A 72,089-nucleotide genomic window follows, 5' to 3' on the forward strand; every position below is an offset into this window, starting at 1 on the left:
TCCTAGCCAAGAAGTGCAGACATTCTGGTTTTTGCAGTGGTTGGATTTCTAGACTGCCAGGCCAGGGGGAAAGGGTAGACTGGAAGTTCAAGGTGGCAAGGAAAATATTTGTTCAAACTTTCTGACAGACAAGGGAATTCCTGGGCTCACAGCAGGGGCTCTCTGGAGGAGTCCCAACTTCCAGCAATTCTCTCTGATGGGGTGAGGAAGGAAAGCCTCAGTTCATCGCTCATTAGTAGAGATCACACAGTAAGCAAGCAATTCTCTTAGGGGAGGGGACAGCCACATGACCTCTTTGGGATGAGATCTATACCTGAAATTAGTTTATTTGGAATCAAAGCTTGCCTCATCAGGGAAGACAAGCAATTATCTATCTCATCTCTCAGCTTGGCTTCCCTCCTTCAGCTTTGTTGGGTTCTTTCTGGCCGTTCTCTCTCCCTCTGAACTGGAGCTTCTTTTGAGAGTTGGCTCCAGTCAGCCTTCATCCCTCATTCCCCCTTGTTCTTGTTGAATGTGAAAATTGGAGTTAAGGAATTTAGCCAACCCAAGGACTTAGCAAAATACAAACACATTGAAACCAAATGACCAAATAAACAGACAAAAAGGCTACCAGACACACAAGCCCAGAGATGCATGGACAATCAGAAACACATAGACATACAGAAAAAAAAAAGCAACTACAGCCAAAATAATGATATTCATAAAATAATTGAGAAAAGAAAATTTAAAAAAAGCTCTAAAAATCTGATGTAAGTATTCTCAGCAACAATAAGAAGGGAAGAAAAGGAAGAGAGAAAGAAAAAAAGCATTAATAAAAAAGTTAAAAAAGAAGAAAAAACATTTTAAAAATTTAACAATAACTCCTCCAAGAAAAGGATGAAGAAAGAGAGGGGAAAAAAGCACCAACCACAAAAAATATTATATATGTGTGTGTGTGTGTGTGTGTGTGTTACTATACGTATGACATAGGGGTCAACTTTAGTAGGAATATATTTATATTGCATTATACTTTTGGGACACCAGGTAGTGCTGTGAGTGGTTCCCAGGCTTATACCTGATTGACAGTTTACATTGTTGCCATGGTAACCACTGTACCTGGCCCATCACCATTTCCAAAGTTTCAATATATTTCTGTTTACTAACTTTTGTCTAACCTTTGCTGTTCTGTTCCAGACAGCACCCCTATCTGACCTCCAAATTTGGTGCAGGAGTCCACTCTTCACCAATCTTTCCACTCAGCTCCCAGTTTCTCCCTGAACTGGTTACTGCAATCCTATGTGGGAGGGGGCTGGTTGCCATCCACAGCTGCTGAGAGAACTTTCCATCAGTTTCTGCGGCTCAGGATCACATTTTTGAGTCTAGCAATCTGCCAGTTAGCCGCACACCCTGAACTGCCAGTCCACACCAATATTCCCCACCAGAGATGGTCTGGTCTATTCAATCACACCTGTTGTTCTGGGAAATGGTGCCTGACATTTCTGACATTTCAAAATGTGTCTATTTTCCAGGCAAGATCCTTTCCCCTTAATTTTCTATCTGGCTGCCTACCCCTTGTGGCTCTGAACAGCACCCTTTTCTGGTTGCCAAATTCCACTCGGGAGTCCATACTTCAATGAAATTTCCACCAAATACCTAGTTTGCCCACAAACTGGGAATTGCAATCCTCCACGGGAGAGGGGCCCACTGGCGGTGCCAGCTGCTGGTGCCGCAGTGGCATGGAAATTTCTCCAGCAGAGTCTGTGGCTCTGGATTATACCTCAAATACAGCAATCCTCCAATTCACTGCACACCTCTTGCTGCCTATCCACATCAACACTCCACACGGGGAAAAGATCTAAAGCCCCCTCACTCTCACCTGATGATTTGGGCTAAACATCCACCTGGTCCGCCCTCATGCTCCACCTTCCTTATTTTTCTTTTCTTACCGTATAGCTCTTGTATTTACTGTTCTAACCACCAAGGCAGGAAAGCAAAGCAAGAAGCCAGAAAGGCTCCATGTATATTAAGTGATTTACTGCTATCTTTGCAAACTTTCTATTTTAACTAAATCTTGCTAAATCACAAGAAGTTGTTTCCAGTCCTTTTAAGAAGACATGCAGTTTGGATTTCACTGTAATATACTGTTCAACTGGTCATTCCACAGGAATCACAAATTCAGCATTTCCAAAATCATATGTCATCTCCCTTCCTGGACTGGCTTTACCTCCTACACGTGTGCCCTAACTTGAGGTTGGTGCTGCTGCTACCATCTAGCCATCTACCCACCCACTCACCCTACCCACCAAACACCTGGGAGTCACCTTGATTCTTCCTTTTTTTCAGTCTCTACGCTCAATTCAATTATGGAGTCCTGCTAATTTAACCTCTTAAATCTTTCTTTAATCCATTTTCTCTTCTCCCCCTCCCCACTACCATTTTCAGGTCACAATCATTGCTCATCTGGATTTTACAAGAGTCCCCTTCTCAATTTCCCTGTTTTCTTCATGTCCATCCTTACACAGTGCCCCATAATTCTTTAAAGACATGAATGTGACTCACGCATTGTTGTCATGAGTGCCTCCTCACTGCCTACAGACAATACTCATGTTCCTCAGCAAGGCAGACCAACAGCTTGAGAGACCCAGCCCCATCACTGTAGGATATGGCATAGGTTTAAAAGTGATAGATATTAAAGACAGTGATCTGGGTAAAACACAACCATGACTACTAGCCCTGATTACTAAAAGCAATACTCACTAGACACAGCATACTGTATCCACTTTGGAACAAACTCAACTTCATCACACCAGAATGTCTGAGCCCCAGGTAACACTCTCTTTGTTACAGGTAAGCAAAATGATTTTGATAATACCAGGGCCACTTCCTCTGTTCTCCCCCCAAATTGTTAAGACCTCTGTTTTCCTCTCCTATCTCCATCTTGGGAGTAGAAGGCAAAAATATAACTCCCTGTGTATTCTACAGCTTCTGTGCCATTGGGAGATCAAGTCTAATGTACTTCCTCACTGTATGAATGTAATCTTAATATTAAATTAAACACCTAGCTCCTTTAGTATGCAGGCTCTTGGAATAGCTTAATGGAGACTTTGCATCAACTTTCTTTTTCCTTTTTTCTAAGTCTGAATTCAAAGTAAAAGGAACCAGTAAGTAGGGGAGAGAGAGATGCATAGAAAGACATGAGCATGAAGATGTATATTTACTAAATAAAAATAAAAGAAAAACTAATTTTGGATAGCAAGGAATCTTGTGTGAAAGCTTTTTGTCCTTAAGTAACTGGTTTGGGGGAGGGGGAATGAAGACTAAAACAAAAGACTTAAAAATATGAAAAATTGTGTAAGCTGTGAAGAGCCAAGAAAAATTAATGACAGTCCTGCAATCTCCACACTATGGTAACATGATGCTGTCAAAGAAACCCTATGCTCATTAATGAACGCTGGTACATGGTACACTGTGAGACAAGAAATACACCATCTCACATACAGGGCAGGGTGCCAACCAGACCACAGTCATCTGATTTGACAAACACACCTGGCCTCATCCTGCTTCCTGCACATTTTCCTGCTTACCTTCCTCCCATTTTTTTTTGAGAGAATTTTAGATTTATTTTATTTTTAAATTTGACATATTAATGTATAAGGCTATGAAGAACTAAAAAGGGTTTCTATAATTGAACAATTGCAAAATTAAAAAGAAAATATAATATGTTAAGTTGACAAATATGTTTAACTCTGTTTTTTTTTTTTATTAAATCATAGCTGTGTACATTAATGTGATCAAGGGGCACCATACCCTGGTTTCATAGACTGACACATTTTCATCACACTGGTTAACATAGCCTTCCTGGCATTTTCTTAGTTACTGTGCTAAGACATTTACATTCCACATTTACTAAGTTTCACATATACCCTTGTAAGATTCACTGCAGGTGTAATCCAACCAATCTCCCTCCCTCTGCCCACCTCCCCCTCCCTCCCCTCCCTTTCCCCCTTCCCCATATTCTTAGGTTGTAACTGGGTTATAGCTTTCATGTGAAAGCCATAAATTAGTTTCATAGTAGGGCTAAGTACATTGGATACTTTTTCTTCCATTCTTGAGATACTTTACTAAGAAGAATATGTTCCAGCTCCATCCATGTAAACATGAAAGAGGTAAAGTCTCCATCTGCCTTTAAGGCTGCATAATATTCCATGGTGTACATATACAATTTATTAATCCATTCATGGATCGCTGGGCATTTGGGCTTTTTCCATGACTTAGCAATTATGAATAGGGCTGCAATAAAAATTCTGGTACAAATATCTTTGTTATAATGTGACATTTGGTCTTCTGGGTATATACCTAGTAGAGGAATTATAGGATTGAATGGCAAATCTATTTTCAGATATCTAAGTGTTCTCCAAACATTTTTCCAAAAGGAATGTATTAATTTCCATTCCCACCAGCAGTGTAGAAGTGTTCCCTTTTCTCCACATCCACACCAACATCTCTGGTCTTGGGATTTTGTGATATAAGCTAATTTTACTGGAGTTAGATGATATCTCAAAGTAGTCAACATTCATAAATCGGTAGCCTTTATATATACCGACAATAATCAAGCTGAAAAAACAGTTATAGACTCTATCCCATTCACAGTAGTGCCAAAGAAGATGAAATATTTTGGGGTTTATCTAACAAAGGACGTGAAAGATATCTCTAAAGAGAACTATGAAGCTCTAAGAAAAGAAATAGCTGAAAATATTAACAAATGGAAAAACATACCATGCTCATGGCTGGGAAGAATGAACATTGTTAAAATGTCCATACTACCCAAAGCAATATATAATTTTAATGCAATCCCTATTAAACTCCACTGTCATACTTTAAAGATCTTGAAAAAACAATACTTCATTTTATATGGAATCAGAAAAACCTTGAATAGCCAAGACATTACTCAGAAATAAAAACAAAGCAGGAGGAATCATGCTACCAGACCTCAGACCATATTTTCTAAGTACTCACAGTTGCTTAGCCTTTTCTTCTCCAAAGCAGCCTGTTTAGTCTGCAGCTTCTATCAAATCTAAAATGCAAAACATCAGTTTTTGTCATTGGAATCTAGGATGGCCACTATTTATGGATCACTGGAACAGGAAATAGGTACTGTCATGTCTGGAAACTGTGGAACTTTTAAATCATCTATTCCAACTACTATGTCTTATGCATGTGCACAGTAAAGTCCACAGGCTGATCACTATGCTTAAGGGACCAAATGTGTCAGTGGTGGAGCCAGAGGTTCAAAACAACCTTCCCACTCCCAGTGTGTTTCTGGGAAGGAAGACTGATTTATCCCCTCTACTGCCGTCTGCACACTGAGGTTAAACTAGTGTGCACCTCAGTTCCCTTCTCCAATGTACCACACACAGAACAAACTCAAGCAGGTACCTGGCTTCTTCCATTACATATACACATTTCAGTAAAAGGATGAAAGTCTGTCAGTATGTACAGAATTCATAGTAAGAATTTACGTACAGACATGTTTGGGCTCACCTCTAGATTAGCTTCTCTGGGTGCCATCAATTTAAGAGCTCCCTAAAATCCACCTTGAGATGAAAGAGTACTATTAAATTATACAGTTGTCCCCTGGTATCCATGAGAAATTGGCTCCAGGACCACTGTGGATACCAGTAAAATCCACCAGTAAGTAATGAATATACTGAAGTACAGAGCCCTGGTTTTATAGATAGGAACATCCTTGTGTCTTAGCTTCTGCATCTGCTGATCAGACTTGGCCATTTCTGCAAAATAATCAGTGGGCTGCTTGGTAAGTGTTTTGAGCTCGCAAAGATGGGGTAATACTGCAAGCACTGAGGCCTGAGCTTGACAGTTGCTGAGACTGTAGGACAAAATGTGAAATGAGGTAAGGGATGGAAGTCTTAAAATTCCTTCTCACTGTTTCTCATGAGTTCTCCAAACTCAGAAGGACTCTCAACATCTGACCTCCATTCTCAAGGACAGATGAACAACAAAAACTGGATTAAACCTCACTAACTTGGTCTAGAAAAAATTTAGCTGTATGCCATTTTTAAAAGACATTGTTTCTACAATAAAGCAATAGTTTAAAAGAATGACCCATCTAGAATTGCCCATTTACACAAAAACTAATGCCAATTATGGATTCATAAGTAAGATCACAAGAAAAGTCCACACAAGAGACTTTCATAAGCAAACTTTTGTTCTAATAATGGACTGCACACACTCAAAAATACTTTATCAGAGAATATCTTGAAACAGCCCATAGATGGATTCATGACTGCTGGACCAAGGAGCTCTTCTGTCAACCAGGGAGTATCTCTTAGCTCTTCTTAGTTAAAAAACACATTCCTCCCCACTCACAGGCTTATGAAACTCCCTCGTCCTTCTGAGAAGTGCAGGCTCACTACTCTCCTTTTAACTCAACGTTCTAGCACAAGGACTCTTATCTTCTGCAGCATTTGAAAACAGACATACAAACTCATCTCCTGCTGGCAGTCGTCCTCTGGATTAGCAGCTCTCTGTTTCATGTTCTGAGGACTTGGCACCTAAGATCCACTGTTCTCTGGCACAGGACCCAGGGTCACATGGAGCCTTTCAGCCCATTACAGATCCCTCTTGAACTCAGTCAAACATTTCTGAGGCCATATTAGAAATTCAGACAGAGAACTCATCTGAAGGGAACCCTAAGTTTGTCTTTCCTAAGCCCAAGGTGCAAGGACTATGGACAAAGCACTAAATCCCAATTCTCAGACAGCCAATTGACCCTCTTTGCAATGTGCAGGTTGTGTCTTTTCTGAGATGAGAACCATTCTTCCAAGTACAACAAGGCCCTGTGAACATCTATGTACATGTTTCTCAGTGTTGCAGCTTATCATGTCCTTCATGGCCTTTGTAGGCCCCCTAGCATAACACTGAGACCTTGATTCAGAATTCCTGAGTAAAATGCATCCGGAACTGCGATACACAACTAGAGTCAGAACCAGGAGTAAGACCTCCATTTCTGGGCCTTGCCATGAGAGCTTGGCTGACACCTGCCTACCTCCCTGTCAGTGACAAGACAATCTCTGAAGTGACAGGGGTAGAATGGCCATCTATGAGCATGCATCAGAGTTCCCGGAGGGGCTCTTGCCTTAGCTGCCTGCCCTTGGCCCCCAATAACTCTCACCGCCTGTCCACATGGATGCCAACTGCACCAGATCCAACTGCTCAACTTTTTTCTTTTAAAAAAAGAAAATATCCGTCTGTTGTTATCAATGTCACATAGTCTTCTATTGATTCATTAAAAATTTTTGCCTAAGATGTAGCTGTATTTTAAAACCTGGGGGACCCACATTTTCTATCACTTTTTATGATTTTTCTACAAATGCTGCTGCAGCCTTCAAAGTCCTTATGCTTCCTCTTAAGCTGTCAAATTTTCAATCTTAGCACTTATGAATTACCCATTCCATTGCTTCTTGGCATTCATGACCATTTGAAGATATGATACTTGCCTTAAAATCTTCAAGATAACTGCTAAGCCTGACTCCTTTCACAGCAATTATACCTTCTTGAATCAAACTAGTTTTCTCTGGGTCCTGAGTATGTGCTTTGTATAGACGACTGTTATCTACTGATACCATATTTATAAATAAAATATTAGTAGATTTAAGGTCCACTGCACAGGATCAACTCCAGAATGGTCTTGCATATATGTTTTGGGTTTTGCTGCACCAATAAGAGATTTCACAATGGAAGGCTGTCCCCACTGTGTGCTGAGAAGTTGAGGGAGGTGAAGCTTTCCAGAGTAACCTAAATGTCTGTCCAACACATCAACTCCCACCACTATTAGATTCATAGGGTTTGGTATTTCTGGATTGCAGCTGTTTTAACAGTTTCCCATGGATGGTCAAAGATGTGCTTTATAGTCCAGCAATCTTCCTGGTGCAGGAAGTCTGTAAGATGTCCAAGTGGCGCTAGGGGACAATGAGGCAAAGAGGACACCTGCTTCTGCCCCGCCTCAGCACCTCACGTGGCTGAACAATGCACAGGCATCAGCAGGCACCTGTTCAACTTTCGATTGGGGGACTTCTAGCCTCAGACCTGCAATTTCTAGGAAGGAGCAGGGGTGTGAAAGTTTCTGTGTTGCTAAGTGTCCATAGCAGCTTGCCAGTGGGTAGTGGGTGACCTAGAGAGAAGCAGTGAAAGGTAGGAGAGGAATATTATGCAGCCATAAAAAATGGAGATTTTATATTTACATGGATGGAACTGGATCATATTCTTCCTAGTAAAGTATCTCAAGAATGGAAGAAAAAATATCCAGTACAGAATCATTAGTATTATGAAACCAATTTATAATCACCCACACTTTCATATGAACGATAAAGCACACTTATTGCCAAGAAAAAAGGAGAGAAGAGGGTGGTGAGTGGAGGTGAGGGGCAAGGCTGGGTGGAGGGATAAAAAATAAATAAATAAATAAATAAATAAATAAATAAATAAATAAATAAATAAATAAATATGTCGCTGGGACACCAGGTGGTGCTGTGCTTGTTTTAGGAGATAGAGAGCAGTACCATGCTTTTTTGATCACTATCGATTTGTAGTATAGTCTGAGGTCTGGTAGCATGATTTCTCCTGCTTTGTTTTTATTTTTGAGTAATGTCTTGGCTATTCAAGGTTTTTTCTGATTCCATATAAAACTAAGTATTATTTTTTTCAAGCTCTTTAAAGTATGACAGCAGAGCTTTAATGGGGATTGTGTTGAAATTATATATTGCTTTGGGTAGTATGGACATTTTAACAATGTTGATTCTTCCCAACCATGAGCCTGGTATATTTTTCCATTTGTTAACATTCTCAGCTATCTCTTTTCTTAGAGTTTCATAGTTCTCTTTATATAGATCTTTCATGTCCTTTGTTAGATAAACTCCCAAGTATTTCATCTTCTTTGGCACTACTGTGAATGGGATAGAGTCCTTAATTGTTTTTTCAACTTGACTATTGTTGGTATATATAAAGGTTACCGATTTACAAATGTTGATTTTGTAACCTGAGACGCTGCTGTATTCCTTAATCACTTCTAAGAGTTTTGTAGTAGAGTCCCTAGTATTTTCCAGATATACAATCATATCATCTGCGAAGAGCAAAAGTTTGATCTCTTCTGACCTTACGTGGATACCCTTGATTGCCTTTTCTTCCCTAATTGCGGTGGCTAAAACTTCCATTACAATGTTAAAAAGCAATGGAGACAATGGGTAGCCTTGTCTGGTTCCAGATCTAAGTGGAAATGATTCCAATTTAACTCCATTCAATATGATACTGGCTGTGGGTTTGCTGTAGATGGTCTCTATCAGTTTAAGAAATGTCAATTCTATACCAATTTTCTTAAGTTTTCTTTCATGAAGGGATGTTGGATGTTATCAAAAGCTTTTTCTGCATCGATTGAGAGAATCATATGGTCTTTGTTTTTTAATTGGTTTATGTGCTGTATTACATTTATAGATTTACGTATATTGAACCAGCCTTGAGACCCTGGGATAAAACTGACTTGGTCGTGATGTATGATTTGTTTGATATGTTGCTGGACTCTGTTTGTTAGAATATTGTTGAATATTTTTGCATCTATATTCATTAGTGATATTGGTCTATAATTTTCTTTTCTTGTTGGGTCTTTTCCTGATTTGGGGATCAGGGTGATGTTTGCTTCATAGAATGTGTTGGGTGGTCTTCCTTCTTTTTCTACCTTTTGGAACAGGTTGAGTAGTATAGGTACTAATTCCTCGTTAAAGGTTTGGTAGAATTCTGACATGAAACCATCTGGTCCCGAGATGTTGGCATGGATGTGGAGAAAAGGGAACACTTTTACACTGCTGGTGGGAACGCAAATTAATACATTCCTTTTGGAAAGAGATATGGAGAACACTTAGAGATCGAAAAATAGATCTGCCATTCAATCCTATAATCCCCCTACTGGGCATATACCCAGAAGACCAAAAATCACACCATAACAAAGATATTTGTATCAGAATATTTATTGCAGCCCTATTCATAATTGCTATGTCATGGAAAAAGCCCAAGTGCCCATTGATCCATGAATGGATTAATAAATTGTGGTATATGTACACCATGGAATATTATGCAGCCTTAAAGAAAGATGGAGACTTTACCTCTTTCATGTTTACATGGATGGAGCTGGAAAATATTCTTCTTAGTAAAGTGTCTCAAGAATGGAAGAAAAAGTACCCAATGTACTCACCCTTATTATGAAACTAATGTAGGACCTTCACATGAAAGCTATAACCCAGTTACAACCTAAGAATAGGGAGAAAGGGGAAAGGGAGGGGAGGTAGGGGGAAGGGAGGGGGAAGGAGAGGGATTAATGGGATTACACCTGGGTGCATCTTACAAGGGTATATGTGAATCCTATAAATGTGAATGTAAAGGTCTTAGCAAAATAACTAAGAAAATGCTACAAAAGCTATGTTAACTAATGTGATGAAAATGTGTCAAACGATCTATGAACCAAGTGTACGGTGCCCCACAATCATACTAATGTACACAGATATGATTTTATAAAAATAAATAAATAAATAAATAAATAAATAAATAAATAAATGGAGATAGAGAGCACAGCCAGCAACCTGTATGGTTCTTATTCCAAACTTATTTGCCTTCAGTGTTCACCTGATCTTTTCTTCAGAATTCACACCCTGGTGGGTTGGGATCTTGAAGCTCACAAGAATCCTTCAGGAGTATGTCTTGCAGTGACCCCTGACTTCAGTTCCCATGGGTTGCAGGAGTCTCTCAGCCTGGCTGAAGAGTGGAGTTCTGATCCCTGCAAGGGGAATTAATATGGTTTTATTTTAGGTCCCTGCTAAGACCTTCTCACGACTTTCCCACAGGGGAAGCCCCCTAGCCACTGAGACCTTCTCAGTATGGCAGCCTTGCCAGCCACCAAACCTATGGCAAATCCACTCCAACCAGGATTCAAATCTGATTGCTGTCTATTGTTTGAGTCTGCCCACTCTAGAAGCTTGCCACTCAATGTGAAGCTTCCCTCAACAACTGAAAATTCCATAAATGCTTCCTCCTGGGCCAGGCATCTGTGGGCAGGCACCCAAACCCAGCCAGTCACAATCATTTTCCTAATTCATCATATTTCCACCACTCCAGATCATAAGCTATATACAACTCACCATCTCCTCCTGGAGTTCCCTGAGCTATGACTATTGGTAAGGTCCTCATGTCAGTTATTGCTGGGTTCTCTCTTTTTGCCCTGTCATTCTAAGACAGCTCAGCTGAACGATCTTTCTGGACCACCATCTTGTTCCACCCATATGTAATATTTTGTAGTTACAATAAACTGGAGCTCTCTGAACCCAAACACCTAGTGTAGGACATAGAACATGGCCAGTTTCAGTCTTTCTTCGTAAATGTATTCTGCCTTCTCACACACACCCCATCTTGCATTTTGTAATTATTCCCTTACTTTTCCATATAGTTTCACTACATATGTGTTTAACCTTATGTAAGATATACACTGGTTTTTGCTCTTTTTCAATTTTAGATAAATGGGATCATAGCATATGTTTCCATTGACGTGCTTCTTTTATTCAACATTATTATTTGAGACTCATATGTCTTGATACATATGACTGAGTTCCATCATATGAACTTATTTATCCATCCTAGTGTTGAGGGCAAATTTGGAAATAAGAATTATTTGTTATTACAAACCATAGCTCTGAAGATATTCTTGCATGCATAATGACTCATGTACTGGTGTTGGGTCTTCTCGCGTGGGCAAGGCCTACATGAGGCCTAGAGGAACTTCCTAAGCCAGAGTTGAGTTGGTGCTGTCCACGCACTTCTGCATAGGAGTGACTCAGCAAGACCTGACCTGAAACAGCCTCTGCCTGGATACAGGTGACAGGGTTAGATTTTATTGGCTTGAAGCCTGTCACCCCATTTTACATACCCCCTCCTTCCTGCTTCTGCCTTTTGCCCTGTAGCTGAAGTGTATAAATATCGCAGTGTGTTACAATAAAGGTGAGATCCTGCTTCGACAGCCTCCCGGCTCCGTGTGGTTTTCTTCGAGCCACCAACACTCACCATCCCACTCAGCCCCTGGGACGAGGTTGGGCTGGCCCCAATCTTCCCTCAACTGTGACTGCCACAGGACCTGGCATACTTGTGCAAAAAATCCCCATGGTACATAGCCATGACTACAATGGCTGAGTAATCTCATAGTACCAATTTACACTCCCACCAGGAGTGCATAAAGTCTTCATCGCTCATGGGGAGGCAAGATGGCCAACTGGAGCCAGCTTTCCACAGAGGGTCCTTTCCAGAAGGAGAGTTAAAGGACAGAAGTTTAGCAAGGAAGCTGATGGTCTGGAGCTGAGCCAAGAGAGAAGGTTGAAGAATGCACATCAACCCTGTTGAGGCAAGCGGTGACCCCAAGGATATAAACAAAAGGTACAAAATACATCGCAAGTGGAAGAGCGTACCCTCCCCCATGAGAACTGCTCACAGTATACTTTCTACAAACAAGCGAACAGAGTTCAAACATCCTCCCATTTTATCCCATGGGATAGACCCTCTAAAAACCGGCTCTCCTTCCCCTACTAGGATGCCATGGCATTCTCCTGCCAGACATAAAACTGTATATATTCTCTACCTGCAATTCTGAACTCCAAGAACTCCCCTCCACTCTAACCCCAGGGTCTGGAAGCCTGTCCCCCATGAAGTTCAGATTCTTGGGTATTTTCTTGAGAGGTGTGGACAGGGCATGGGCTGTTGCAGGTCTGTGCTGATTCTGTGGCACAGGGGTAAGGAGAAAATGGTAAACTGAAAGACCTGTACAGGAAAGTGAGAGGTGGTGCCTCCCCCTGCACCCAGCACAGAGCAGCAGTGGCAGCAGCAGGAACAATAAGGTTCACATCCCTGGGGATATTTTGGAAGGATACTCACTGTCTCTCTGGGAAACCAGAGAAAGCCATGCATCTTCTCTGGTGGCAGACACTGGAAGAATATATCTGGGATAGTAATGCATATCCTGTGAGCAAAGGGTATGCCAGAGGTGGTACTGGCCTAGGCTGAGCACGGCAGGATTGAGAATTGAAGACACGTGAGCAGAGACGGCATACTCCCAGGGTGGGGATGAGCCAGAGGACTGCTTTAGTGAGCCTAAGAAATACCCAGCCCTCAGAGGATCAAAGCTGAGACAAAGGCAGGTGGGAAACTGAAAGCAGAGTGTAAACTCTAACCGCACCCACCCCAACACAGACTGCAGGGGAAACAGAAACACCAGGTCTAGGCAGTGGCACAGACCGGGACAGAGTCGCAGTTTCTGTGACTCAAACTCAAATGGCGCATGGTCTGCAGGAGAATATAGCCAGGACAGAATCACAAATTCTGCACAAATATGTGTCAGCAACATCAATCAGGTGTGGGGCTGGAACTGAGTGAACCAATCCAGCTTCCATTAACCACCTGAGATTTACAGGCCTCAGGTTCCCCTGATGGATGGTGGCAAAGTGCAAAGGCCTGGCCTAGGAGACATAAGATCTCTCTGTGAATCAGACAGGCTCAAACCCCTGGAACATCTGCTCATTGGACAGAACTGGGTCATAGCCCTGCAGGGTTACCAGTGACTGGGTATGACAGAGGTGCAAGGTGGGGAAGGAGTCATCAACCTTCCCAGACTAAGTCATTTGTTGGGCGGGGGGAGTCCTTCTGACTCCATTGAGCACCAGAATGCGTCATACTCAAGCTGCCAGCAGACCCTTGCTATCTAGTTGCCAGACACCTTTTGAACTCCCTCGCTTGAGACCGGGTGCTGACTGGGACAATTGATTTGGATTTCTTGGACTGGACCAATCACCAGAGGACTATCCAGAGTGGTACCCTGGGTGTGTGGTTGTGGGAAGGTTTGATTTTTCCCATTCCAGTTGTTGCCCATTGGGGGTGGGGTGACTTAATTGCTCATATGACTCCACAGCTAAGACTTCAACCCAGAGTAACTAATTCACCAGGGTAGGACAGTGACCAGCTAAAAATAAGACAGAGCCACTTAGCCCCAACACACCAAGGAATTCCCCCAGTGTCTCAGGCTGTAGCACTGTACAGGTTCTTTGCAAAGCTCTAGGGGAAAAGGTAAAAGGTAGAGACATAGTCACAGCTCTTGGGTAAAGGGCTGGTTAATCATTACTCCAGGAGCCCCCAACTAAATTTCACCTTATCTGCTCATCTAGCCAAATGGTGTAAAATAATCATGGGGTGAAATCAGCAGAAAACTCCAGCAACATAACCAGAGTAGATCAACTCCCCCAAGGAATGGTATGGAGAACAGAACTAAAGATCCTATTCATAGACAAATGGATGAGATGTCAGATATTGAATTCAGAATATGGATTGCAAATAAGATTAATAGAATGGAGGTAAAGTTGGAATTAGAAATTCAAGGAGCAATTCAAAAGTTGTCTCAAGAATTCAATGAATTCAAAGACAAAATCACCAAAGATTTTGACACACTGAGACAAGAATTTGCTACCCTCAAAGAGCTGAGAAATATAGTAGAATCCCTCAGTAACAGAATGGAGAAAGCAGAAGAAAGGATTTATGATATTGAAGACAAAGCTTTTGAACACTCCCAAGTGCTCAAAGAGGAAGCAAAACAGTAAAAATGGATCATTCTCTCAGAGAGCTCTAGGATAATTAGAAGAAAACTAATATTCACCTTATAGGAACTCCTGAAGGCAACAAAGTTGCTTCACAAAGCATAGAGGCCATTTTTTTATGAGATTATGAAGGAAAACTTTGCAGACATGCCAAGAGATTCTGAAATGCAGATAGCAGACAGTTTCAGAACCCTACCGGGACTCAACCTGAATAAGACAACCCCCAGACACATCATAACTAACTTCACTAAAATTATTAGGAAGGAGAAAATTCTGAAAGCAACCAAACATAAGAAAACCATAACCTACAAGAAAAAGAACATTAGAATGACTGCAGATCTCTCTGCTGAAACCTTTCAAGCCAGAAGAGGGTGGTCATTGACTTTTAATGTCCTAAAACAAAATACCTTTCAACCCAGGATCCTGTATCCAGCTAAACTGAGTTTCACCAGGAACTCTGGGAGAAATTCTTTGATGTTCTTGTATAAAATAGTTGCAACTTATATGGCCCACATACCAAGCAGTGTCCTCTTGTTATTGGGTCTAACTATTGGCTGAACAAACCAATTGGTTTGTGATTGTCCATGTGTTTTTAATTTAATTCTCCTGGAGCATTTTTATTCATTTTGTCCAGAAAAAGGAAAAAAGGAAAGTTGTTGTGGTGATGGCATAAATCAGGCACCTGGGTGAGAGCCTATTTTAATTCCTCTGTGGGATGTTTCTCCCTTACTTCCCAGCTGTCTCACAAGCTTACATTATATGGTTTCTACCACCATTATATATTAGTTTCCTATCTTCTAAATATGTCTTCAGTCTTCTTGATTATAATTGTTTCCCCCCATTCTCTCTTTTTTTCATTCATACATTTTAAAATGAACTTAGTGTTCTTCATTCATGGCTAGGAAGATCAAGGAGATAATTTATGCACATAACATGCAAGAATTCTCACATTAGATTACAAGATAAGAATTTGAACCACTGGACTTAGGAAGAAAGGAGAAAATGGGACTCTAGATTGGAAAAGTCTGACTTTTACTCTAAAGTAATGTTTCTTTAGCTGTGCAGTGCACATGTTGGGCCTCAAATACAGGGACACACAGTACTACTGGGAGGCTACTTGTAGTGGTCATCTTCTCCTAGGCTCCACACTTTAGCCTTTTTCAGAGTGATTTCTCTGTAGAACCAGACATGGTTTAGCCTTTGGTCCTGGCATTCTGGGTTGACCTAGAGAGGATAATGCAGGATCAGAAAAAAACATGTGGGGAAGTGAGCAGAACCGGGTTTGGAGACAATGGACCTGGGCTTTAAACAGATTCCCCATTCTGAGTATTTTGGCTGTGCTTGGAAACAGAACTGAAATCATTCACATGAATGGGGTTGTGAGTCTGAAGGAGAAGAGATCAGCCATGTGGGCAGGTCAAGCCAGGCAGGCCCAGTCACAGTTGTTCTTGTGTGGGTGAGCTCCCAGGAAATGCCCTGCAGGGTCAAAGAGACAATGTTACAGACCCACACTTGGCACTTTTATGAGGCAGGTGTTTAATGAAATAGACTGGTAAGTTAATTTACTTGTGCTTTGGGGTACTTTTCTAAGTGTCTTAATCATCCCACTTGGGAAATTTCTATCTTCACCAGGACCATCCTTCATTCACTTCCCTCCATCTCCCCTGGCAAAGGTTCTTTCCTTGAGCACACTCCACTCAGGCTCCCTGAAATATTTTTAAACTAGGCCTGACTTTTGGAATTCCAGATTAATTTCTTCATTTTTCAGTACTATCAAACATCCTGCTAAGCCAGTTTCATCAGAACCTGCCACCCTCAATGTCTGAACACCCATGTGGGGTCCCACATCTACTACCATTCCCCAGCTGATGCCTGGGATGCTGGTCTCCCCTCAGAATAAATCATGTAGAAGAGATTATCCAGAAGCCCCTCCACCCCTGATATTTCCTGGGGTCTCTGTCCGACACTGGACCCACCCACCTCCTTGTGTGTACATTCCCACTTGCCCATACTGTGTGCATAGTCTCTCGCCCTTACTACAAAACCTCATGGTGGTGCTTTTGCCTTTTACAATAGTTTCTCTCTGTGAAAAAGTCTTCCCTCCCCTTTTTAACAATCACGAAGTATTCCATTTGTTATGCACTTTCATATTTAATGACTGTCTTTTATTTCTTTTTTAAAAACATTTTTCCCATATTTGCTATTAGTTAGGCCTCCCCCAGGCCCTTGTACTGGAGACTTCTTTTCCACCTCTGTAAACACACCCTCTCCCTGTGGATTGTGTTGTTCATTGTGTCTGTGGTGAGGCTTTGACTAGAGTATTCTGTCTCCCTATCTTCTCTCTCCACAGTCATGCCCTATATCTGAAGAGGAGCCGTTGCAAATGATCAGCTGGTTTACTCTCCTTTTCACTGCTAAAACTTGACCTATTTGTTCAGGTCTGTATGATGAGGCTATCAGGAGAGCTCCATGCTTTGGACTGGAGTTGTGTAAACTGATGAGAAGGCCTGGCTGCTTCAGTAGGATTCAGAGAACAACATTGTGAGGAGGGATGTTGGGAAGTTACTGAGTGTGCAGAGGCAATGGACCCTAGAGAAGAAGCCAGAAAAGACACCTTGTTTGATCTAGATAGGGTTCCGTGTCTTCCTTCCTGTTCTTTTTATTTTATTTATTTATTATTTATTTATTTTTGGTACAGTGTGGATAGAAAGCCAAATAAACCTAGAGAAATTTCAGTGTACCAAAGAGAAATTTTATTTAGGAAGAACAAAGAAGAGTTGGAAGTGGGTTCCTCTCGTGGAAGAAAAATGGTGAGAGAGACCCTCCTTCTTATTCTTAACATCACCATCAGGGCAGCCCACACTTTTGGGTGAGATAGTTTCTCTATATTTCCTCATTTAATCTTCACAAAATACATTTATGTTTAGATAATATGGTTATCTTCTATTAAGACAGATGAAAGGAGTCTTAGATAGGCTAAAGGCTTTTCCAAATTTTGCTTATTCCTTACAATCAAAGCCCTGTATTATTTAGGGTAATACTGTAAAGCAAACTGTGTTCCCAGGCCCCCTAGCAGTTAGTTGTAGTCTTCAATTGAATGATGATGGAACTCTTGTGAATATTCCCATCATACAGATAAGGGACCAGAACCCACAGTTACTAAGAGCCATGACAGAATCACCCTGTAGCGCAGTGGTGTCCGTAATCAGAAATCTTCAGTTAATCAGTATGTACACAGTGTTCCTCTGTGCCAGGTGCTGTTCTAGGAACTGCAAAAATACAACCTCTTTTAATATTCATCACACTCCCATGAGATACATATTGTAAGATATCCATTTGCTACAAGGCAGCAGAACCACCAAAGACATTATTACTTTCGGGGGCACACCACTGTTATGTTCCAGCCAGAACTGAAACCCAGGAACATCTGGGTCCCTACTCTGTTCTTAAGGCCACCAGCTATGTTGCCCCTGATTTTTAGTGTTTACTGAGGACAGGAGCCACACTTAACAAGGGCATGGAGTCCCATCCTCATTTTCAGTCTGTGTCTCTGGGTATTTCATCCTTGGTCCCTGGGCAGCATGGTGAATGAGATTCAGAAACCTGGCTGTGAGATGAGGTCAGAGTTATAAGGAACACAGGATCTGGGACAGGTAGATGTCCCTGTGCATTTTACTCTGGCAGCATCACTCCTCAGAGAAGAGCATCCAGCCTCAGAGGCTTTCCAAGGCCCTGACACAGAGACATCTGTTCCCTCTGCTCAGATTTCAGCCATGATGGGCAAACAGTAACGCTATGCCAGACACTGCTCTGGGCTCTGAGGGAGGGGGAAGGCTGAGTGAGGAAGATGTGGTCCTGCCCTCTTAGAGGTCATAGTCAGAATGGGGCATAGGACACAACATCCAATATCACAAATAGACCCAATGGTGGCAGGCAGAGACGAATGCCATATTGTACAGAAAGCTATGTTCCCAGACTCCCTAGAAGTTAGTTGGGTCCTTAAGGAAAGTGTACTTCAAGGAAGGTGTAGGCAAGGGCCTGACAAGGAAAAGCAGATACTTCAGGGCCAGGTCTGGGGAAAAGCACAAAGCAGGCAGAGAAAGCAAAGACCCTGCAGCATGAGTGAGTGTAGCTAGTGGGGACCAACAAAGAGAGTAAGGGGGAAGGTGGTGAGCAGGGAGGTCCCATTCTCCTGCATGAAATGAGTATGACTTCTGACACTAGACGTATCTGCAGCTCCACAGCTCTTCTTCCCTACAAATCTCCAGAGAGACAGGTAGCTGCACAAAGGTATGAACCTGGGCTTTGGAGTCAGAGTCACTAGTAGGCTGCCAGGTGGCCTCATTCCTCTGGGCCTCATTGTTCTCATTTGCAAAGGGGGAAGAAAACAACTACCTCAGCAAGGTAACTGAGAATGAAGAGAAGAGAGGTGACTCAGAAGTTGGGCACTGAGCTGAGAATATTCCCTAACATAAAGTAGACAGCAAAGGCTGGCTGACGTCCACCCATTCCCTGCTATATTCCTTATTATTCCACATCTCCAATTTGCATCCTGTATGCTTGGTGGCAGAGGGACTACAATGGTGCCACACTCTCTATGATCCTCCCCTTCCCCTCAGTCTATCTGCTTGTTCGTGTCTGTCACAATGCTATGAGATCTTCCCCTCCCCCTTTCCCATCCAGTTTTCTACACTATTCCTGCACCAAATTCTGCTCTGGGTCGGCAGAGGGGAAGAAGCAGGGCTTTCCAGGAAGGATCAGCTTTATACCAATTACCTCTCTTTCCTCCTCCCCAAATGTGGCCTACTCTCTATCTGTATTTTATGGCCCTACCAACACACCTGCCAGGCCAACACACTTCATTTCTGTGCCTTTGCATATGACTCAGAATGTCCTTCCTCCGAATTCTCTGCCTCACCATGTGGTCCCTCCTCCTACAAGACATAGAGAACTGTACAGCTTGACTAATGCTCCTGTAGCCCATACTTTTCCACACCAATCCTGGTCCCTCTTAACTGGTCTGTTTTCTTCTCAGGCATCATGCTGTGACATCCCCACCTCAGGAGACTAAGAACTTCACAATGAAAATAATAATAATAATAACTAATGTTTACTGAACACCAAGTACCAGATCCTGTTCTAACCACCTGCATTAAATTGTTTAATCCTTACAAGCCTGAGAAATAGGCTCAAAGTGGTTAAAAGCATGTCATAACTAAAAGAATTATTAGCAATTGTCAGACCCAGGATATTATCTCAGTCAATGTGACTCCAGAACTTATGCTTGTCTGATGAATGCAAGGGTAAGGCCATTAGCACATGTTTGTTGCATTAATAATTGAAGTTGAATGTGTGATTCTGTTGTGATATTGATTCCTATGAATGAAATTTTCAGTATCAAAGCAGAACAATTTGATGCTTCATACAAGGTAACAATACACTGAGTTCTTTCCAGCCCTTCAAAAGCCTCTCTGTGCTCTATCTCAGGGGCAACTCCAATGCTAGGACTTACCATCTGCTGGTTCCTCCAGGTTATCTTGTCAAGACATGGGCATTCTGTTGATTGGGAAAACAGGAGACAAACAGCATCTCAGGTTCACATTAAAACATGGATTTCCTGCCCTCTCTAAGACCCAGCTTAGGCTGGATATCCATTTTGCACTTACCATATCTGGCACATGCTGGGTGCTAGGGAACAAAGTTGAATAGAGGCCTCAAGAACCCCACAAATCTGCCAGCACTGTCCAGCATATTTCAAGTATGCAACAGCCACATGTGACTAATGGCTACAATGTTGACTGCAGCACAGATACAGAGCAATTTCATCATTGCCTGGGGCTGTCTTGGACAGTGCTGGTCTAGAGGGAAGACAGATGTGCCAGGCAACCTGGAGCTCACCCAGGAAGGCCAGTGATAACATAGAAGCAGAGCCCATGTTCAACATTTAGCTCAACATTACAGATGCACCAGAGATGAGGCTTTACACATGACAGAGAAGATTCCCATGGGCCTGAGTTTTTATTTTATTTGTGGTAACAAGTGATACACATAGTATCAGGCAGAACACAAAGCAAGATAAGTGAGTAGAGCATTGATGGAGTGTGGGGACTGTGTGTCTAGGGACTACACTTCAATAGAGTCCTCACTGATGAAGGGTGTGCCACTGTGTAAGTGTATATAGGAGAAGGCAGGTGTGAGCTTAGTGAGTTTGAGAAGCATTCAGAAGGCCTGAGTAGTCCAGTGGAGGGATATAGGTGGAGAGTGCTGGGACATAAGCAGAGGTCAGAAGAAACTAGTGGAATCCGAACTGAGTATCCCAAAGTCCTGGCACTGAAATAGCTTTGGAACATGAACCCTATTAGATATATAATCACATAGTCTCTATATTCAGTATATAGGCAAAGCACAATTTCTATCTGTAGACATAAAAATCAACACCAACACAAGTTCTAACAATTTTTCACTTTACCCCAGTGGATCATGTGCCCAAGTGACGTGAGCTGGGAGGAAGCACTTTATAAGAAAGCCTCAACATTGCATGAAGGTATTATTTCTTTTGTTGCCATGGAACAGGTTTGAATTAAACTGGCGATGAATTAGCTTTCCTGAAATTAGTGGTTAAGAGTTCCATTTAGGTGGTGGAGACAAGATGGCTGACAGAAGCCAGCTTTACACAAAGGCTCCAGTCTAGAAGGAGAGTTAAAGGACAGAAATTTAGCAAGTAACCTGGTGGATTAGAGATGCACCAAGACAGAAGGTTGAAGAATGCACATCAACCCTGCTGAGGCAAACTGCGACCCCAAGAATACAAACAAAAGCTGAGACTTCAACCCAGGGTAACTGTTTCATTAGGGTTAGACAGAGACCAGCTGAAAATGAGACAGAACCACTTAGCCCCACCACACCAAACAGGTCCCCAGTTTCTCAGGCCATAACACTGTACAGGTCCTTAACAAAACTCTAGGGGAAAAGTCAAATGGTGTAAAATAATCATGGGGCATAATCAGCAGAAAAACTCTGGTAACTTGATTAACCAGAATAGATCAATCCCCCAAGGAAAGATGGAAGATATAACTGAAGATCTCATTCATAAACAGCTGGCCAAGATGTAAGAAATGGTATTCAGAATTTTGATTACAAACAAGATTAATAGAATGGAGGAAAATTTGAAATAAGAAATTCGAGGAGAAATTCAAAAGATGGAATTAGAAATTCGAGGAGAAATTCAAAAATTGTCTCAAGAATTTAGCGAACATAAAGACAAAGCCACCAAAGACTGATGCACTGAAGTAAGAATTTGCAGCCTTCAAAGATCTGAAAATACAGTAGAATCCCTTAGTAACAGAGTGGACCAAGCAGAAGAAAGGATTTCTGGCATTGAACACAAAGCTATTGAGCACTTCCAAACTTTCAAAGAGGAAGAGAAAGAGAGAGCAAAAATGGATCATTATCTCAGAGAGGTCTAGGATAATTTGAAGAAGGCTAATATCCGCCTCATTGGAATCCCTGAAAATGATGAAGTGGCCTGGCAAGGCACAGAGGCCCTTCTCCATGAAATTATGAAAGAGAATTTTCCAGACATGCCAAGAAATTCAGATAGCAGACAGTTTCAGAACCCAGCATGACTCAATCCAAATAAGACATCCCCCAGGCATATGATAATTAACTTCAGTAAAGTCAATATGAAGGAGAAAATTCTGAAAGCAGCCAGACATAAGAAATCCATTACATACAAAGGGAAGAATATTAGAATGACTTGCAGATCTCTCTGCTGAAACTTTTCAAGCCCTGGTTCATGTATCCAGCTAAACTGAGTTTCATTTATGATGGAGAAATTAAATACTTCAATGACATTCATATGTTGAAGAAATTTGCCATAACCAAACCAGCTCTTCAGGATATTTTCAGACCTGTCCTCCATAATAACCAGCATAATCCCCTACCAAAAAAGTAAACTCACTCAGAAACCTTTGATAAAACTCCAACTTCCATAGTGGCGAAAGGATTAAAAATGTCCACTGGACTTTTGAAAAACCCGATACCAAAAATTTTACCAGACTTATCAATATTCTCCATTAATGTGACTGGCTTAAACTGTCCTCTAAAGAGGCACAGGTTAGCTGGCTGAATACAAAAACTCAGGCCAGATTTTTGCTGCATACAAGAGCCATATATTAATTCAAAAGATAAATATAGACTCAGGGTTAAAGGATGGTCATCCATATTTCAAGCAAATGGTAATCAGAAAAAAGCAAATGTTGCAATTCTATTTGCAGACACAATGGCTTTAAACAAACAAAAGTAAGAAAAAATAAGAATGATCACTTCATATTTGTTAAGAGTAATACTCAATATGATGAGATTTCAATTATTAATATCTATGCACCCAACCAGAATGCACCTCAATTTATAAGACAAACTCTAACAGACATGAGCAACTTGATTTCCTCCAACTCCATAATAGTTGGAGATTTCAACACTCCTTTGGCAGTGTTGGATCGATCCTCCAAGAAGAAGCTGAGCAAAGAAATTTTAGTTTTAAACCTAAGAATCCAACATTTGGATTAGGCAGTCATCTACAGAACATTTTACCCAAACACAACTGAATACACATACTTCTCATCACCCCATGGAACATATTCCAAAATTGATCATATCTTAGGTCACAAGTCTAAACACAGTAAATTTAAAGGAATAGTAATGATTCCTTGCATCTTCTCGACAACCATAGAATGAAAGTTGAACTCAGGAACAACAGGAATCTGCATACTCATAAAAAACATGGAAGTTAAATAACCTTATGCTGAATGATAGCTGGGTCAGAGATGAGATTCAGAAGGAAATTGCCAAATTTTTGGAATAAACCGACAATGAAGACACAAATTATAAGAACCTCTGGAATACTGCAAAGGCAGTCCTAAGAGGGAAATTTACAGCATTGCAAGCATTCCTCAAGAGAACAGAAAGAGAGGAAGTTAACAACTTAATGGGACATCTCAACCAACTGGAAAAGAAAGAACATTCCAACCCCAAACCCAGTAGAAAAAAAGAAATAACCAAAATTAGAGCAGAATTAAATGAAATTGAAAACAAAATAATTATACAAGAGATCAAGACATCCAAAAGTTGGTTTTTTGAAAAGATCAATAAGAGGCAGAGCAAGATGGCAGCCGAGTAACAGCTTCCTTGCATCTGGGCACCGTGAGTCTGGGGAGATAGGACTCCAGGCATCTCTGGCTGGTGGGAACTGCCTATCATCACTCCCATGAAGATACAGGGAGTCAGCGAGAGACTTCTGGACCCCAAGAGGAGGACTAAAACAGTGGAAAACCAGCAAGTGGTCGCGTGTGTTCAATCCGTCTAAACCCGCCCACAACTGTAAGTTCAGTAGCAGCGAGACTGCAAACCGGAAAGGCCTTACTTGTGAACTGTTTTGATGTCCTTCGACTTGGCACTGAGTTGAACTGCCTTGGGGAAGGCCTGAGCGGGAGTGCGGAGAACTTTGGCCGTTGTCTAGGGCCCCAGTCTGAGCCGCTGAGCCAGACGGAGCTAATAGTGTTTGGCGGTGGGTCACACGGATCCATTGTCAGTGATCTGCCCCAGCAAGCTCCGCCCTCAGGGTCGCAGAGCTAGAAATGGGTGGGAGCTGGTAACCCAGCAACCAAGTAGCCTAAGGGTGGGGTTTGAGCCGCCTTGCAGCCATAACCCTCAGGGGCAGAGTGAGACCGGTTTTGACACACTGAGTAAGTGGATAGCCACTTCAGCCGCGATTCCAGCGAGAAAGCTGGGAAAGCTTCTGCTCAGCAAGTTTACAAGTTCAAAGTGCCTTTTAAGTAGGCTGAAGAGAGATTTAGGGTGTCTACCTGCTGGGGTTTGAGAAATCAGCAGCCTCCAGTCGTATCAGAACTGTGACTAACATCTCATACCCCAGAAGACCACGTGTTGCCCAGACAATATTCAATAACAGTACAAACTGCTTTCTTTTTGGTTGTGTATTTTTTTCTTCTTTTTTTTTATGGTTTGGTTGTTTTTTTTTGTTTGTTTATTTTGACGTTGCTGATGTTCTTTTGTTTTTTTAATTTCAATCTTTTCCACACAGATCCCTTTTTCTTTCTCAATTTTCCTAGTTTAATTATAATTTCCCATTGCTGCCTTTTAATAACTTCAACTTCATTTTTGCTAGTGTTTCTACCGATCTAATTTGGTTTTTCACCCAATTTTATCCCCGTAAAGTTTTCTGTTTGCTTCTTTTGGTTTGATTTATAGCATTTTTGTCTTTCCTCTCTACTTGGTGGAGGTGGGGTACTGTGTCTGATCAGGTTAGCAAAGAGCTGCTGACCTCAAGGGAACCACGCAACTGGGCACCCCCAGAAGGTGGGGTTTTTTAAGGTTGTGTCAAAGTACCCTACTGTACACCTATATTGCGCTCTCTCCCTCTTTCTGTGCCTCTCTTCTTTTTGTCAATACTCCTTATACCCACCCGCTCTCCTTTCTCTATCTTTCTTTTTTTCTTATCACTCGGTCCTCCTTTCTTTCATCCCCTTTTTTTGCTCTTCAACCTTCTCACCCTTCTGGTCCTGTAACCCTTAGTCCACAGGCACAAGAACTTAAAGAGCAAGAGGAAGTGAAAGGAAAATTAGGGCAAGGAAACAGATAAAAGAAATCACTCATGAGGAAGAATCAGCAGAAAACTCCAGGCAACATGAAGAACCAGTCTAGAACAACCCCACCAAGGGACCATGACGTAGCTACTGCAGATGATTCCACCAGTATAGAAATGTTAGGAATGACAGAAAGGGAATTTAGAATACACATGCTGAAAACAATGAAAGAAATGATGGAAACAATGAAGGAAATTGCTAATAAAGTGGAAAATAACCAAAAGGAAATCCAAAAACAGAATCAAATAAGAGATGAATGATATGAAGAATACAAAAAGGATATAGCAGACCTGAAGGAACTGAAACAGTCAATTAGGGAACTTAAAGATACAATGGAAAGTATCAGCAACAGGTTAGACCATGCAGAAGAATTTCAGAGGTAGAAGACAAAGTTCTTGAGATAACTCAGACAGTAAAAGAGGCAGAAAATAAGAGAGAGAAAGCAGAACGTTCACTGTCAGAATTATGGGACTTTATGAAGCGTTCCAACATACGAGTTACAGGAATTCCAGAAGGGGAAGAAGAATGCCCCAGAGGAATGGAAGCCATACTAGAGAATATTATAAAAGAAAATTTCCCAAATATCACCAAAGAGTCTGACACACTGCTTTCAGAGGGCTATCGGACCCCAGGTCGCCTCAACTCTAACTGAGCTTCCCCAAGACATATTGTGATGAACCTGTCCAAAGTCAAGACAAAAGAAAAGATTCTGCAAGCTGCCAGGAGTAAGCGCCAGTTGACCTACAGGAGCAAATCCATCAGAGTGACCGCAGACTTCTCTAACGAAACTTTCCAAGCAAGAAGACAATGGTCATCTACCTTTAATCTACTTAAACAGAACAATTTTCAGCCCAGAATTCTGTACCCTGCTAAGCTAAGCTTCAAAATTGACGGAGAAATCAAATCATTTACGGATATACAAACATTGAGGAAATTCGCCACAACAAGACCAGCTCTACAGGAAATACTTCAACCTGTTCTCCACACTGACCACCACAATGGATCAGCAGCAAAGTAAGAACTCAGAAATCAAAGGACAAAACCTAACCTCCACACTGATGCAAAAGATAAAACTAAGCAATGGACTCTCACCAAATAAGACGAATAGAATACTACCACACTTATCAATTATCTCAATAAATGTTAATGGCTTGAATTCCCCACTGAAGAGATATAGATTGGCTGACTGGATTAAAAAACACAAGCCATCCATTTGCTGTCTGCAAGAAACACACCTGGCCTCAAAAGAAAAATTAAAGCTCCGAGTCAAGGGTTGGAAGACAATTTTTCAGGCAAACGGAACTCAGAAGAAAAGAGGAGTTGCAACCTTATTTTCAGATACATGTGGATTTAAAGCAACTAAAGTCAAAAAAGACAAAGATGGTCATTTTATATTGGTCAAGGGAAAACTACAACAAGAAGACATTTCCATTCTAAATATTTATGCACCCAATTTAAATGCTCCCAGATTCTTGAAGCAGACCTTACTCAGTCTGAGCAATATGATATCTGATAATACCATCATAACAGGGGACTTTAACACACCTCTTACAGAGCTGGACAGATCCTCTAAACAGAAATTAAACAAAGATGTAAGAGATTTAAATGAGACCCTAGAACAACTATGCTTGATAGATGCATATAGAACACTCCACCTCAAGGATAAAGAATATACATTCTTCTCATCACCCCATGGAACATTCTCCAAAATTGATCATATCCTGGGACACAAAACAAATATCAACAGAATCAAAAGAATTGAAATTTTACCTTCTATCTTTTCAGACCATAAGGCACTAAAGGTGAACTCAACTCTAACAAAAATGCTCAAGCCCACCCAAAGGCATGGAATTTAAACAATCTTCTGTTGAATAACAGATGGGTGAAGGAAGAAATAAAACAGGAAATCATTAACTTCCTTGAGCATAACAACAATGAAGACACAAGCTACCAAAACCTGTGGGATACTGCAAAAGCACTTTTGAGAGGAAAATTCATCGCTTTAGATGCCTACATTCGAAAAACAGAAAGAGAGCACATCAACAATCTCACAAGAGATCTTATGGAATTGGAAAAAGAAGAACAATCTAAGCCTAAACTTAGTAGAAGAAAAGAAATATCCAAAATCAAATCAGAGATCAATGAAATTGAAAACAAAAGAATCATTCAGAAAATTAATGAAACAAGGAGTTGGTTTTTTGAAAAAATAAATAAAATAGATAAACCATTAGCCAGACTAACTAGAAATAGAAAAGTAAAATCTCTAACAACCTCAATCAGAAACGATAAAGGGGAAATAACAACTGATCCCACAGAGATACAAGAGATCATCTCTGAATACTACCAGAAACGCTATGCCCAGAAATTTGACAATGTGAAGGAAATGGATCAATATTTGGAATCACACCCTCTCCCTAGACTTAGCCAGGATGAAATAGACCTCCTGAACAGACTAATTTCAAGCACTGAGATCAAAGAAACAATAAAAAAGCTTCCAACTAAAAAATGCCCTGGTCCAGATGGCTTCACTCCAGAATTCTATCAAACCTTCAAGGAAGAGCTTATTCCTGTACTGCAGAAATTATTCCAAAAAACTGAGGAAGAAGGAATCTTCCCCAACAGATTCTATGAAGCAAACAACACCCTGATACCAAAACCAGGAAAAGACCCAAACAAAAAGGAGAATTTCAGATCAATCTCACTCATGAACATAGACGCAAAAATTCTCAACAAAATCCTAGCCAATAGATTACAGCTTATCATCAAAAAAGTCATTCATCATGATCAAGTAGGCTTCATCCCAGGGATGCAAGGCTGGTTTAACATACGCAAGTCTATAAACGTTATCCACCATATTAACAGAGGCAAAAATAAAGTCACATGATCCTCTCAATAGATGCAGAAAAAGCATTTGATAAAATCCAGCATCCTTTTCTAATTAGAACTCTGAAGAGTATAGGCATAGGTGGCACATTTCTAAAACTGATTGAAGCTATCTATGACAAACCCACAGCCAATATTTTACTGAATGGAGTAAAACTGAAAGCTTTTCCTCTTAGAACTGGAACCAGACAAGGTTGTCCTCTGTCACCTTTACTATTCAACGTAGTGCTGGAAGTTCTAGCCAATACAATTAGGCAACACAAGGAAATAAAGGGAATCCAAATGGGAGCAGAGGAGGTCAAACTCTCCCTCTTTGCTGATGACATGATCTTATACATAGAGAACCCCAAAGACTCCACCACAAGACTCCTAGAAGTCATCAAAAAATACAAGAATGTTTCAGGATATAAAATCAATGTCCACAAGTCAGTAGCCTTTGTATATACCAATAACAGTCAAGATGAGAAGCTAATTAAGGACACCACTCCCTTCACCATAGTTTCAAAGAAAATGAAATACCTAGGAATCTACCTAACGAAGGAGGTGAAGGACCTCTATAAAGAAAACTATGAAATCCTCAGAAAGGAAATAGCAGAGGATATTAACAAATGGAAGAACATACTATGCTCATGGATGGGAAGAATCAACATTGTTAAAATGTCTATACTTCCCAAAGCTATCTACCTATTCAATGCCATTCCTGTCAAAGTACCTACATCGTACTTTCAAGATTTGGAAAAAATGATTCTGCATTTTGTATGGAACCGGAAAAAACCCCGTATAGCTAAGGCAGTTCTTAGTAACAAAAATAAAGCTGGGGGCATCAGCATACCAGATTTTAGTCTGTACTACAAAGCCATAGTGCTCAAGACAGCATGGTACTGGCACAAAAACAGAGACATAGACACTTGGAATCGAATTGAACACCAAGAAATGAAACTAACATCTTACAACCACCTAATCTTTGATAAACCAAACAAGAACTTACCTTGGGGGAAAGACTCCCTATTCAATAAATGGTGTTGGGAGAACTGGATATCTACATGTAAAAGACTGAAACTGGACCCACACCTTTCCCCACTCACAAAAATTGATTCAAGATGGATAAAGGACTTAAATTTAAGGCATGAAACAATAAAAATCCTCAAAGAAAGCATAGGAAAAACACTGGAAGATATTGGCCTGGGGGAAGACTTCATAAAGAAGAGTGTCATGGCAATTGCAACAACAACAAAAATAAACAAATGGGACTTCATTAAACTGAAATGCTGTACAGCTAAGGACACAATAACCAAAGCAAAGAGGCAACCTACACAATGGGAAAGGATATTTGCATATTTTCAATCAGACAAAAGCTTGATAACCAGGATCTATAGAGAACTCAAATTAATCCACATGAAAAAAGCCAACAATCCCTTATAACAATGGGCAAGAGACATGAATAGAACTTTCTCTAAAGATGACAGACGAATGGCTAACAAACACATGAAAAAATGTTCATCATCTCTATATATTAGAGAAATGCAAATCAAAACAACCCTGAGATATCATCTAACCCCAGTGAGAATGGCCCACATCTCAAAATCTCAAAACTGCAGATGCTGGCGTGGATGTGGAGAGAAGGGACCACTTTTACACTGCTGGTGGGACTGCAAACTAGTACAACCTTTCTGGAAGGAAGTATGGAGAAACCTCAAAGCACTCAACCTAGACCTCCCATTCGATCCTGCAATCCCATTACTGGGCATCTACCCAGAAGGAAAAAAATCCTTTTATCATAAGGACACTTGTACTAGACTGTTTATGGCAGCTCAATTTACCATTGCCAAAATGTGGAAACAGCCTAAATGCCCACCAACCCAGGAATGGATTAACAAGCTGTGGTATATGTATACCACGGAATACTATTCAGCTATTAAAAAAAATGGAGACTTTACATCCTTCGTATTAACCTGGATGGAAGTGGAAGACATTATTCTTAGTAAAGCATCACAAAAATGGAGAAGCATGAATCCTATGTACTCAATCTTGATTTGAGGACAATTAATGACAATTAAGTTTATGGGGGGGGAAGCAGAAAGAGGGATGGAGGGAGGAGGGTGGGGCCTTAGTGTGTGTCACACTTTATGGGGGCAAGACATGATTGCAAGAGGGACTTTACCTAACAATTGCAATCAGTGTAACTGGCTTATTGTACCCTCAATGAATCCCCAACAATAAAAAAAAAAAAAAGAAAAGATCAATAAAATACATAAACTCTTGGCTAACCTAACCAGGAAAAAAAGAGTAAAATCTCAAATTTCATCAACCAGAATCAACAAAGATGAAATAACAAGAGACTCCTCAGAAATTCAAAAAATCTTTAATGAATATTACAAGAAATTTTATTCTCAGAAATATGAAAATCTGAAGGAAATTGACCAATACTTGAAGCATGTCACCTTTCAAAACCTAGCCAGAAACAAGTGGAAATGTAAAACGGGCCAATATCAAGTTCGGAAATAGCATCAACCATATAAAATATCCCTAAAAAGAAAAGCCCAGGAGAAGATGGCTTCACATCAGAATTCTACCAAACCTTTAAAGAGGAACTAGTACCTATATAACTCAACCTGTTCCAAAATGTAGAAAAAGAAGGAAGACTACCCAACATGTTCTGTGAAACAAACATCAACCTGATTCCCAAAAGACCCAACAAGAAAAGAAAATTATAGACCAGTATCACTAATGAATATTGATGCAAAAATATTCAACAAGATCCTAAAAACCAGAATCCAGCAATCCATCAAACAAATTATACATCATGACCAAGTTGGCTTTATCCCAGGGTCTCAAAGCTGGTTCAATATACATAAATCTATAAGTATAATTCAGCACATAAACAAATTAATAAACAAAAACCATACGATTCTCTCAATTGATGCAGAAAAAGCTTTTGATAATATCCAGTAACCCTTCATGGTCAGAACACTTAAGAAAATTGGTATAGAAGGGACATTTCTTAAACTGATAGAGGCCATCTATAGCAAACCCACAGCCAATATCATATTGAATGGAGTTAAATTGAAATCATTTCCACTCAGATCAGGAACCAGACAAGGCTGCCCATTGTCTCCACTACTCCTTAACATTGTAATGGAAGTTTTAGCTACCACAATTGGGGAAGAAAAGGTGATCAAGGGTATCCATATAGGGTCAGAAGAGATCAAACTTTCGCTCTTTGCAGATGATATGATTGTATATCTGGAAAACACCAGGGATTCTACTACAAAACTCTTAGAAGTGATCAAGGAATACAGCAGCATCTCAGGTTACAAAATCAACATTCATAAAACGGTAGCCTTTATATACACCAATAATAGTCACGCTGAAAAAACACTTAAGGACTCTATTCCGTTCACATTAGTGGCAAAGAAGATGAAATATTTGGGACGTGAAATATCTCTATAAAGAGAAATATGAAACTCTAAGAAAAGAAATGGCTGAAAATGTTAATAAATGAAAAAACAAATGGAAAAATGTTAAGAAATGCTCATGTCTGGGAAGAATCAACATTGTTAAAATGTTCATAGTAACCAAAGCAGTGTATAATTTTAATGCAATCCCTGTTAAAGCTCCAATGTCATACTTTAAAGATCTGGAAAAAATAATACTTCATTTTATACGGAATCAGAAAAAAAACCTCGAATCGCCAAGACATTACTCAGAAATAAAAACAAAGCAGGAGGAATCCCGCTACCAGACCTCATACTATACTATAAATTGATGGGGATCAAAACAGCATGGTACTGGCACAAAAACAGGGAAGTAGATTTCTGGAACAGAATAGAGAACTAAGAGATGAATCCAGCTACTTACCGTTATTTGATCTTTGACAAGCCAATTAAAAACGTTTACTGGGGAAAAGATTCTGTATTTAACAAATGCTGCTGGGTGAACTGGCTGGCAACCTGTAGAAGACTAAAACTGGACCCACACCTTTCACCATTAACTAAGATAGAATCTCACTGGAAAAAGATTTAAACTTATGACATGAAACTATAAAAATACTAGAAGAGAGTGCAGGGAAAACCCTTGAAGAAATTGGGTTGGGTGAGTTTTTTATGAGGAAGACCCCCAGGGCAAGTGAAGCATCTTCAAAAATATGCTACTGGGACCTGATCAAACTAAAATGCTTCTGCAGAGCCAAGAATACAGTAAGTAAAGCAAGCAGACAGCCCTCAGAATGGGAGAAGATATTTGCAGGTTATATCTCCAACAAAGGTTTAATAACCAGAATCCACAGAGAACTCAAACATGTAAGCAAGAAAAGAACAAGTGATCCCATGTCAGGCTGGGCAAGGGACTTGAAGAGAAAATTCTGTGAAGAAGATAGGTGGATGGCCTATAGATATATGAAAAAATGCTCATCATCTTTAATCATCAGAGAAATGCAAATCAAAACTACTTTGAGATATCATCTAACTCCAGTAAGTTCGCCCATATCACAAAATCCCAAGACCAGAGATGTTGGTGTGGATGTGCAGAAAAGGGAACACTTGTACACTGCTGGTGGGAATGCAAATTAATACATTCCTTTTGGAAATAAGTTTGGAGAACACTTAGAGATCTAAAAATAGATTTGCCATTCAATCCTATAATTCCTCTACTAGGTATATACCCAGAAGACCAAAAATCACATTATAACAAAGATATTTGTACCAGAATGTTTTTTGCAGCCCAATTCATAATTGCTAAGTCATGGAAAAAGCCCAAGTGCTCATTGATCCACGAATGGATTAATATTGTGGTATACGTACACCATGGAATATTATGCAGCCTTAAAGAAAGATGGAGACTTTACCTCTTTCATGTTTACATGGATGGAGCTGGAACATATTCTTCTTAGTAAAGTATCTCAAGAATGGAAGAAAAAGTACCAATGTAATCAGCCCTACTATGAAACTAATTTATGGCTTTCATATGAAAGCTATAACCCAGTTATAACCTAAGAATATGGAGAAGGGTTAGAGGGAGGGGAGGGAAGGGGGAGGATTGGCGGAGGGAGGGTGATTGGTGAGATTACAGCTGCAGTTCATCTTACAAGGTTACATGTGAGACTTAGTAAAGTACATGTGAGACATTGTAAATGTAGAATATAAATGTCTTAACACAATAACTCAAGAAAATGCGAGGATGGCTATGTTAACCAGTATGGTGAAAATGTGTCAAATGTGTATAAAACTAGTGTATGGTGCCCCATGATCACATTAATGTACACAGCTATGATTTTATTTTTAATAATTATTAAAATTGTATTATTATTTAATAATAATTTAATAATTATATAATAATAATAATAAAGGGTTCCAGTTTAAATCCCATTATTTATAAGTAATGTATTCACTGGACAAATTCGCTACATAGTCATTGACCTGCCCCACACTGTGAATTAGGCTGAGGAGTTGGGAGGACATTCAATAAGAAGGAACAATGTTTCTTTAGTAAAGGGGTGGAAATGACATGATGTATTTAGAAAATTCTTTCATATTGAAATGGCAGGGGAGAAAGGAGCTTGTGTGTGATCCCGGAGCAGTGGCTGATCCAGAGTAGTATCCAAAAGAGTTGTTAAGGACACACATCAGCCGTGGGAGTGGAGGAATTAAACTGGGCAGGGACCTCATCTGCTGCATGAGTTAAACTTAGTGAGCATCCCTCCCCCCAAGTCCTGGGTCTGAGGTCTGTGGGATGGTGTCAGAAATCTCTTCTCCTTACCTGGGACTCCACACCAGCCCAGAGCCCTCAGAGGTCCTTCTTAGGGGTGCCCTCAAGCTCTTGCCCTACCAATTCTTCTGCCCTTCACCCCTGAGACGGGGATTTATGTGAACATGTGCATGGAGCTTTTTGAGGTACTGTTTCCAGAAGACTGGTTTCTGGAGAATCTCATCTAGGGTCCTCCCTTATGGTGTTCCACCTTGGTGATGGTGCTGCATGTCTGTCCCCTCTCTCTGCACCCTCAGGTGGCTGTCCTAGGGCTGGCCTCCTCAGTCTGGAGACAACAGGTTCCTACATTTGGACCCTGCTGAGTTACATCACAAGGGATCCCCCAGTCCCCTGCCTGGATACATCCTGCCCTGCTCCCACCTCTAGGGTTTGTATTTCATGTCCCACTCCCTTCTGGTGCTCCATGCACCTGCCTGACTTCTCAGGACCCAGCCTAGTTACTAGAACTATCCTGGGAGACCCCAGGAAGAGACTGGCCAGTAAGTGGAAGACCAAGCAGGTCATGGTCATATCATAGACCTCACCTTCATCAATCATTTCCTAAAAAAGAATTTGGAAGGAGTCAGTAACCTCTCCTAAGGTAAATCAGATGCACATTAAAAGGGAACAATTACTAATGAAAAACTAATATTGATAATGCTTTATTGAACTCAATGTACCCCATTTTTTTCATTTCCAAGTTCCAATGTAAAAAATAGAGAGATTATACACTCATTTTTCATACTGTTTCAAATCGGTTGCACCCTTCATCAAACATCTCATGTGCTCATTAGCTGTACAAAGGGCACACTACTTCTAGATTTCTTGAATTTACCCTTTCAGATTTACATCAACATTCCATGCAAAATTTATTTTGGGATGTAGTGTGATGTAGGTATGCAGCTTATTACATTTTCAAAAAAGTATCCAATTGACCCAGGAACAATTTATTGAAAAAACTGCCCTATCTCTATTCTTCTGCCATTCTAGGTTTGTCTCAAAGAAAGTGTCCATTCGTGTCAGTGTGTTTTCTGCCATTATCATCTGGTTGGGATGTTCCACCCTTGTTTCGCAGGAGAGTCCCTGGCATGTTTCTAGAATCCTAGGATGAAGACAAATGGAGTCTTGGAGGAAGCAGAACAAAAAGTACAAAGAAAAACCATCCTGAGTACTCATTTGTCTGTAGCAGGACCTGACCCCTGTGTGAGTGCTCAGGACCTGCCCTCTCCTGACTCATTTTATCTCAGCTCCTGCCATCCTTGACAACAGTTGGTACTGTTTAAATTCCTCACTCTCCACTACCTTCTCAAAATTTGCTGAGTGGTCACAGACCACGTCCCATGGAGAGGTCAGTCAAATGTGCAGAGGTTCATGCAGGAATGGACCAGACTGACTAGAAAGTGAATTGTAATCCTCTTCCTGGCATCTGAAGATTGACACTGGGGTAGGGTCCCAACACAGATAGAAGTGAGACAAGCAAGGAGCTGGTGGTGGACAAGGGGCCTGTGACTCATCCAGGCTGAGTGTTTTTTGTTTTCCCCTTGACTGTCATAAGCCCACCAGTTCAGGCTGGGAATCAACATTGCAGGAGATTCCTGGCTGCTCCTAACTGTGTCAGTCCTGGAGACTCCATATACCCAGATGGAGACGTGTGATTTGGCAGGTGTGGCCTAGGGTGACTGGATGGTGAGCTTAGACTACAGTCCAGGGGCCTAGGAGGAGCAGTAGAGGAATAGAATTGGGAGGAGTGAGGAAGGGGAGCCAGATAGTCAGGGGACAGCAGAGGGGCCATCAGTGAGGGACAAAGAATTTGTTGGGCTTGTAGAGCTCCTAGACAGTATAGAGGGAATGGGGGACACTAGTAAGAATGGGAATCATGGTGGTCATGAAAACAGAAGGAGCTGCATGTTTCAGGGGAGAAGGTTGATGTTGGGGATGCTGAGGACAAAGAGCAGGAAGGTGGTTTAGGGGACAGTGTGAAGGAACAGGAAGAGGTAGTGGATGGATCCAAGAATGGGAAATTGGGGGAAGACTTTTTGTCATGCTTTTCTCTTGAATCCAAAGTTCCTCAAAATGAGTACCTGGTATGTGTCCAGAACTCCTCTGGATTTTATATGACTCTTCTGGATTCACTCAGTGGCCTTTATGACATTGCAGGTCCCTCCCTTAGGTCTAGGGGAGGGCCAGACAACCAGGAAAATTATCTCTGTTTCCAGAATTAAGAGTTATTCTGTGAAATAAGCAAAGAGAAGAAATGGAGATGTAATATTAGCTCCTGTTCCTGTAACTATGTCCATGTGAAATCCGTTTTCACTACCACCACTATCCCCTCTCTTACTTGAAAATTTTATCCAAGTTAGGCAAAGATTGTTCAAAGGGCTATAATTGTTTCCATATGCTGAAAGAACATTTTAAAATATTTTTTATAGTTCTCTTATGTTTCAAGTTTCCTTGTTTCTCCTACTGAGGATGTATTAATTTTTTACCACAGCAGAGTTGAAAACATCTATGATTCAGGTTGGGAATTTCACTCAGAAACTTGAATATTTATAAAGGAATTTCATCACCTGGCTAACATTTTTCATCACCTGGCTAACATTTTTATTTATTCTGGAAGGATAGTATGACACTGTTCTCCTGTCTGGTACAACTGATGATAAACAGCATACAGTTACACAGGCTTCATGGTGATCCTACCAGCAGCCTCCAATAATCAGAATCTCTCACCTGGAGCACAAGAAGTTCTAACCCCCAGTGCCAGTAAGAACTACCAGGTAGGACAAATTAGATATACTGGATGAGAGTCTATTTCCAAACTTGTCCTACAGAGGGAATGAGAGATATCCAGATTAAGTCCAGGTACTGTTCTAAGCTGATTGAGGTGACACATAGCAAGGGGAAGCCACATTGAGGGGAAGGCTGGTGGAAGCAATCCAAAAGCAGACTAATCTAGGAGGGGAGGGAGGCAAGATGGCTGACTAAATCCAGCTTTTGGCAGAGGCTCCAGTCTAGAGGGAGAAATAATGGCTGGAAATAACTCAATAAAGTGGAAGATCAAGGATCAATAGGTTCACATCACCCCTGCTGCGACAAGATAGGACTCCAAGGAAGGACGTCCCCAAGAGGATGGAAATCGTTCCCCTCCCCTCCAGGACAGTGGCTTGAGAGAAATAGAAAAAAGAGGACCTTTTGTTTCACCAAAGAGGAGAGAACAACTAAGGGCTGGGACTCCCCCATGGAGAGATACCTCTGCAAGCCCAGGCAGTCTCTTGCCTGGGCCAAATGTTGATCTAATAATCTCCCTACCTTCCTAAACTCCCAATCCACCTCTTCCACTTCTCCTGGTGCTCTGGAAGACTACCCCATGCAAAATCCGGATTGTTTGCTAGGGTGGGGCACCTTATGAGCTGTGGGACAGTTGCACTGAAACTGTAACTTTATTACAGGCAGAGAGTCACAAAGGGAAGAGAGACTTGCCCTGTGTTGGAAAGAGCATAGCTCAGGTCCCATGATACTGACCACAGGGAACCGTGGCCCACCAGCTCCCAAGCTTGGCAGCCTGTGGTGGGCAGCTTAGCTCCCCGCCAGGCTCCTGAGACTCATGGCCTGCGGCTGGCGACTCCTGCCCAGCTTCTGTGACCCAAGACCTGGCAACTCCCACCTTGCTCCTGAGACCTGTGTCTTCCCACAGCTGGCCCCTGTGACCCCTGAGGGGCCCCAGGACTGCAACTCCACCCTCTGGCTTCCCACCTGGCTTCTGCGCCTGAGGCCAGGGGTCAGCAGCTCTAGCCTCTGGTTCCCCGCAAGCTCCTGTGACCCTTGCAACTGGTGGCAATGCCCTCCAGCTCCCCGCCATTTCCTAAGACCTGCACACAGCAGTACCTCAGACCCGTGGCACCACCCCCAACAGTGGCAATACCACCCTTGACAGTGGTGGTAGCTCCACAGTCACTTCCACCAGGGTCAAATGGAGCGTCCAGTGGGCCTCCTCTTCCTAGATGTTGAAGACCTTTTGAACTCTCCCAACTGATCAGTGTTTGTGTCGACTGGGACAATTGGTTTGGAACTCTTGACTTGGGCCAATCACCCAGGGACCCACCAAGGTTGTACCCTGGTTGTATTATTGTGGGAATGTGGGATTCTCTCCTTCCAATTGTCACCTGTGGTGATGATGTGGGGGGAGAGTGTGTCTTAGTTGCTTATATATCTCCACAGCTGAGATTTCAGCCCAAAGCCACTGATTTACTAGAATTGGACAGAGACTAGCTGAATATGGGTCAGTGCTACCTAGCCCCACCACACCAAGCAGGTGCCCAGAGTTTCAGGCAGTAGTTGTAAATGAGACCTTTGTAAAGCTCCAAGGAAAAAGCCACAATCACCAGTCCCAGTTCTTTGGTAAAGGGCTGGTTAATTACAACTCTAGGAGCCCTAAATTTAATTTCACCTTGCCAGCTTCTCTAGCCAAATGGTGAAAAATATTTATTGAGTGGAATCAGTGGAAAAACTCTGGCAACATGAATAGTCAGAGTAGATCAACTCCCCCAAGGAATGACAAAGGAGACACAACAGAATATCCCATTCATAAACAAATGGTTGAGATATCAGAAATTGAATTCATAATTTGAATTGCAAGTAAGATTAACAAAATGGAGGAAAAGATGGAATTAGAAATTCAAAGAGCAATTCAAAAGTTGTCTCAAGAATTTAATAAATACAAAGACAAAATCACCAAAGATTTTGACACATTGAGGCAAGAACTTGCAGCCCTCAAAGATCTGAGAAATACAGTAGAATCCCTCAGTAACAGAATGGACCAGGCAGAAGAAATAATCTCTGACATTGAAGACAAAGCTTTTGGATGCTTTCAAATACTCAAAGAGGAAGAGAAGTGGAGAGCAAAAATGGATCATTCCTTGAGAGAATTGTGGAAACACTCCAAAAGAGCAAATATTTGCCTCATAGGAATCCCTGAAGGAGAAGAGGATGGTCTGAAAGGCACAGATACTCTACTCCCAGAGATAATTGAGGAGAAGTTTCCAAGCATGGCAAGAGATACTAAAATTCAGATAGCAGACAGTTTCAGAACCCCAACATGACTCAACCTAAATAAAGCATCTTCTAGACAGATTATAATTAACTTTTCCAAAGTTAATATGAAGGAGAAAATCCTGCAAGCAGCCAGACATAAGAAAATCATAACCTACAAGGGGAAGAATATTAGAATGACTGCAGATTTTTCCGCTGAAACTTTTCAAGCCAGAAGAGGATGGTCATCAACCTTCTATCTCCTAAAACAGAAAAACTTTCATTCCAGGATCCTGTATCCAGCTAAATTGAGCTTCATTTATGACAAGAAGTTAAATACTTTGATCACATACACGAGTTGAATAAATTCGCCATAAACAAAAGTAGATTAATCTAGAACCTGAAGCAGCTGAAGGAAGAATTGTGTCAAGTATTCATTTTATTAATCAATCTTACTCTGACATTCACAGAAAAGTATAAGGCCAGGTGTTAGGGCCACAGACAGAACCTAAAGAGTTTCTAAATTTAGCCATCTCAAAGTTTAACAACTGGGACATAGTTGAAGCAGAGAATGATTGCCAAAAGGTACAAGTGTTAGAAGCCACTTTTGCAGCCCATCCTCCTGGTCCAGAGAAGGACAGACAAGGGCAGTGTCTGACCCCTGATTGACTGTGCTTCAGTTATGGGGAGCCTGGACATCTGCAAAAAGAGTGTCAGCAGAAGCTAAATTTGGATAACAAGGTGGGTAGAGAGTTGTCTCGTCCCACTTGTTTCTAGGGTAATGAGCCAGACCATCAAACAGGAGTTTGTCCAAGAGAGGCAATGATGAATAGCCCACCATCCTGAAAGTGAAGGGTCCACCAGGTCAGGGGTCCTCAAACTATGGGGTAGTGGGAAACTATGGCCCACAGGTTGCTGGACTCAAAAATGAGATTCTTTTTTTGTCTTCTTTTCTGCTTTATTTATTTTATTTTATTATTAAATCATAGCTATGTACATTAATGTGATCATGGGGCACCATACACTGGTTTTATAGACTATTTGACGTATTTTCATCACACTGGTTAGCATTTCTTAGTTATTGTGCTAAGACATTTATATTCTAGATTTACTAAGTTTCGCATGTACCCTTGTAAAATGCACCATAGGTGTAATCCCACCAATCACCTTCCTTCAACCCAACCTCCCCCTCCCTCTCCCCTTCCCCATATTCTTAGGTTATAACTGGGTTATAGCTTTCATATGAAAGCCATAAATTCGTTTCATAGTAGGGCTAAGTACATTGGATACTTTTTCTTCCATTCTTGAGATACTTTACTAAGAAGAATATGTTCCAGCTCCATACATGAAAGAGGTAAATTCTTCATCTTTCTTTAAGGCTGCATAATATTCCATGGTGTACATATACCAGATAAAAGTGAGATTCTGAGCCACGGAAACTGACTGAAAGGTCTCGGGGCTTGGCTGCAGAGGCAGTGGGAACCAGCGTCAACCAGCCCTCCCACACAGACAACAGCAGTTCCCAGTTTGTGGAGAATATAGGAGCTGAGTGGAAAGATTTGTGAGGAGTGGACTCCTGCAACAAGTTTGGAGGTCAGATAGGAGTGCCATCTGGAACAGAACAGCCGAGGTTAGGCAACAGTTAGCAAACAGATATATATAGAAACTTCAAAAATGGTGATGGGCCAGGTACAACAGTTACCCTGGTAACAATATAAACTGTGAATCAGGTATAAGCCTGGAAACCACTCACAGTGCCAACTGTTGTCCAGAAAGTATATTGCAATATAAATATATTCCTACTAAACTTGATCCCTACATCATACGTATAGTTGTACAAGAATAATGTTTCTGTTGTTGGTGCCTTTTTTTCTTTCTTTTTTTCTTCTCTTCTTCTTTCTTTTTTTCTTATTATTATACAAGAATAATATTTTTGTTGGTGGTGCCCTTTTTTTCTTTTTTTTTCTTTTATTTTTTTCATCCTTTTCTTGGAGGACTTATTGTTTTTTTTAATTTTTTCTTCTTTTTTAACTTTTTTATCAATACTATTTTTCTTCCTTTCTCTCTTCCTCTTCTTCCCTTCTTATGGTTGATGAGAGTGCTACGTCAGATTTTTAGAGGGTTTTTTATATATTTTTCAATTCTTTTATGATTATCATTATTTTTGTTGTAGTTGTTTTTTGTCTGTATGTCTATGTGTTTCTGATTGTCTGTGCATCTGTAAGCTTATATGTCTGGTAGTCTTTTTATCTGTTTATTCGCTCATTTGGTTTCAGTGTGTTTTGTGTTTTGCTAAATCCTCAGGTTGGCTACTTTCCCTAACTCCAATTTTCACATTCAACAAGAATAAGGGAGAATGGGGGATGATGGTTGACTATAGCCAGCTCTTAACAGAAGGTCCAGTCCAGAGGGAGAGATAACCGCCAAAAAAAAAAAAAAACCAACAAAGGTGAAGGAGGGGAGCCAAACTGGGAGATGAGATAGATAATCGCTTGTCTTCCCTGCTGAGGCAAGCCTCGACTCCAAAGAAACTAATTTCAGGTATAGATCTCATCCCAAAGAGGTTGTGTGACCATCCCCTACCCTAAGAGAATTGCTTGCTTGCTGTGTGATCTCTACTAATGAGCGATGAACTGAGGCTCTCCTTTCTCACCCCACTGGAGGAACTTGCTGGAAGTTGGGACTCCTTCTCCAGATAGCCCCTGCTGTGAGTCCAGGAATTTCCTTATCTGGTAGGAAGTATGAACAAATATTTTCCCTGCCACCTTGAACCTCCAGTCTAATCCTACCCCCTGGCCTGGCAGTCTAGAAGTTCAACCCCTGCAGAAAACAGAATGTCTTCATTTCTTGGCTAAGACCAGGAATTGCATAGACAAAGGCAGTATAGCTGTACTATATCGGTGAATCCAGTAACTGTACAGAAAGACATAGAGGGAAAGGTGGCTGACCTGGCCCAGGTCAAGTGTATCTCAGCAGCTGACAGAGGCTTGGGTTTCTGCACTGTGGATGCTTGGGTTTCTGCACTGTGGAGGCTCAGAATCTCCCATCCAACATCAGCATTAATAGAGTGATCTTTCTGGGGTCTAATTCTGGTGAGTCATCTCCCCAACTCTGTGGCCTCCCAGAAGGAACCAGAAAACTGGTTAGGGATAGGGATACCAGAGCTGCAGAACAGTGGCAACAAAAGTGCAGTAGCGGAGGGAGAAATTCTTTTGCTGTCTGGACATCCTCAAGTTTAGATTGAGCTCAGGTGGAACTTTCTTCAGCTGCCATTGAGCACCTGAGGCAGGCAGAATTCAGCTTCCCCTGCTGGATGGTGACAGACTGTGGTATTCATGAGAAGCAGGCAGTGTTCATACTTTGACTCTGGCAGGCACATATCCCTGGAACATTTGCTTTTGGACATAACTGGGACACAGAGACTGGGTTAACAGAGATTGCCAGTGGGGCTACCAGAGACTGGGGTGACCAGTGTCTGGTGGTGAAGGATGAGCAAGGTGGGGAAAGAGGCACCAAAGCTCCTATTGGACAGACCTATCTGACTCCTCAGAAACCAGAGGCACTCAAACCACACTTGCGCTACAGTAGTCTCCTGATATCTAGTTGCTGGAGACATTTTGAACTCTCCAGATAGAAAGTGGGTGCTGTTTGGGTCAATTGGTTTGGAATTCTTGAACTAGACAAATCACCTGAGGATCCTCCAAGGTGGTACTCCAATTTTGCTGTAGTGAAAAGGTTTGATTGTCCTCTTCCAGGTATTACCAGAGGGGGAAGGAATGTCCTAGTTACTTGTATTTCTCCAAAGGTGAGATTGCAACCCAGAGTCACTGATTCACTAGGACTCAATAGAGATCAGCTGAATACAAGACAGGGCCACCTACTCCCGCTAAAAGAAGCAGGCCTGTAAGGTCAGACTGTAGTACTACAGGTCCTTTGCAAAATTGTAGAGGAAAAGCTGCAGTTACCAGTCCCAGTTCCTTGGTGAAGGGCTGGTCAACCACAATCCCAGAAGTCTCCAATCCAATTTAATCTTACCTGCGCATCTGGCTAAACAGTGAAAAACAATCATGGGTTGGAATCTGTGGAATAAAGAACAGTTCAATTCCCCCAAGAAATGACAAACCATCCAAACCAGAGGATCCCATTCACAAATAGATGGCTGAGATGTCCGAAATCGAATTAAGAATTTGGATTGCAAATAAGACCAACAGAATGGAAATAAAAATGGAGTTACAAGTTGTAGGATTAATTCAGAAGATGTCTCAAGAATTCAATGAATTCAGACAAAATCACCAAAAGTTTAGACACATTGATAAAAGAAGTTGCAGCCTTACACGATATAAGAAATACAGTAGAATCCCTCAGTAACAGTATGGAACAGGCAGAAGAAAGCATTTCCAACATCAAAGACAAACCTTTTGAATCATCCCAAACACTCAAAGAGGAAGAGAAGTGGACAGCAAAAACAGATCATTCTGTCAGAGAGCTCTGTGATAATCAGAAGAAAATCAATACTCACCTTATAAGGATCCCTGAAGGTGATGAAGAAGCTTTGCAAAGAACAGAAACTCTTCTTAAAGAGATAATGAAAGAGAAATTTCTAGACATGCCAAGGGATCCTGAAACACAGATAGGAAACAGTTTCAGAACCCTAGCACGACTCAACCTGAATAAGACATCCCCCAGGCACATCTTAATTAACTTCACTAAAGTTAATAAGAAGGAGAAAATCCCGAAGGCACCCAGACATAAAAAAGCCATAACCTACAAGGGAAAGAATATCAGAATGACTGCAGATCTCTCTGCTGAAAACTTTCAAGCTAGAAGAGGGTGGTTATCAATCTCCTAAAACAAAATAACTTTCAACCAAGGATCCTGTATCCAGCTAAACTGAGTTTCATTTATGATGGACAAATTAAAGACTTTATTTAAATTCATATGTTGAAGAAATTTGCCATAACTAAACAAGCTCTCCAGGATATCCTCAGACCTATCCTCTATAAATACCAGCACAATCCTCCACCACAAAAATAAACTACTCAGAAACTTTTGAACAAATTCCAACTTCCACAGTGGCAAAAGAATTAAAAATGTCCACTGGTCTTTTGAAAACATGATACCCAAAATTCTATCAGGATTATCAATATTCTCAGTGTGAATGGCTTAAATTGTCCTCTAAAGAGGCACAGGCTGGCTGACTGGAGGCAATAACTCAGGCCAGATATCTGCAGCATACAAGAATCGCATCTTACCTTAAAAGATAAATATAGACTCAGGGTGAAGGGATGGTCATCTATATTCCAGGAAAATGGAAATCAGAAAAAAGCAGGTGTTGCAATTTTACTTGCAGATACAATAGGCTTTAAACCAACAAAAGTAAGGAAACATTAGAAGGGTCATTACATATTTGTTAAGGGCAATACACAATATGATGAGATTTCAATTATTAACATTTATGCACCCAACCAAAATGTGCCTCAATTTATAAGAGAAACTCTAACAAACATGAACAACTTTATTTCCTCCAGCTTCATAGTAGTTGAGATTTTAACACCCCTTTAGCGATCTTGAATAGATTCTCCAACAATAAGCTAAGCAGGGGAGGTGGAGGCAAGATGGCTGACTGAAGCCAGCTTTCCACAGAGGCTCCCGTGCAGAAGGAGAGTTAAAAGTCAGAATTTAGCAAGTAACCTGGTGCATTAGAGCCGTGCCAAGAGAGAAAGTTGAAGAAAGCACATCAACACTGCTGAGGCAAGCTGTGACCACATGGATATAAACAAAAGATACAAAATCCATCGCCAAGCAGATGGGAGTCCCCTCCCACATGAGAATGGCTCAAAGTACTCCATAAACAAAGGAGCAGAGTTCAAAAGTCCTCCAGTTATATCCCATGGGAGAGATCCTGTAAAAACTAGACCTATTTCCCCTACTAGGGTGCCATGGTGCTCTCCTGCCAGGAAAAAAATCTGTATATATTCTCCACCTGTAATACTGAGCTCCAAGAACTCCACTCCACTCTCACTATGAGGTCTGGAAGCCTGTCTCCCAGGAGTCCAGATTCTTGGGTATTTTCTCGAGAGGTGTGAGCAGGGCATGGACTGGTACTGGTTTATTTCCGATTCTGTGGCATCGGAGTAAGGAGAGGACTGTCAGCTGAGAGGGAACCATATAGGAGCAGTGGTGCTCTAAGGATCAGAGCAGCAGATGTTTTTGGCAACAATAGGGCTAACCCCTGTATATTCTGGAGCCACAACCCCTGTCTCTCTGGGCAACCAGAGGAGGCTGGGCATCTTCTCTGGTGGCAGCCACTGGAGGAACAGATCTGGGAGGGAAATGCAAGCCCCATGAGAAAGGGTTTGCCTGAGGCAGTACTGGCCTGTGTGGAGCGTGGGGATTAGAAAATGCACGCACAGTGCTGGCTGACTCCCAGGGCAGGGCTGAACCAGAGGACCGCTTTACTGAGCCTAAGACGCACCTAGCCCCCAGGGGATCATCAACCTAGACAAAGGAGGGAAGGAGGCTAGAACTGACAGCTAACCGTGCTGCAAATACAAACTACCAGGCAGCAGCAAAGACAGGGCCTGAGGCGCAGGTTCTGTGAACTCAACACAGCTTCTCTTCTGCAGGGGAATTTAGCAGGGACAGAAAAAATCCTGCAAAGTTGTTCTGTTCTGTCAGTAACATCAATCAGGGGCATGGCTGGAACTGAGTGAACACCCCTAGCCTCCATCAAGTGCCTGAGGTTGTCAGGCCTCACCTCACCCTACGAGACAGAGGCAGAGAGCAGTGGCCTGGCTGAGGAGACATAGATTTCCTTGTGATTCAGGAAGGTGCAAACCCCTGGAGTATCTGCTCATTGGAGACAACTGGGTCACAGCCCTGCAGGGTTATCAGTGACTGGGTGTTTTAGAGGTGGAAAGTGGGGAAGGAGGCATCAACCTTCCCAGACTAATCAATTTGCTGGGTGGGTCCTTCTGACCTCATGGAGCACCGGAGAAAGTCATATTTGAGTTGCTTTGTCAGCAGACCCCTGCAATCTAGTTGCCAGAGATGTTTTAAACTCTCCCACCTGAGACAGGTGCTGACTGAGACAATTAATTTGGACCTCTTAAACTGGGACAATCGCCCAAGGATTATCCAATTGGTAATCTAGGTGTGTTTTTGTAGGAAAATATGATTTTCCTTTTCCAATTGTTGCCTGTGGGGGGTGGGGTGACTTAATTGCTGGTATTTGTCCACAGCTGAGACTTCAACCCAGAGTAACTAATTCACTAGGGTGAGACAGAGACCAGCTGAAAACAAGGCAGAGCCACTTAGCCCCACCACACCAACCAGTTCACCAGTTCCTCAGGCCTTAGCACTGTATGGGTCCTTGACAAAGCTCCAAGGGAAAAGGTACAGACACCAGTCCCAGCTTTGTGGCCAAGGGCGGGTTAATCACCACTCTTGGAGCCCTGAACCCAATTTTTCTCTATCCACGCATCTAGTCAAATGGGGTTAAATAATCATGTGGCAGAATCAGCCAAAAATCTCTGGTAACATGAATAACCAGAGTATATAACCCTCCCCTCCCAGAAAGATATGGCAGATGTAACTGAAGATCGCATGCACAAATATATGGACAAGATGTCAGAAATAGAATTCACATTTTGGATTGCAAACAAGATTAATAGAATGGAGGAAAAGTTGGAATTAGAAATTTGAGGAGCAATTCAAAAGTTGTCTCAAGAATTTAATGAATTTAAAGACAAAATCACACAAAGATTTTGACACATTGAAGCTAGAATTTGGAGGCCTCAAAGATCTGAAAAACACACTAGAATCCCTCAGTAACAGAGTGGAGCAAGCAGAAGAAAGGATTTCTGACATTGAAGTCAATGATTTTGAATGCTCCCAAATTCTCAAAGAGGAAGAAAAATGGAGAGCAAAAACAGATCATTCTCTCACAGAGCTCTAGAATAATTTGAAGAAGGCTAATATTCGCTTCATAGGAATCCCTGAAAGCGACGAAGTGGCTTCACAAGGCACAGAGTCTCTTCTCCATGAAATTATGAAAGAGAATTTTCCAGATATGCCTAGAGATTCTGAAATTCAGATAGCAGACAGTTTCAGAACCCCAGCACAACTCAACCCGAATAAGACATACCCCAGACACATCATATTAACTTCACTAAAGTTAATATGAAGGACAAAATTCTGAAAGCAGGTAGACATAATAAAAACATAACCCACAAAGGGAAAAATATTATAATGACTGCAGATCTCTCTGCTGAAAACTTTCAAGCTAGAAGATGGTGGTCATCAACTTTTAATCTCCTAATACAAATAACTTTCAACTCAGGATCCTATATCCAGATAAACTGACTTTCAATTATAATGTGAAATTAAATAATTTAATGATATTCACATGTTGAAGAAATTTGCCATAATCAAACCAGCTTTCAGGATATTCTCAGACCTATCCTCCATAATGACAAGTACAATACTTTACCAAAAAAGTAAACTCACTCAGAAACCTTTGATCAAACTCCAACTTCCACAGGGGCAAACGGATTAAAAATGTCCACAGCAATTTCAAAAAACTCAATACCCAAACTTTTACCAGGCTTAACAATATTCTCCACTAATGTGAATGGCTTAAACTGTCCTCTAAAGAGGCACAGTTTGGCTGACTGGATACAAAAATTCAGGCCAGATATGTGCTGCATACAAGAATCTCATCTTGAGAGCGCAGCGCGCAAACCCAGAAATCTTTGGAGGTGGCGGTGGCGGCAGCGACGACAGCGGCGCGAGTTGAGCCCGGTGCCACCGCGCTCCAGCTCGAGCCCCCAGCCCCAGGCCCCCAGCTCTGCTCTACCCTGGCCTGGTCTCCGCCCCAGCCCTGCTGCCTGGCCCTAGACCCAGCCATGGCCGCTCCCGCCTGGAGCCGCCACGAGCCCCCAGTACCCAGGCACCCCCTCGGCCTCTCGCCTTCCTCTTCCCGGCACGGCCTCCCGGCTTCCGCGCACCACCCTCCACCAACCCGATCGCCACCATGTCTGTGGAGTTCAAGGAGGCCCTACTGCTGATGACTGCCAAGCTGGCGGCCAAGAAGGCGACCAGAGCCAGCAACTCGGCCGCGCTGTCCCCGTCCAAGAAGAGAAAGAACAAGAAGAAGAACCAGCCGGGCAAGTACAGCCAGCTAGTGGTGGAGACGATCTGCAGACTGGGCGAGCATAACAGCTCGTCCCTGGCCAAGATCTACACAGAGGCCAAGGTGCCGTGGTTCGACCAGCAGAATGGGCGCACCTACCTCAAGTTTTCGATCAAGGCGCTGGTGCAGAACAACACGCTCCTGCAGGTGAAGAGTGCCGGAGCCAACGGCTCCTTCAAGCTCAACCGCAAGAAGCTGGAGGGTGGCAGGGAGTGGCGCGGGACCACAGCGGCAGCCACCGCCCTGGCTCCGGCCACACACAAGGCCAAGAACGCGGCCCCGGGCGCGGCTGGGCCCCAGCGTACAGACAAGAAGCCCGCCAAGAGCCAGAAAGTGGAGAAGCACGTGCGCAAGAAGGGTGGTGCCTCCAAGAAGGACAAAAGCAGCAAGGCCAAGAAGGCAGCGGCCCCTGGAGGCAAGAAGGTGAAGAAGGTGGCCAAGCTCAGCGTCCCCAAAGTGCCCAAGGGCCGCAAGTGTGCGTGCCAGCCCAGTTGGATCACCCAGCATGGGCCCCTGAGGTCTTTTCGGTGTTCAGTTTTTTCTACCTCAAGTGTACGTAGGTTTTGTATGGCTTCCCCGGCCCGTGCCACCGCGCCTGCTCTGAGCCGCAGGGAGGGGCCACTGGTCTCCGCCATCCCTTTTTTCCTTCCCCTCCCCCAACGATGTAGCGTTTTTCATTGTTTGCTTTAGATTTTTGAAACAGCCCTGGCGATGCCTCTATTGTCTCTCGTCCTTGACAATGGACGTCCTCATGGTTACCGGCCCCTGGGCGCCAATGGCCGAGGCAGTGTCAGCTCACCAGGTGGTCGGTGACCGCGCATCCCTTCCTGATTCCCCACTCTCTGCTTTTGGGTGGGCGACAATCACTCCAAGCTCAGGGCTGCATGGCACTTCCCTTCATTCCATTGGCCTTTGTGGGGTGGGGTGGGGAGGGACAATAAATCTTTTAAACCTTTAAAAAAAAAAAGAATCTCATCTTACCTTAAAAGATAAATATAGACTCAGGGTGAAAGGTTGGTCATCCATATTTCAGGCAAATGAAAATCAGAAAAAAGCAGGTGTTGCGATTCTATTTGCCAATACAGTAGGCTTTAAACCAACAAAAGTAAGGAAGGATAAGAATGTTGACTTCATATTTCTTAAGGGTAATACTCAATATGATTAGATTTCAATTATTAATATTTATGCAACCAACCAAAATGCGACTCAATTTATAAGTGAAACTATAACAGACATGAGCAACTTGATATCCTCTAGCTCCATAATAGTCAGAGATTTTGGAATAGTCATTCCTTTGGCAGTGATAGATAGATCCTACAATTAGAAGCTGATCAAAGAATTTTTAGATTTAAACCTAACCATCCAATATTTGGATTTAACAGACATCTACCGAACATTTCATCCCTGTTGCATAAATTCCCACATGTGTGCCATTGAGGCAGGGAAAGGCGAGTTGACATGATTTTAGCTAATACAGTAGCTGGAAACTGGCTACCTTGGTCAACATATAGGACCTGTGAAATAGGAAGATAAAATTCCATTTGCAGTGACTTTATGATGCATTTGTTAAGCCCAGATAAGGTCACAGGTTGAGAGCCTGCCTGCTGGAGATACAACCCAGAGGTTGACAATGTGAAAAATAAAACAGTGTCTTAACAGCTGTACAACTTCAAACTCTGTGGATAAACAGAATCATAAAGCTCGTCTCTTAAATATCAATGGGCAAATGGAAATCCTGAGTATTATCCTCCCAAGTTTCTGATTTTGACAGACAGTTGAAGCATGTCCGTAAGTAATGTTAGATGGGATGTTTTGAATAGATACTTTTGATTTTTAGAATTGATTCCCTCGAACAAAGTTAAAATTAGCTAAGAATTGTTAAGAATAAAAATTCGTTGATTATAGATTAATGGAGAGTATGTAACTGCTTGACTATATAAGAGAGTCCCAAATAAAGCTCATTTGCTACATGCCCATCTGTGAGGTAGCCTGTTTCTTGTTTTCCAAAACACTGCATGAACAAGCTTGCATTAGTGGCAAAGCTACTGTTCCCTTGCGTCATCCGTCACCACAACACATCCCAACAAAACTGAATACACATACTTCTCATAAGCCCATGGAACATACTCCAAAATCGATCACATCTTAGGTCACAAATCTAACATCAGTAAATTTAAAGGAATAGAAATTATTCCTTACATGGAATAAAAGTTGAACTCAGTAACAACAAGAATCTGCATACTCATACAAAAACATGTAAATTAAATAACTTCATGATGAATCATAGCTGGGTCATAGATGAGATTAAGAAGGAAATTAACAAATTTTTGGAACAAAAAGACAATGAAAACATGAATTATCAGAACCTCTGGGATACCGCAAAGGCAGTCCTAAGATGGAAATTTATAGCACTGCAAGCCTTTCTCAAGAGAATGAAAAAACAGGAAGTTAACAACTTAATGGGACATCTAAATCAATTGGGAAAAGAAGAACATTCCAATCCCAAACCCAGAAGAAAAAAAAGAAAGAACCAAATTTAGAGTAGAACTAAATGAAATTGAAAACAAAAGAATTATGCAACAGATCAATAAATCAATAAATTGTTTTTTTGAAAAGGTCAATAACATACATAAACCTTTGGCTAACCTAACCAGAAAAAAAAAAAAAAAAGAGTAAAATCTCTAATTTCATCAATCAGAAATGGTAAAGAAGAAATAACAACAGACTCCTCAGAAATTCAAAAACAATTAAGAAATACTACAAGAAACTTTATTCCCAGAAATACAAAAATCAAAAGGAAATCAACAAATACTTGGAAGCATGCCACCTCCCAAGACTTAGGCAGAATGAAGTGGAAATGTTGAACAGGCCAATATCAACTTCTGAAATACATCAACTCTACAAAATCTCCCTAAAAAGTAGAGCCCAGGACCAGATGCCGTCACATCAGAATTCTACCACCTTTAAAGAGGAACTAGTACCTATATTACTCAACCTGTTCCAAAGTATAGAAAAGAAGGAATGCTTCCCAACACATTCTATGAAGCAAGTATCGCACTGATATCCAAACCAGGAAAAGACCTGACAAGAAAAGAAAATTATAGACCATTATCACCAATGAATATTGATGCAAAAATACTCAACAAGATCCTAGCAAACAGAATCCAACAACACATCAAAGAAATTATACACCATGACCAAGTGGATTTTATCCCAGAGTCTCACGGTTGGTTCAATGTACATAAATCTATCAATATAATTGAGCACATAAACAAATTAAAAAACAAAGACCATATGATCCTCTCAATTGATGCAGAAAAAGTTTTTGATAATATCCAGCATCTCTTCATGATCAGAACACTTAATAAAATGGTTATAGGGGGAAGATACAAGTTGGTGGACTGACCAGCTTTCCACAGAGGCTCCTGTCCAGAAGGAGAATTAAGGGATGAAAATTTAGCAAGTAACTGGATGGATTTGAGCTGCACCAAGAGAGAAGGTTGAAGAACGCACATCAACCCCGCTGAGGTGAGCTGCAATCAAAAGGATGCAAACAAAAGGTATAAAATCCATTACTAAGCGGACGGGAGTCCCTCCTCCCCCATGAGACCGGCTCAAGAGCCCCAGAAACAAACAAATGGGCAGAAATCAAAGGCCCTCCCACTACATTCCACGGGAGAGACCTTCTAAAAACTGGACCTACCTCCCCTATTAGGGTGCCATGGTGTACTCCTGCCAAGCATAAAACTGTGTAAAATTGCAAATATCCTTTATCTGCAACCCTGAACTCCCATCACCCCCCTCCACTCACACTGAAGACTGGAAGCCTGTCCCCCAATAGTTCAGATTCTTAGGTGATTCCTTGAGAGGTGTGGACAGTGCCCAAGCTGCAACTGGTCAGCGCTGACCTGGGTCATGGGAGCGAGGAGAGGGCAGGTGGCTGAGGGGGAGCCACGCCAGGGTGGCACTTCCCTGAGGCGTGGTGCAGCAGCCCTCCTTGGGCACCAACACGGCCAGGCATAAAACTGAGTGAAACTGTGTACTTTCCCCACTTGCAGTGCAGAGCTCCCAGCACTCCCCTCCATTCTCGCTCTGGGGTCTGAGGGTCTGTCCTGAAGGAGTCTGGATTCTTGGGTGATTTCTTGTGGGGTGTGGACAGTGCCTGAGCTGTGCTGACTCTGGGGTGCAGTAGTGAAGAGAGGACGGTCGGTTGGAAGGGAACCGCTCCAGAGCAGTGGTTCACTGGAATGCGGAGCGGCAGCTGTCTTCTGGCAGTGGTACAGCATAAAACTGTGTGGAACTGTGTGTGTTCACTACCTGCAGCTCTGGGCTCCCAACACTCTCCTTCACCCTCACTCTGAGACCTGGGGATCTGTCCCCCAGGAGTCCAGATTTTGGGGTGATTTCTCAAGGGGTGTGGACAGAGCATAAACTGCTACCGGTCAGTGCTGACTCTGGGGCACGGGAGCAAAGAGAGAAGGGTCAGCTAGGTGCGAGCAACAACAGGACGGTGGTTCCCGGAGGTGGATCAACAGCTGCTCTTTTTTTTTTTTTTTTTTTTTTGTGGAGACAGAGTCTCACTTTACTGCCCTCGGTAGAGCAACCTCCAGCTCCTGGGCTTATGTGATTCTCCTTCCTCAGCCACCCAAGCAGCTGGGACCACAGGTGCCCGCCACAAAACCCGGCTATTTTTTTGTTGTTGCAGTTTGGCCAGGGCTGGGTTTTGAACCCACCACTCTCGGCATATGGGGCCAGTGCCCTACTCATTGAGCCACAGGTGCCACCCAACAGCCACTCTTTTTTAACAGCACAGCGGCTCACTCCTGGATATTCTGAAGACACACCCCTGTCTCCATGGGCAACCAGAGGAGGGCACCCGTAAGTAAAGGATTTGCCTGAGGCTACTCACAAACCTGGGAAGCTTCCAGGGCGGGGCTGACTCAGAAAGGTAACCGAACTCAGAAAAGCTTCTCTTCTGCAGGCGATTTTAGCAGAAACAGAGACAGAATCCCGTAAAGTTGTTCTGTTCTGTTCTTCTCTGTCAGTAACATCAATCAGGGGCGGGCCTGAGCCTCAGTGAACACCCCCGACCTTCATCAAGAGCCTGAGGATGTCAGGCCTCACCTCCTCCTGCTAGATAGCGACAGAGTGCAGAGGCCTGGCAGATTTCCTTGCAATTCAGGCAGGCGCAAGCCCTGGAGTATCTGTTCACTACAGGCAAATGGGTCAGCCATCTGCAGTGATATCAGTGACTGGATCTGACACAGGGGCAAGGTGGGGAAGGAGACATCAGCCTTCCCAGACTGATATATTTTCTAGGTGGCTCCTCCTGACACCACGCAGCACTGGAGTAAACCATATCAGACTAGTCACCAGACCCCTATAACCCAGCTGCCAGAGACCTCTTGAACTCTCCCACCTGAGACAGGTGCCGACTGAGACAATAGATTTGGACCTTTTGAACTGAACCAATAGACTGAGGACTTTTCAGGTGGTGCCCTGGGTGTACGGTTGTAGGAAGGTTTGATTTTCCTTTTCCAATTGGTGCCAGAGGTGGGCTGGTTTTTCCCCACAGCTCAGACTTAAACCCAGAGTAAATGTTTACTAGGGTTGAACAGAAACCAGCTGAAAACAAGACAGAACCACTTAGCCCCACCACACCAGACAGGGCAACAGTTTCTCAGGCCACAACACTGTACAGGGCCCTCAACAAAGCCCCAGGGGAAAAACCAAAGGGAGTAAAACAACCATGGGGCAGAATCAGCGGAAAAACTGTGGTAACATAAATAACCAGAATAGATCAACCCCCCCCAAAGGAAAGATATGGCAGATGTAATTGAAGATTGCATCCATGAACAACTGGCTGAGATGTCAGAAATCGAATTCAGAATTTGGATTGCAGACAAGATTAATAAAGTGGAATTAGGAATTCGAGGAGAAGTTCACAAGTTGTCTCAAGAATTTAATGAATTTAAAGACGAAACCACCAAAGACTTAGACACACTGAAGCAAGAATTTGCAGCCCTCAAAGATATGAAAAATACAGTAGAATCCCTCAGCAACAGAATGGAGCAAGCAGAGGAAAGGATTTCTGACATTGAAGATAAAGCCTATGAATGCTCCCAAACTCTCGAAGAGGAAAAGAAATGGAGAGCAAAAATGGATCATTCTGTCAGAGAGCTCTGTGATAATTTGAAGAAGGGCAATATACGAATAATTGGGATTCCAGAAACCAATGAAGTGACTTCGATGGGCACAGAGGCGCTTCTACAGGAAATTATGAAGGAAAATATTCCAGACATGCCTAGAGATTCTGAAATTCAGATAGCAGACAGCTTCAGAACCCCCACACTCAACCCCAATTAGACATCCCCCAGGCATATCATAATTAGCTTCGCTAAAGTCAACATGAAGGAGAAAATTCTCAAAGCGGCCAGGTGAAAGAAAGCCATTACCTTCAAAGGAAAGAATATTAGAATGACTGCAGATCTCTCTGCTGAAACTTTTCAAGCTAGAAGAGGGTGGTCATAGACTTTTAATCTCCTAAAGCAAAATAACTTTCCCAGGATCTTGTATCCAGCTAAACTGAGTTCATTTATGATGGAGAAATCAAATGCTTTAATGAAATTTATATGTTGAATAAATTTGCCATAACCAAATCAGCTCTTCAGGATATTCCCAGACCTATCCTCCATAATGACCAACCCAATCCTATACAACAAAAGTAAACTCACTCAGAAACTTCGGATCAAACTCCAACTTCCACACTGGCAAATGGATTAAAAATATATAATGGACCTTTGAAAAACTCGATACTCAAAATTTTACCAGACTTACCAATATTCTCCATCAATGTAAACAGCTTAAACTGTCCTCTAAAGAGGCATAGGTTAGCTGACTGGATACAAAAACTCAGGCTAGATATTTGTTACATACAAGAGTCACATCTTAACTTAAAAGACAAATATAGACTGAGGGTGAAAGGATGGTCATCCATATTTCAGGCAAATGGTAATCAGAAAAAAGCAGGTGTCACAATTTTATTTGCAGATACAATAGGCTTTAACCAACAAAAGTAAGGAAGGACAAGAATGGTACTTCATATTTGTTAAGGGTAATACTCAATATGATGAGATTTCAATTATTAATATATATGCACCCAACCAGAATGCACCTCAATTTATAAGAGAAACTCTAACTGATATGAGCAACTTGATTTCCTCCAACTTCATAATAGTCGGGGATTTCAACAAGCCTTTGGCAGTGTTGGATCAATCCTCCAATAAGAAGCTGAGCAAAGAAATTTTAGATTTAAACTTAACCATCCAATATCTGGATTTAGCAGACATCTACAGAACATTTCATCCCAACAAAACTGAATACACATACTTCTCATCAACCCACGGAACCTACTCCAAAATCAATCACATCTTAGGTCACAAGTCTAACCTCAGTAAATTTAAAGGAATAGATATTATTCCATGCATCTTCTCAAACCACCATGGAATTTAAGTCTAGCTGAGTAACAACAGGAATCTGCATACTCATACAAAAACATGGAAGTTAAATAACCTTATGCTGAATGATAGCTGGGTCAGAGATGAGATTAAGAAAGAAATTGCCAATTTTTTGGAACAAAACAACAATGAAGACACGAACTATCAGAACCACTGGGACACTGCAAAGGCAGTTCTAAGAGGGAAATTTATAGCACTGCAAGCCTTCCTCAAGAGAATAGAAAGAGAGGAAGTTAACAACTTAATGGGACATCTCAAACAACTGGAAAACGAAGAACATTCCAACCCTAAACCCAGTAGAAGAAAAGAAATAACCAAAATTAGAGCAGAATTAAATGAAATTGAAAACAAAAGAATATTGCAACAGATCAATAAATCAAAAAGTTGGTTTTATGAAAAGGTCAATAAAATAGATAAACCTTTGGCCAGTCTAATCATAAAAAAGGAAAATCTCTAATCTCATTAATCAGAAAAGACAAAAACAAAATAACAACAGACTCCTCAGAAATCCAAAAAATCCTTAACAAATATTACAAGAAACTTTATTCTCAGAAATATGAAAATCTGAAGGAATTCACTGATACTTGGAAGCACGCCACCTTCCAAGACTTAGCCATAATCAACTGGAAATGCTGAATAGGCCCATATCAAGTTCTGAAATAGCATCAACCATACAAAACCTCCCTAAAAAGAAAAGCCCAGAACCAGATGGTTTCACGTCAGAATTGTACCAAACCTTTAAGGAGGAACTAGTACCTATACTACTCAACCAGTTCCAAAAGGTAGAAAAAGAAGGAAGACTACCCAACACGTTCTATGAAGCAAACATCACCCTGATCCCCCAACCAGGAAAAGACCCAACAAGAAAAGAAAATTATAGACCAATATCACTAATGAATACAGATGCAAAAATATTTAACAAGATCCTAACAAACAGGGGGCGGCGCCTGTGGCTCAGTCGGTAAGGCGCCGGCCCCATATACCGAGGGTGGCGGGTTCAAGCCCGGCCCCGGCCGAACTGCAACCAAAAAATAGCCGGGCGTTGTGGTGGGCGCCTGTAGTCCCAGCTACTCGGGAGGCTGAGGCAAGAGAATCGCTTAAGCCCAGGAGTTGGAGGTTGCTGTGAGCTGCGTGAGGCCACGGCACTCTACCGAGGGCCATAAAGTGAGACTCTGTCTCTACAAAAAAAAAAAAAAAAAAAAAAAAAGATCCTAACAAACAGAATCCAGCAACACATCAAACAAATTATACATTGTGACCAAGACGGTTTTATCCCAGGGTCTCAAGGGTGGTTCAATATACGTAAATCTATAAGTATAATTCAGCACATAAACAAATTAAAAAACAAAGACCATATGATTCTCTTGATCGATGCAGAAAAAGCTTCTGATAATATCCAACATATCTTCATGATCAGAACACTTAAGAGAATTGGTATAGAAGGGACATTTCTTAAACTGATAGAGGCCATCTACAGCAAACCCACAGCCAATATCATATGCAATGGAGTTAAATTGGAATCATTTCCACTAATATCAGGAACTAGACAAGGCTTCCCATTGTCTCCATTGCTTTTTATCATTGTAATGGAAGTATTAACAACCGCAATTAGTGAAGAAAAGGTGATCGAGGGTATCCATATAGGATCAGAAGAGATCAAAATTTCGCTCTTCGCAGATGATACACTAGGGACTCTACTATAAAACTCCTAGAAGTGATCAAGAAATACAGCAGCATCTCAGGTTACAAAATCAATATTCATCAATTGGTAGCCTTTATATATACCAACAATAGTCAAGTTGAAAAAACAATAAAGGACTCTATCCCATTCACAGTAGTGCCAAACAAAATGAAATATTTGGGAATTTATCTAACAAAGGACGTGAAAGACCTCTATAAAGAGAACTATGAAACTCTAACAAAAGAGATATCTGAAAATGTCAACAAATGGAAAAACATACCATGCTCACAGCTGGAAAGAATTGACATCGTTAAATGTTCATACGACCCAAAGCAATATATAATTTCAACGCAATCCCTATTAAAGCTCCACTGTCATACTTTAAAGATCTTGTAAAAACAATACTTAGTTTTATATGGAATCAGAAAAAAAATCGAATAGCGAAGACATTACTGACAAATAAAAACAAAGCAGGAGGGATCACGCTACAAGACCTCAGACTTTACTACAAATGGATAGTGATCAAAACAGCATGGTACTGGCACAAAAACAGAGAAGTAGATGTCTGGAGCAGAATAGAGAACCAAGAGATGAATCCAACTACTTACTGTTATTTGATCTTTGACAAGCCAATAAAAACGTCCAGTGGGGAAAAGATAGCCTATTTAACAAATGGTGCTGGTTGAACTGGCTGGCAACCTGGAGAAGACTGAAACTGGACCCACACCTTTCACCATTAACTAAGATAGACTCTCACTGGATTAAAGATTTAAACTTAAGACATGAAACTATAAAAATACTGGAGGAGAGTGCAGGGAAAACCCTTGAAGAAATAGGTCTGGGTGAGTAGTTTATGAGGAGGACCCCCGGGCAATTGAAGCACCTCAAAAATACACTACTGGGACTTGATCAAACTAAAAAGCTTCTACACAGTAAAGAACACAGTAAGCAAAGTAAGCAAACAGCCCTCAGAATGGGAGAAGATATTTGCAGGTTATGTCTCTGACAAAGGTTTAATAACCAGAATCCACAGAGAACTCAAATGCATTAGCAAAAAAAGAACAAGGGATCCCATCGCAGGCTGGGCAAGGGATTTGAAGAGAAACTTCTCTGAAGAAGACAGGCGCACAGCCTTCAGACATACGAAAAAATGCTCATCATCTTTAATCATCAGAGAAATGCAAATCAAAACTACTTTGAGATATCATCTAACTCCAGTGAGACTAGCCTATATCACAAAATCTCAAGACCAGAGATGTTGGCATGGATGTGGAGAAAAGGGAACACTTTTGCACTGCTGGTGAGAATGCAAATGAATACATTCCTTTTGGAAAGAGATATGGAGAACACTTAGAGATCTAAAAATAGAGCTGCCATTCAATCCTGCAATTCCCCTACTGGGCATATACCCAGAAGACCAAAATTCACATCATAACAAAGATATTTGTACCAGAATGTTAATTGCAGCCCTATTCATAATTGCTAAGTCATGGAAAAAGCCCAAGTGTCCATCAATTCACGAATGGATTAATAAATTGTGGTATATGTACACCATGAAATATTATGCAGCCTTTAAGAAAAATGGAGACTTTATCTCTTTCACGATTACATGGATGGAGCTGGAACATATCCTTCTTAGTAAAGTATCTCAAGAATGGAAGAAAAATTATCCAATGTATTCAGCCCTACTATGAAACTAATTAAGGGCTTTCACATGAAAGCTATAACCCAGTTAACAACCTAAGAATAGGGGGAGGGGGAAAGAGAGGGGAGGGAGGGGAATAGGAGTAGAGGGAGGGAGATTGATTGGATTACACCTGCTGTGCATCTTACAAGGGTGTATGTGAAACTTAGTGAATGTGGAATGTAGATGTATTAGCACAATAACTGAGAAAATGCCAGGAAAGCTATGTCAACGATTGTGATGAAAGTGTGTCAAACGTTCTGTGAAACTAGTGTATGATTCCCCATGATCATGTCAATGTACATAGCTAAGATTTAATAAAAAAAGAATAAATAAAATAAATAAAATACAAATAGTGCTGATAATTTAAATAAAGAGAGAAAAAAAGGAAAATGGGTATAGAAGGGACATTTCCTAAACTAATAGAGACCATCTGCAGCAAACCTACAGCCAATATCGTATTGAATGGGGTTAAATCAAAACCATTTCCACTCAGATCAGGAACCAGGCAAGATTCCCCATTGTCTCTACTTCTTTTTAACATTATAATGAAAGTTTTAGCCCTTGCAATTAGGGAAGAAAAGGAGATCAAGGGTATCCATATACGGACAGGAGAGATCAAACTTTCCCTCTTTGCAGATGATATGATTATATATCTGGAAAATACCATGGATTCTACTACAAAACTGTCACAAATGATCAAGGAATACAGCCATGTCTCAGGTTACAAAATCAATACTCATAAATCTGTAGCTTTTATATCTACGAACACTAGCCAAGCTGAAAAAAAAAACAAATCAAGAGTTCTATTCCATTTACACTAATGCCAGAGGAGATGAAATATTTGGGAGTTTACCTGACAAAGGACATGAAAGATCTCTATAAAGTGAACTATGAAACTCTAAGAAAAGAAATAGCTGAAGAGGTTCAAAAATGGAAAAACATACCCTGCTCATGACTGGGAAGAATCTACATTGTCAACATGTCTATACTACCCAAGCAATATACAATTTTAATGCAATCTCTATTAAAGCTCCATTATCATACTTTAAAGATCTCAGAAAAAAAATACATCACTTTATATGGAGTTAGAAACAACCTCGAATAGCCAAAACATTTCTCAGAAATAAAAACAAAGCAGGAGGAATCATGCTACCAGACCTCAGACTATAATATAAATTGATAGTGATCAAAACAGCATGGTACTGGCACAAAAACAGAGAGGTAGATGTATGGAACAGAGTAGAGTGCATATGATTCCATATAAAATAAAGTATTGTTTTTTCAAGATCTTTAAAGTATTACAGTGGAGCTTTAATAGGGATTGCATTGAAATTATATATTGCTTTGGGTAGTATGGACATTTTAATAATGTTGATTCTTCCCAGCCATGAGCATGGTATCTTTTTCAATTTGTTTATATTTTCAGATATTTCTTTTCTTAGAGTTTCATAGTTCTCTTTATAGAGATCTTTCACGTTCTTTGTTAGATAAATTCCCAAATATTTCATCTTCTTTGGCACTACTGTGAATGGGATAGAGTCCTTAACTGTTTTTTCAACTTGACTATTGTTGGCATATATAAAGGCTACCGATTTTTGAATGTTGATTTTGTAACCTGAGACACTGCTGTATTCCTTGATCACTTCTAAGAGTTCTGTAGTAGAGTCTCTAGTGTTTTCCAGATATACTATCATATCATCTGCGAAGAGCGAAAGTTTGATCTCTTCTGACCCTATATGGATACCCTTGATCGCCTTTTCTTCCCTAATTGTGGTGGCTAAAACTTCCATTACAATGTTAAAAAGCAATGGAGACAATGGGAAGCCTTGTCTGTTCCTGATCTGAGTGGAAATGATTCCAATCTAACTCCATTCAATATGATATTGGCTGTGGGTTTGCTGTAGATGGTCTCTATCAGTTTAAGAAATGTCCCTTCTATTCTGATTTTCTTAAGTGTTCTAAACATGAAGGGATGCTGGATATTATCAAAAGCTTTTTCTGCATCGATTGAGAGAATCATATGGTCTTTGTTTTTTAATTTGTTTATGTGCTGGATTACATTTATAGATTTACGTATATTGAACCAGCCTTGAGACCCTGGGATTAAACTGACTTGGCCATGACGTAAAATTTGTTTGATGTGTTGCTTGATTCTGTTTGTTAGGATCTTGTTGAATATTTTTGCATCTATATTCATTAGTGATATTGGTCTATAATTTTCTTTTCTTGTTGGGTCTTTTCCAGGAGAGTGATGTTTGCTTCATAGAACGTGTTGGGTAGTCTTCCTTCACTACTTACAGTTATTTGATCTTTGACAAGCCAATTAGAAACATTCAGTAGGGAAAAGACTCCGTATTTAACAAATGGTTCTGGGTGAACTGGCTTGTGAACTGTAAAAGCCTGAAACTGGACCCACACCTTTCACCTTTAACTAAGATAGACTCTCACTGAGTTAAAATTTAAACTTAAGACATGAAACTATGGGGTGGAGGGGCAATTTGGCAGAATGGAAATAGTTTCCAAAAGAGGCTCCTATCCAAAATGAAAGATAAGATCCAGAAACAGCCCAATTAAGCTGAAGTCTGGGTGCCCAGCCAAGAGAGAAATGATAACTGCAGGTCACCTTTGCTGAGACAAGCTGCTCCAAGAAACCGACCTTCAGGTACAAAATTTATCTAAAAGGAAAAGTGTCCTTCCCCTCCCCCAAGAAAGCTTTTGTTTGTTTGGTTTTTTTTTTCTGTCTCCTTTCTTTTTTCCTCTTTGTTTGCTTCTGCAGGTTTTCTACAGACAAGCAGTGAACTGTGGACCTCTTGTCTCACCCTACGGTTGAGTGGTGTGGAAAGTAGGGATTACTTCCTCAGAGGGACCCTGCTGTGACTCTAAACACTCTCTTGCTAGGCAGAAAAATTGAACTAAAGTCTTCCCTGCCATTCTGAACTCCCTGAACACCCTTCCCCCTTTACCTGACAAATCAGAAGCCTAACCCCTGTTGAGACTGTTGGAGGAGGTCCTTGAGCATTGTCCCCCATCCCTGTCTGCTGGACCAAGTGCCACCATGCAAGAGACTCCATGGGCCATGCTGAACCTCCCCACACCCCCTGGCAGGGACTCCACCCACAACCATGCAGCCCCACCAGGCCTCCTATGCCGACCCTGACCAGTAACTGCCGACAACCGCTCGGCCCAGTGATCTGCACCTGTCCCGGCCAGGGATGCTGCTTAAAACCATGTGGCCCCATGCCCCATGACTGCCGGGACTCTCTCCCCACCATCTCCAGGGACTCAACCAGCAACTGCATAGCATCACACCCCACACTCTCCGGACCTCCACACACAGGCCCCAGCCAAGTACTCTGCTGGCTACTGAGGAGCACCATGCCTTGCCCCCATCAGGCCTCTGCATGCACACCCCGGCCAGGGACTCTGCCAGTAATTGCACAGCCCCGTGCCTCACTCCTGCTAGCACTCCACATGCCTGCCCTGGCCAGGGACTCCACTGGTAATGACATGAACTCATGCCTCATGCCCACTGGGCCTCCACCTGCCCTTGCCAAGAACTCCGGGATCTGCACAACCCACATCCTCCCTCCCAAACCCTCCCTGCCTCCTCACCAGCCCTGCCTGGTCTGGCTAGGGACTCTGGAAGCCATGTGACCTTTGCCCTCCCTCTGGATCCCTCCCTGCCTCTGGAGGGAGCCCTCCTCCTGGCCAGAGAATGCTAGAGCCCGGGGCTCACTGTGCCAAAGTCACCAGGCACCAGATACTTCCAGAATCATGTGCACCATCCACTGACCTGTTGCTGGATGTGGATGTGCCACACTCTGGAGCTGCTTTCACAGACAGAACTCTCTGGCTGGGAAAGTCCCAGAGTAGCTACACAGGGTCACTCCCTACAAAGATCCAGCAACAATAGAGTGATCCTGCTGTGGTCTAATAATGGAGAGACACCTCTCCAACTCTGAGGTTGGCCAGAGGCAACAGTGAAAAAAAATAATGGGGTGGAATCAAAGGAAAAACTCTGGCAATATGAATAATCAGAGTAGATCAACTCCACCACAGAACAACAAAGCAGACCCAGCACAAGATCTCATGCATAAACAAATAGCTGAGATGTCAGAAATTGAATTCAGAATCTGGATAGCACATAAGATCGAATTAGAATTTAAAGCAGCAATCCAAAAGATATCTCAAGAATTCAACAAATTCAAAGACAAAATAACCAAAGATTTTGGCACATTGAGACAAGAAGTTGCAGCCCTCAAAGATCTGAGAAATAAAGTAGAATCCCTCAGTAACAGAATGGAGCAAGTAGAAGAAAGGATTTCTGACACTGAAGACAAAGCTTTCTAACTCTCCCAAACTTTCAAAGAGGAAGAGAAACCGAGGGCAAAAACTGATCATTCTCTCAGAAAGCTCTGGGATAATTCAAAGAAAACCAATATTCACCTTATAGGGATCCCAGAAAGAGACAAAGTGGCTTCACAAGGCACAGAGTCTATTCTTCATGAGATTATGAAAGAAAACTTTCCAGACATGACAAGAGATTCTGAAATTCAGATAGAAGACAGTTTCAGAACATCAGAATGACTCAACCCGAATAAGACATCCCCCAGACACATCATAATCAATTTAACTAAAGTTAATATGAGGGAGAAAATTCTGAAAGCAGCCAGATGTAAGAAAACCATAACCTACAAGGGGAAGAATATTAGAATAACTAAGATCTCTCTGCTGAAACCTTTCAAGCTAGAAGATAATGGTCATCAACTTTTAATCTCCCAAAACAAAGTAACTTTCAACCCGGGATCCTGTATCCAGCTAAACTCAGTTTCATTTATGATGGATAAATTAAATGCTTTAATGATATTCAGATGATGAAGAAATTTGCCATAACTAAAGCAGCACTCCACAATATTCTCAGACCTATCCTCCATAATGACCAGCTTAATGCTCAACCACAAAAGTAAACTCACCCAGAAACTTGTCCACCGGACTTTTGAAAGGTTTATCAATATTCTCAATTAATGTGAATGGGTTAAATTGTCCTCTAAAGACACAGTGGTTGGTTGACTGGATACAAAAACTCAGGCCAGGCTGGATGCCTATGGTGCAAGTGGCTAAGGTGCCAGCCACATACACCTCAGCTGGTGGGTTTGAAACCAGCCTGGGCCCGCCAAACAACAATTACAGCTGCAACCAAGAAATAGCCAGGTGTTGTGGTGGGCACCTATAGTCCTAGCTAGTTGGGAGGTGGAGAATTAATTGAGCCTGGGAGTTGGAAGTTGCTGTGAGCTGTGATGCCACAGCACTCTACCCAGGGTGACAGCTGGAGGATCTGTCTCAAAAAAAAAAAAAAAAACCCTTAGGCCAGATATCTACTGCATACAAGAATCTCATCTTACCTTAAAAGATAAATATAGACTCAAAGTAAAGGAATGGTCATCTGTATTCCAGGAAAATGGAAAGCAGAAAAAAGCAGGTGTTGCAATCCTATTTGCAGATAGAATAGTCTTTAAACCAAACAAAATAAGGAAGGATAACGATGAACACTTTATATCTATCAAAGGTAATACTGAATATGATGAGATTTCAATGATTAATTTTTATGCACCCAACCAGAATATGCCTCAATTTATAAGAGAAACTCTAACAGACATGAGCAACTTGATTTCCTCCAGTTCCATAGTAGTCAGAGATTTTAACACCCCTTTAGCAGTGTTGGATAGGTCCTACAAAAAGAAGCTAAGCAAAAAAATTTTAGATTTAAACTTACAATTCAACATCTGGATTTAACAGACATCTACAGAACATTTCATCCCAACAAAACTGAATACATGTACTTCTCATCAGCCCACAGAACATACTCCAAAATCTATCACATCCTAGGTCACAAGTCTAACCTCAGCAAATTTTAAAAAATGGAAATTATTCCTTGCATCTTCTCAGACCATCAGGGAATAAAAGTTGAACTCGATAACAACAGGAATCTGCATACTCATACAAAAACATGGACGCTAAATAACCTTTTGCTGAAGGATAGATGGGTCATAGATGAGATTAAGAAGGAAATAAAACAATTTTTGGAACAAAACGAGAATATGAATTATCAGAACCTCTAGAATACTGCAAAGGCAGTCCTAAGAGGGAAATTTATAGCACTGCAAGCCTTCCTCAAGAGAATGGAAAGAGAGGAAGTTAACAACTTAATGGGACATCTTATTTCCATCTCATCCTTCTCCAGTTGGAGAAGGAAGAACATTCCAATCCCAAACCCAGCAGAAGAAAAGAAATAACCAAAATAAGAGCTGAACTAAATGAAATTGAAAACAAAAGAATTATAAAACAGATCAATAAATCAAAAAGTTTGTTTTTTGAAATGGTCAATAAAATGGATAAAGCTTTGACACACCTAACCAGAAAAAAAAAAGAGTATAATCTCTAATTTCATCAATCAGAAATGATAAAGACGAAATAACAACAGATCCCTCCGAAATTCAAAAATTCATTAACAAATATTACAAGAAACTTTATTCTCAGAAATGTGAAAATCTAAAGGAAATTGACCAATACTTGGAAGCATGCCACCTTCCAAGACTTAACCAGAACGAAGTGGAAATGTTGAACAGGCCTATAGCACGTTCTGAAATAGCATCAACTATACAAAATCTCCCTAAAAGAAAAATCCCAGGACCAGATGACTTCACGTCAATTCTACCAAACCTTTAAAGATGAAATAGTGCCTATATTACTAAACCTCTTCCAAAATATAGAAAAATAAGGAATACTACCAAACACATTCTATGAAGAAAACATCACCTTGATCCCTAAACCAAGGAAAGACCCAACAAAAAAAGAAAATTATAGACAAATATCACTAATGAATATTGATGCAAAAATATTCAATAAGATCTTAACAAACAGAATCCAACAACACATTAAAAAATTATACTCCAAGACCAAGCAAGATTTATCGAAGGGTCTCAAGGCTGGTTCAACATACATAAATCTATAAATGTAATTCAGCACATAAACGAACTAAAAAATGAAGTTCACATGATTCTCTCAATTGATACAGAAAAAGCTTTTGATAAATCCAGCATCTCTTCATGATCAGAACACTTAAGAAAATTGGCATAGAAGGGACATTTCTTAAACTAATAGAGGCCATCTACAGCAAACCCACAGCCAATATCGATTTGAACTGATTTAAATTGAAATAATTCCACTTAGTTCAGGAACCAGACAAGGTTTCCCATTGTCTCCATTGCTCTTTAACATTTCAATGGAAGTATTAGCCATTGCAATTAGGGAAGAAAAGGTGATCAACAGTATTCACATAGAGTCAGAAGAGATCAAAGTTTCGCTCTTCGCAGATGACATGATTGTATATCTGGAAAACACCAGGGATTCTACTACAAAACATTTAGAAATGATTAAGGAATACAGTAATGTCTCAGGCTACAAAATCAATACTCATACATCTGTAGCCTTTATATATACCAACAACAGCCAAATCTATAAAACAGTCAAGAACTCTATTCCTTTCACAATAGTGTCAAAGAAGAAAAAAATATTTGGGAGTTAACATAACAAAGGACGTGAACAGTCTCTATAAAGAAAACTATGAAACATTAAGAAAAGAAATAGCTGAAGAGGTTAACAAATGGAAAAACATACCATGCTCATGGCTGGGAAGAATCAACATTGTCAAAATGTCTATACTACCCAAAGCAATATATTATTTTAATGCAATTCCTAGTAAAGCTCCATTGTCATATTTTAAAGATCTAAAAAAAAAAATACATCGTTTTATATGGAATCAGAAAAAAACTGGAATAGCCAAGACATTACTCAGAAATAAAAAAAAAAAAAGCAGGAGGAACCATGCTACCACACCTGAGACTGTACTATAAATTGATAGTGATCAAAACAGCATGGTACTGGCACAAAAACAGAGAGGTAGATGTCTGGAATAGAATAGAGAACCAAGATATGAATCCAGCTACTTACTGTTATTTGATCTTTAACAAGTCAATTAAAAACATTCAGTAGGGAAAAGACTCCCTATTTAACAAATGGTGCTAGGTGAACTGGCTGGTGACCTGTAGAAGACTGAAACTGGACCCATATCTTTCACCATTAACTAAGATAAACTCTCACTGGATAAAAGATTTAAACTTAAGACATGAAACAATAAAAATGCTAGAAGAAAGTGGAGGGAAAACTCTTGAAATAATCTTCCTATGTGATTATGTTATGATGAGGACTCCCCAGGTGATTGAAGCAGTATCAAAAATACCCTACTGGGACCTGATCAAGCTAAAAAGCTTCTGCACAGCCACGAACATAATAAGTATAGCAACCAGACAGCCCTCAGAATGAAAGAAAATATTTGCAGGCTATACCTCTGACAAAGGTTTAATAACCAGAATCCACAGAGAACTCAAACATATTAGCACGTAAAGAACAAGTGATCCCATCTCAGGGTGGGCAAAGTACTTGAAGAGAAACTTCTCTACAGAAGACAGGCACATGGCCTTCAGAAATACGGAAAAATGGTCATCATCCTTAATCATCAGAAAAATGCAAATCAAAACTACTTTGAGATATCATCTTACTCCAGTAACAAAATCCCAAAACCAGAGATGTTGGCAAGGATGTGGTATAAAGGGAACACTTCTACACTGCTGGTGGGAATGCACACTAATATATTATTTCTGGAAGGATGTTTGGAGAATACTCAGAGATCTAAAAATAGCCCCCCTGCCATAAAATCCTATAATTCCTTTCCTAGGTATATACCCAGAAGACCAAAAATCACAATGTAAAAAAGATGTCTGTACCATAATGTTTATTGCAGCCCAATTCATAAATGCTAAGTCATTATTGCTAAGAATGTATTAATAAATTGTGATACATGTATACTATGGAATATTATGCAGCCTTAAAGAAAGATGGAGACTTTACCACTTTCATGTTTACATGGATGGAGCTGGAAGATATTCTTCTTAGCAAAGTATCTCAAGAATAGAAGAAAATGTATCCAACGTATTCAGCCCTACCGTGAAGATAATTTATAGCTTTCATATGAAGACTATAACCCAACTATAGCACAATAATATGGGGAAAGGACCAAGGGTGGGGAGGAGGGAGTTTGGGGTGGACAGAGGGTAATTGGTGGGGCCACACCTTCCAATTAGTGCATCTTAGAATGGGTACAGGCAAAACTTACTAAATGCATAATACAAATGTCTTCATACAATAACTAAGAAAATGCCATGAAGGCTATGTTAAACAGTTTCATGAAAATATATTATATTATATATGAAACCAGCACATTGTACTCCTTGACTGCACTAATGACACAACTATGATTTAATAATAAAAATTTAAAAAAAGACATGAAACAATAAAAATACTAGAAGAAAGTGCAGGGAAAACTTTTAAAGGGATTAGGCTGGATGAATATTTTATGAGGAGGACGCTCCCCCACCCTCGGGCAATTGAATCAGCATCAAAAATACACTTCTGGGACCTGATAAAACTAAATAGCTTCTGCACAGCCAAGAACACAGTAAGTAAAGCCAGCAGAAAGCCTTCAGAATGAGAGAAAATATTTGCAGAATTTAGCTCCAACAAACGTTTAATAACCAGAATCTGCAGAGAACTCAAATGTATTAGCAAGAAAAGAACAAGTGATCCCATCTCAGGATGTGCAAGGGACTTGAAGAGAAACTTCTCTGAAGACAGGCACATGGACTACAGACACATGAAAAAATGCTCATCATCCTTAATCATCAGAGAAATGCAAATCAAAACTACTTTGAGATATCATCTACCTCCAGTAAGATTAGCCCACATCACAAAATTCCCAAACCAGAGATGTTGACATGGATGCAGAGAAAAGGGAACACTTCTACATTGCTTGGGGGAATGCAAACTAATATGTTCCTTTTGGAAAGTGGTTTGGAGAACACTTAGAGATCTAAAAATAGACCTGCCATTCAATCCTATAATTTCTCTACTAGGTATATATTCAGAAGACCAAAAATCGCATTATTACAAAGATATTTGTATCAGAATGTTTATTGCAGCCCAATTCATAATTGCTAAGTCATGGAAAAAGCCCAAGTGCCCATCTACTCACGAATGGATTAATAAATTGTGGTATATGTACACCATGGAATATTATGCAGCCGTAAAGAAAGATGGAGACTATATCTCTTTCATGTTTACATGGATGGAGCTAGAAAATATTCTTCTTAGCAAGGTATCTCAAGAATGGAAGAAAAAGTATCCCATGTACTCAGCCCTAATATGAAACTAATTTATAGCTTTTATACAAAAGCTGTGACTCAATCTCACCACAAGAATATGGGGCAAAGGGCAAGGAAGGGGAGGGGAGGGGGGAAGGATGGGTGGAGAGAGGGTAATTAGAGGGTCCACACCTATGGTGCATCTTGGAAGGGTAAAGGTGAGACCGGTGATCGGCACCCTCCCACCTCAGGAAGAGCTTTACCAGGATCCGGGATCGGCACCCTCCTAGACTTCTGGAAGAGCTGTGCCAGGACCCATGATTGGTACCCTCCCGGACTCAAGCAAGAGCTGCCCTGGGACCCTCCCAGATCTCCAGAAGAGCTAATCCAGGACCCTCCCCGACCTCTGGAAGTGCTGCACCGGGACCCTCCTGGACATCCAGAAGAGCTGCGCTGTGACCTGCAATTGGCACCCTCCCAGACCCCAGTAAGAGCTGCGCCAGGACCCTCCCGGACCTCTGGAAGAGCTGCATTGGGACACGCAATTGGCACCCTCACCTCCTTAAGAGCTGCACCCACCCAATGCCGGTAAGAGCTGGGCTGGGACCCACTACCTCGCCTGCCTGGCATCTCCACACCCTGACCAGGAACTCCAGGAGCCACGCAACCCGGTGTCCTTCCTCCTGTACCCTCCCTTCCTCCACACTGCCTGCTTGTCTGGCCATGGATGCTGGTAGCCATGTGCTCTCCAGAGCCCTCCCTGCCTCTGCGCGGATCCCTTCCCCTGGCAAGAGACTGTTGGAGCCTTTGGCCCTCTGTGCCAAACTCACTGAGCACCAGGAACTCCCAGAACCTTGTGCCCCACCCCCTGCCCTGTTCCTGGATCCGGAGGAGTCACATTCCTGAGCTGCTTCCACAACCAGAACTTTCTGTCTGGGGCAGATCCAGAAGAGCTACACAGGGCCAATCCCTACAAAGATCCACCAAAAATAGAGTGATCCCCTGGGGTCTAAACTCGGAGAGACACCACCCCAACTCTGAGGATGGCCAGAGGCAATGGTAAAAAACAATCAGGAGATGAAATCAAAGGAAATTCTCTGGCAATATGAATAATAAGAGTAGATCAAGTCCCCCAAGGAACAATGAGGCAGACACAGTATAAGATCCCATGCACAAACAAATAGCTGAGAGGTCAGAAATCAAATTCAGAATCTGGACAGCAAATGAGATCGAATTAGAATTCCAAGCAGTAACCCAAAAGATGTCTCAAGAATTCAAAAAATTCAAAGACCAAATGAACAAAGATTTTGACACATTGAGACAAGAAGTTTCACCCCTCAAAGGTCTGAGAAGCACAGTAGAATCCCTCAGTTACAGAATGGAGCAAGCAGAAGAAAGGATTTCTGACATTGAAGACAAAGCTTTTGAACACTCCCAAACTCTCAGAGAGGAACAGAAATGGAGGGCAAAAGCAGATCACTCTCTCAGAGAGCTCAAGGATAATTCTGAGAAAATGAATATCCATCTTATAGGGATCCCCAAAAGTGATGAAGTGACTTCACAAGGCACAGAGTTTCTTCTCCATGAGATTATGAAAGAGAACTTTCCAGACATGCCAAGAGATTCTGAATTTCAGATAGCTGACAGTTTCAGTACTCCAGCATGACTCAACCCAAATAAGACATCCTTCAGACACATCATAATCAATTTCACTAAAGTTAACATGAAGAAGAAAATTCTGAAAGCAGCCAGACGAAAGAAAACCATTACCTACAAGGGGAAGAATATTAAAATAACTGCAGATCTCTCTGCTGAAAACTTTCAAGCTAGAAGATGGGGTCATAGAATTTTAATCTCCTAAAGCAAAATAACTTTCAACCCAGGATCCTGTACGCAGCTAAACTGAGTTTCATTTATGACATAGAAATTAAATAATGACATTCAAATGTTGAAGAAATTTGCCATAACTAAACCAGCTCTCCATGATATTCTCAGATCTATCCTCCACAAAGACCAGCGTAATCCTCCACCACAAAAGTAAACCTACCCAGAAAATTTTGATCAAATTCCAACTTCCACAGTTACAAAAGGATTAAAAATGTCCACCAGACTCTCAAAAGGCTTATCAATATTCTCAATTAATGTGAATGGTTTAAATTGTTCTCTAAAGAGGTACAGGTTGGCTGACTGGATACAAAACCTCAAGCCAGATACCTGCTGCATACAAGATTCTCATCTTACATTAAAAGACAAATATAGACTCAAGGTGAAGGGATGGTCATCTACACTTCAGGCAAATGGAAAACAGAAAAAAAGCAGGCATTGCAATCCTATTCACAGATGCAATAGGCTTTAAACCAACCAAAATAAGAAATAATAAGCATGGACACTTCATATTTGTTAAAGGTAATACTCAATATGATGAGATTTCAATTATTAATACTTATGCACCCAACCAGAACACACCCAAATTTATAAGAGAAACTCTAACAGATATGACAAAATTCATTTCCTCCAGTTCCATAATAGTTGGAGATTTTAACACCCCTTTAGCAGTGCTGGATAGATCCTCCAAAAACAAGCTAAGCAAATAAATCTTAGATGTAAAATTAACCATTCAACATCTGGACTTAACAGACATCTATAGAACATTTCATCCCAACAAAACTGAATACACATTCTTCTCATCAACCCATGGAACATACTCCAAAAATCGACCACATCCTAGGCCACAAATCTAACCTCAACAAATTTTAAAAAATATAAATTAGTCCTTGC

At 41.3% G+C, this 72,089-nt stretch overlaps 1 protein-coding gene and 1 pseudogene across 1 annotated transcript; one reads left to right on the forward strand and one right to left on the reverse strand.

Annotated features, from left to right (window-relative positions):
* Nucleotides 1-7,352: 7,352 nt before the first annotated feature.
* On the reverse strand, nucleotides 7,353-37,808 carry LOC128574698 (PRELI domain containing protein 3B-like; annotated as a pseudogene).
* A 10,203-nt stretch (nucleotides 37,809-48,011) lies between these two features.
* LOC128574699 (histone H1.10-like) lies at nucleotides 48,012-48,983 on the forward strand. The gene is made up of 2 exons (XM_053575549.1): nucleotides 48,012-48,722; nucleotides 48,861-48,983. Exons 1-2 carry the CDS (start codon nucleotides 48,012-48,014, stop codon nucleotides 48,981-48,983), a joined length of 834 nt encoding a protein of 277 aa, XP_053431524.1.
* Nucleotides 48,984-72,089: the final 23,106 nt, after the last annotated feature.

Source organism: Nycticebus coucang, chromosome 22 (assembly GCF_027406575.1).
Source record: "Nycticebus coucang isolate mNycCou1 chromosome 22, mNycCou1.pri, whole genome shotgun sequence".
Taxonomy (NCBI): Eukaryota; Metazoa; Chordata; class Mammalia; order Primates; family Lorisidae; genus Nycticebus; species Nycticebus coucang.

Excerpts from the sequence above, each read along its gene's own strand:
- LOC128574699 (XM_053575549.1), top strand. The coding sequence starts at position 48,012 with ATGTCTGTGGAGTTCAAGGAGGCCCTACTGCTGATGACTGCCAAGCTG. Across the intron at positions 48,723-48,860 it reads CAGTTTTTTCTACCTCAAGT|ATTTTTGAAACAGCCCTGGC; the intron begins GTACGTAGGTTT and ends TGTTTGCTTTAG.